General features: G+C 37.7%; 1 protein-coding gene across 2 annotated transcripts; it reads right to left on the bottom strand.

Annotated features, from left to right (window-relative positions):
* Positions 1–22,050: 22,050 nt before the first annotated feature.
* LOC150088090 (uncharacterized) lies at positions 22,051–52,423 on the bottom strand. 2 transcript variants are annotated; one of them, XM_090369328.1, is made up of 2 exons: positions 52,326–52,423; positions 22,051–23,092 (listed from the first exon to the last, which is right to left on the bottom strand). In XM_090369328.1, the coding sequence occupies exon 2, from the start codon at positions 22,923–22,925 to the stop codon at positions 22,149–22,151; it is 777 nt and encodes a 258-aa protein (XP_090225454.1). In that variant the 5' UTR covers positions 22,926–23,092; positions 52,326–52,423; the 3' UTR covers positions 22,051–22,148. The 2 variants fall into 2 exon arrangements, with proteins under 2 accessions (XP_090225454.1, XP_090225455.1); XM_090369329.1 differs by having other exon boundaries at positions 52,310–52,358.
* Between the last annotated feature and the right edge of the window lie 8,525 nt (positions 52,424–60,948).

The raw sequence follows: 60,948 nt of genomic DNA, 5'->3' as shown, positions 1-60,948 counted from the left end.
AGTATGGGAGGTCAATACGTATTTATTCTCATCTAAAATATTTGAGTAGTTAGGGATTTGAAACTTAGTTGCAATTTTATCCTTTATGTAGACACCACCTAGAGCTACATATTTTTCTAACCCGTTAAACTCTTTCAGACCTATTCTATTAAATAGAACTTCTCTAAGCAGAAAGTTAGGCTTCTGCTTCATTAATTACCTCAGTCAAAATTTGTGGTTCTACAACTGCTTCACTTTAGGAAAGAGGTCTGAATTAGTAGGTGAGGAGAATAAAGTGGGTGCTTCAGATTTTTGAAGTGAGACAAATACCTTTCAATAGCTTCCTGCTTGTTCTCAACTTGATAACTTGACCTAACTTTACCACCAGGGAAATTCCTAGGGAATGTGGCACCTGGGTTCAAATCACAATTTGGTGTCCTCCTTTAAAATTTTCTTTGTATGTGTAAGTTTTAGGTTTTCAGACACCCCTTGATAGTTGGTGCCCAATGGTGCAGTGCACCCTTGGGATAGCCAACCACTGCTCTCCAGTGATTCTGACTAACATATCATTCTTAGATTACCCCAGAAAAGGGGTAATCCGTATGAACCCTTTTGAGGAATAATCTGTTCTTACAGATTACCTCAAAAGGAGTAATCTGTAAAAACAGAAAAGTGACATGATCTTGTTGACAGACAGTTGAATCTTGGCTGAAGATGTTTCCCTTGTTTGTTCATCTGTTTTATTTCTGGGTCACATGATGTAGCCAATATTCATCCATCCTTACAATAAGGCCTAAAATCACTGCCTTTAGATAGTCTAAGGTGAGAGTAGCACGATTAAAATACGTAATAAAAATAATATATTATAATAAAGTATTTTTAGTATTTTTTAATACTAAAAAAGTATTTTTTACGGATAAAATACGTATTTTATTCGTAAAAAAATTATTATATTAAATAAAATAGTCGTAATAAAATATTGCTAATGCTTTTGCTTCTGTCGTAAGCAAACTTGCTTTTTGTTTGATTTTCTATCCAAACAGATGACAGCCGTTCCATCTCTTCCAATTTCTTTGTGTCTTAATCTAATGGATTTTAATTACACTTTGAGTTGTTCCCGCTATGAAAGTTGTTTTTATTTTCTCTGCATTCTTTGTAATTCTCTGCGTTGCCTCATTTAGGTCTGTAGCACGTGCAATATCACATGGTCTTTCATTTCGGTCAAAGCGTTTCACAATTTCATATTTTTTCTCTGTCGACAGAAGCGGACTGGCCATAAGCCTTACGGGGGAAACCACGGTGGGCCGGAGGCCGGTGTGATTTTGGCCATAAACCATAGTATGAGGCCACTACAAATTTTTGACCCAGTCCGCCTGTTTATCGATATTGCTTCTTTTTTTTTTCTCTCTGAATCTGCAGTGTCTTAGCCAGGACACTTCCTTTTCACACCTTTTAAGTATTTTACTAATTTTTAGGGAATAAAGCACAATTACAAACAAGGTGGCACGCTTAATACACAGAAACAAAGCTGCACGCGTGTAGCAACTGAATAAACAACACCGTAAAGGCCGAGATACATTATTAACACCTCACATTTTACTAAAGCACATTTCTGGGGGTTCCCAGAAACCCCCAGAAAACAATAAAAACAATTTCCAGTTGCGTTTCTGCTAGTTGAATCTGTTATAAACTGGTAGTAAACTCCATCTAATTGCATTTGCGATTATATCGATAGCTGGAATTGTTGGTTTTTACGTTATTATGGTGAAATGTGTTTCCCCTTCACTGATATAAAACACATAAATACATTTTCAGAATCTTCTTCGTTCCTATCGTGTTGCGTTTAGTTGGGGTGATTCCGCAATCGACTGCCATTTCTTGTAAACACAAAGGCGAATCGTGTATAAGCGAATTCGGTTCGTGTTATATAAGATAACGTTCTCCTATTTATAAATCGTGTAATGCAAATACGTGTTATACGAGGACCGACTGTATATGTGGTGCGATATCAGCTAAGTTACTGTTGCACCTAAAACCTTGCAAATAATCAACAGTCTTTAAGGACTATTTCCACTTTGGCAATGGCAGGGTGCCTGGTTGAGATGGATCTTTCCTTGTGGTGGATCATACCTAATATGAGGCATGTTTTGCTGGCAAGTACTAGAAGCCCTGGTGCATATGGACCAATGTTTCACTGGTGAGTTCTACTGGCAGCTCTTTGGAGACCACGTTCACCTTGCCATATTACATTTTTTCCCAGACAGAAATGAGATCATACATGATAATGCACCCTGCCATCGGGCCTGCAAATGTGCTGAGTGGTTCCAGGAACACTGAAGATATCACCTGTCTTGATTGGCCTCTAAATTTGGCTGACCTTCCTTAATCCAATTGAACACCTGTGAGATGTTTCGGAAAGGGTGTACAGACACAACCATCAACTATTTCAAAACTGGAATGCTTTGCAGGCAGCATGGCTACAGATCCCTATGGACATCTTCAGGCATTTAGTGGAGACAGTGGCTAGGTGCATAGTAATTGCCATGTTGTCTCCCACCAGGAACTGGTGCATCATGTTGATGGAAGGCTCAGAATTTATTCTCAATCAAGGTTACTCCCAGCAAAATAATGCCCTTGTGCACAAAGCCCAAATCACTATGGAATAGTTCAAGGAACGTGACAATGCCTTTTGTTTGCTACAGTGGCCCGTGCAGTTCCTCGGATCTGAATCCTATTGAACATCTTTGGGACGAGCTGTTGGCTGCAGGCCTCCACCTCCGTCGAATCTCAAGGAACTGCGTGACACTCATGTCTGCATGGTACTCCATTCCTGCACAATGTTTTCAGCATCTTTGTTCAATCTGTGCCTAGATGAATTCGGGCTCTTTTGAAGGCTAAAGGAGACTCAACACTACTAGGCAGGTGTACCTAATAAAGTGACAGCACAGTGTATATTGGCAATTGCAGAAAATGTCTGCTTTCTTGTATCAATTAGCCACTAGCTTTTGTCTTCCTAATGAGTGCAGAATCTCATTAGTCATCTGCTTGACAGGTCAACAATAGTAGCCTGCACTGTCATGGCATGTACTGGGAATCATGCCTTCTCTTTCATAGCATCTTCCTGGTATCAAAGTGGCTGAAAACAACAATGCAGAAACATATCACATCATTTCAATTACGCATCAAGTGTACTACAGTGGAGTGAGACATTCAGCAGTCTCCCTACATAAGGCACTTCCAGTATAATACCTCAGCATTAATTTGTAATTTACTTTTCGTTCTGGAATTTAAAAATTGAAATGCAACTCTAATTTAACTGCTGTTATTCTCAAAATAAAAAGGAAGAGTTTTGTTATTTGCTTAGTATATTGAGGAAAAAAAAAAAAAAAAACTTGAAAATTAACCACTTCTATAGTGTGTGAACATATTTTTTTCTCCACATCCACTGCATTGCCTGTCCATTTCTCCACTCATTGCTTCAATATATAGTATACACATGTGGAAGAAAAAATATACGAGGAGTGAGCATTTAATTCACGAACTTGTGCAAGATTTTGTTTACGGTGCAAACTTTTCGTAACTACCGCTTTCCCTGATTGCTACTGGACTGTGTGCAAATGGGGGTACTTGTCGAGCTAGTGTTGGCTGAAAACAGTTGTTTTAGCAGTGGGTCATTGACAATCATTTCAAAGCAAGTATCATCTCGGACTTAAAAGCCGAACATAAAGGCAATTCCAGGCCCCATACAGTTGATATTGTGCAGCCTCGCCAGACATAGCCTCGTGTGATTTCTTCAAGTTTCCACGGCTGAAGAACACCGAAAGGCAAGCATTTCACATCCAACACTGCTCGCAGAGCCACAATGAAAGCGCTTCGCAGTCTTTTGAAAACCAGCTTGCAAGAAGCATTTCATGCGTGGGTAGGATGGTGGCAAGTGTAAATTTCAAGGGGGATTATTTAAGATTCAGATGATTACAATTAAGATCTTGCAGTCCATGAATTAAATTATCACCACTCCATACATTAATCATCATAACAATCATAATTTCCAAGCTGATTTTAATGATATTTTGAATTGCTTGACAAGTCTTTCTAAAAACAGCATGAAATCAGTCCACTGGAAGTAGAACTTTTATGTAGTTTTGTTTGGTAGGTACCTAAGAAGTCCACTCCTTGCATCCTTTATCTGCTTAATAATGTTAAGAGTTATTCCAATATAAATATTACCGAATGCATCAACGGCAAATTTAATATGAATTAATTTGAATATTCTGTTGTTCTGTAGATTGACCATATACCATGATTGAAGTTGCAAAGCTGACCAAAACGAATGACTGCAATTTCAAAATTGTCACACTGAAATAGCTCAAATCTGACAGGTCTGTTATAGGACCTTACAGAACAATCTCTGATAGTGTTTCCAGTGACTATAAGCTTTTGAAACTACACAATTTCCCCTAGGTGCTTCCATAGCCAGGAGCGGCAGTGAGAAGCACACGCTTCTTGATTAGACCAGGGTTTGAGCCCGTGACCACCAAATACGGAGGATGCGGAAAGGTGAGGGAATGACCACTGCATATCTCCGAAGCAATATGGCCTTAGTTGCTAATGCTCCTAAAAAAAACAAATAATTTACCCTCAACAGAAGTTTATGAACTGCTAGATTTTCAAATGACGTCGGCCGTTCGTGGTGGAACTTAATACGGCTGAAATTTTTTATTTGGGTACGTCTCCCATCAGTGGGCATGGTTATAGAACTGAGTGATTGTATGGTAGAGTTCTGTGATTCTTTGTGCGTTTTGTTTCTGATTGTTTTTGTCGTTGAGGTGGGGGTGTTAGCAGGGTGTATCCCGCTCTTTTAAAATGGAAAACGAGTTATTAAAACAGCGGCAAGTGGAGGGATAAACACCCTGGGACAGTGAGTGGCACCTGCCAATCCCTGCCTTTCGAAGTATTTTAGTCGTGGTGCACCAGATCTGAATTTCCACCCTTGAAACATCTTGCACCCGTCGATACTTTTTTTATGCTATTTGCCTTTAGGAAATTTTTGGTCTTTGCTATGTAATTTTAATGATTATAGCGACAAATTTATTTTGTTTTGAATTTGTGACATGCAGTTTTGTATCATTACTTAGTACAGGTACTCCTCGACTTACGGAAATTTGAGGTTAAAGTTTTTGCTGGCCGGTGTAAAAGATCGAGTCCTTACCTTTTAAGAATTTCTTCAATCTCTGATAGACTTCTGACCAAAGCGTTGACCTCTTCTTAAATAATAGAATACACTGAAAAAAAATCGTGGAAACGTATTTCGCACCCGGTAGGAATAAAGGGAGGCATCGTGAAAATATCGTAATGTGAAACTAATAACATTTTATATTTCACTATATTACTAAGCTATTTATACCTCTAAAAGGTCTTCTTTATAATGGAAATTGGACTACACTTTCATTGTTATCATATGTTCCCCTTATAAGAATCAATTTTGAATGCCTTTGTGATATATATATTTTTTTTTAAAGCACGTTTTGGAGGTTACGACCATAAAATAAAAACAATTTGCACTTTCTGGTTTATTGGGCTTTTCTGTTAGTGCATCTTATAATTAGATGCACTAACACAAAAGTTATAAACAGGTAGTAAACTCAATCTTATTGCATTTGCAATAATCCCGAGAACTGTAATTGTGTGGTATTTTACGCTATTACGGTAAAATGTGTTCCCCCTCACTGAAATCTTCAATCATATAAAAAAATTTTCAGAAACCTCTCTTCATTCCTATTTAAGTATTACAATGATGAAGGGAAAGCGACCAATGAAAAGTGCAAGTGGTAGTAGTGCCAGGAAACGAAACAAAATTAATGAAGATAAATGATTAAGAAGTATGAAGCAGGACAAAGTTTGTCATCTATTGCATGGGAATTAGGTCTCGCTGCTGCAGTTAATCTAAAGAAGAGTGCACATATAAAAGAACATGTCAAAGGATCAACGCATTTAAGATCAACAGTGATCACAAAAGAGTTCAGGTGCTATATCAAAGATGGAACAGCTGTTAATAATTTGGATGGAAAATTAGATTCAGAAGCGAGTGCCCCAGAGTCTAATGACCAAGCAAAAGCAAGTATTTATAAAACAACCCGTGGCAAGCAACGGGTGGTTTAATAGGTTCAAGCATTGCGTTGGTTTCCACAACGTTAAAGGATGGAGTGAAGTCACTAGTGCCGATTCTGCAGCTGCAGAGAAATTGCGGTTTTGGAAAAAAATTATTCATAAAGGCGGCTAAACGCAGCAAATTTTTAATATTGACAAGACTGCTCTGTATTGGAAAAAAATGCCAGATCGAACATACCAAAGAGGAAAATATGCCAGGTTTCAAGGCGTCAAAAGATAGGGTCACACTCTTGCTTGGGGCTAATGCATCCGGGAGATTACAGATTAAAACCAGTGCTTGTGTACCATTCTGGAAATCCTCGTGCATTTAAGGGCATCAATATTATTATTATTATCCATATGATGCAAGGAAGCCTGAGGATTATGCTGCACCAGGAAAAAAAAAAAAAAGTTCCCGAGTAACCATGAGAGAGTCAAAAGTAGAAGGGAATCACCAAGAAAGAGAAGAATGGTGATATCCAGCTCAGAACCCTGGGTGTGCCAAGCCCATACTCACCAGATGTGAGCCCCCGGGGATAAAGCCACCCTACCCGTGCATTTCCGATTGACCCAGAGAGCATGCATAACAATATCTCTCTTTGAGGATTGATTTAATTGGCTTCATTCCCGAGGTTGAAAAATATTGTAAAGATGTTCCTTTCAAAGTTTTGCTTCTATTAGATAATGCTCCTAGATATCCACATCCTACGCATCTAATGATCTCAATTCGTACCCGAGTCATTTCTACCACCAAACACGACTTCACTCATCCAACCTGTGGATCAATGTGTTATTTCGAATGTAAAAGCATAATATTTACCCACATTTGCTCAGGCACAGTCTGCAGTGGATGATGAGAAAAATTTTACATAAGACTTTGGAAAATCTTAAACATTAAGGCCTGGGCAGAAATTACTAAAAGTTGTTTAAATGGCGCATGGAAGAAAATATGCCCATGGCACATGAAAAGCTTCGAAGGATTTTAAAAAGATGAATCATACGAAGAGGTTACAGATAAGATTGTAAAGGTTGCAGATTATCTAATGAAGAACTTATTGACTTGCAGGCAGCGATAGTGAAAGAAGAAAACGTTGACAAAGCTCAAAATGAACCAAATGAGGAGCCGAGATGCTTAATCACCAGAGAGATGGCAATGGCATTTCCTGAAATTGCATCGGCAGTGGTGAGGTGACAAGATGGGTCCTGACAGCAAACCATTCTTAAAAGTTAACAGAGGGGTGAATGATATGCTTGCTACAAAGAAATCTATGATGAAAAGACCTCTGCAGCGGCGTATTTATCAGCTGTAGACGTCAATGCTGGTAATGATACTCGAGGTAAAACTTACTGACGTTATGCCTGTATCCTCTTTTTGTAATTTTTCTTGCACATGAGATAAAAAAATTGAATAATTCTATTTACATGTTCGTCAAACATTTCTTTTTAGATTCAATCAATTCAGTGAGCACAGTTGCAAGTGCTGCACAAGCATGTGGGGAAATTCCCAGACTTACGCAGCGTTCCACGAAACGCAACTCTTCGTAACTTGGGGAGTTCTGTATATTTTACTGTGCAAAACTTGACATTTTAGCTCGACCTATGGTTAGCTGCTGCGACCCTATTGCTTCACTGCATTCAACCTGCCCATGCAAAGCTAACTAGGTATTCCTGCAGAAAGTAAAGTTAATGCTAATCACCATAAACAAATTAACAAAATATTGTAAAATGCACACCAATCATTGTTCACTCATTTTCCGGCATTTTCAAAGTTAAAAATGATTAAATCCTACTTTTTTGACATGCCAGAGGAGTGCTCTGTACAGGCAGACTTGCATGTGTGAATCCTGTAGAACCTACATCCATCCGAGACCTTTAAGAATTAGTGTAAGCGAGCAATAAGTTCAGAAGCCACTTGTGGGGCAGGAATTCCCTTCCTTCGATCCATCTGTGGTCCAAATAGCATATGAATCTAACTTAAAACTGTTATCCCAATTTTTATCTTGCTGGGTGGGAATTAAAAAAAAAAAAAAAAAACCCTCTTAATCTCTTTACTAGCTTTGGAGCAGAAGCAACTCCTGTTCTTCCAACCATTGAATTTGACTGTTCATACTCCTATGCTTCAGTTACATCAATAAGTTATTGCACTGAGCACGATTTAAACTTTTCACATGTCAGTTCTTACAGGGACCTAGTCACTGATGATACTTATGCTACAAAAGTACAAATCCATGTGATTTAGCATTAGTGAGATGCTCCTGTATTAGCAAATGTCATGTTCTCTGATTTCTCTCCAATGTGGAAAGTTCTTGACTCGAATTTTCTTTCAGAAAAAATAAACTCAGTAATAGAAAAATTAACTTGCCAGCTCTCTTTTGGTAAACAATGTTGTTGGTTTAAAATTACCTCCAATGACTATAAAACTGTTAATGGGATTCTGCATACTTTGCAAATATACTGAATTTATTTGAAAGAGTAGCTTTTGCCAGTGATATCTACAATAAAATCTGAATTCTGATGTCAATAGCTTCATATAAAGATAAAAACTAAACCATTTCACTAAAACCGATGATACTTCTGCTTTAAATTTTGCTCGTCAGAAATCTAGCTCTGCTTCATGCTTGTTAGAATATTATTTTGACTTCACACAGACAAGAGTAAATGCTTTCTTGCACATAGTTGAAAAGGAGACAAGAATTTAATTGCTTTTTAACAAACATCTTTGCTAGTCTCAACCAAATGCTCACTGGAGAGGCAAACACATTTCAATCTCAACCCCACAATTTATCTTGTTTGTTACTTTCGTGTTTTCTGAAAAGAAATGTAAACTAGAAAAAAGTCCAATGACAATATTCAAATATCTTCAAACGTTGCCATATACATTTCAGAAATCTAGTGATGTGGTGGTACTATTCCCTTGTAACCGCCCACTTATGAAATTACTAATGGGATAACAAATATGACAGTTCCGACAATTCAAAGTAGGGTTATTTATGCAGAACGAGTAAAAATCACATGAGATACGAGAATGACATAATCATACTTTAGAAATTGGGGAGAAAAAAAAAAAAAAAAAAACACCTATGACAAAGCTGAAGAACATCACAGAAAAAGAATACCCAAGCTGATAGAAGTACATGATCAAAGCCATCAAGTGTTTCTATGTACTGCATTTAAATGCATCAAGTTTTGAGTCTTAAAGAACAAAGTTCAAACCTTTTATACCTTGGCTACTGCATAATACAGAACGATAATCTTAACCCACAACAGTGGAGCTGTAATCAAATGGTCATTTTAGTAATTAACAACTGTTTACTGGACCAGTGACACCCTTCACCTCATCACCAGTGCTTGCAGGTCTAACGATATTATATAAACTAGCAGTTATCTTGAACTGCTAATGAATGCAGTTCCTGCAATAGAAGCCTTTGTTGATAGTGTATTATAAACGGGAAAACATTTTCACTGTTGCAATCTGGAGCGAATTTCCCAAATAATTGCAAGGGTATAACCTTGTATTTAGAGCTTTTAACAAGTTGTTGGTTTCGGGATTTATTAGGCGCATCGGCAACTATGGCCATAATGCCCATTAAAAAACGGGGGGATGCACGTCTGGAGATGGGGATATTATTACCCAGATCTCCAGACATGCTCACCCTTTTCTTTTAACAACCCCAAATGAGAGGTATTCAAGAACCTGTGCTACTTAAAAGGCCTTATTGATATTAACTTACACTTCCACATGCTGTGGTTATTGGAAAATACCTGTGAAGATTGTTCTAAATAAAAGGCGGGAAGATTTATCTCCCCTTTTAAGAACTGGCTGGATGTCAATTTCCATACAAAAGGAAAAACATAAGTGGAATGTGTAAAAAACAGGAGCAACACAGATTTTGAGAAAAAAAGTAGAGAAATTTCAAGGCCTGGAGGTTTCTTGGAATAGAGATTCAGAATTTTTCTGATGTGCTCAGAAAATCAACGGAAGCATGGAGTTGAATGTGCCTGGTATCAGATAGCAGTTTACCAAGCGATGCAAAGGTTAAAGTAGGATGTTAGCTTATCTTTACCTTGGTATGGAATCATCATTTATAACAGGTGGAAGTATGGATGTAAACAAGCTGCAGTCAACAGATTTAGAAAGAACAGGCTTGACTATTTGGACAAGAAACAAGTTTCCAAAACAGCCTGTTCAAAATCAAATTTGGATTATTATTTATTTTTTTATAACTATTGGGAACTTTAGTGCAAGTATATATTGAAGCTGGGATAAGTGTAGATGACTTTCATCAACCGGTGAAATACCACCATTTTGCTTATTGGAGGCTTGAAGTGGTGAAACCCATGTTTAGTCTCTAGAGCAAAGTTTCCAGCATCCCCCTCCCCCATACTTCTCCTTCAACCCATACACGGTACTATGACTATAGGTTTTGATACTTTTCGTGTTTGGGGTTTTCATAAAAAAAAAAAAAAATTGCAAGACTAAGAACAAGCTCTGGACACAATACATGGTTACTATTTTGAAGAGCTTTGCCAAGGTTCACAAAGGATGAGATTTCATGGTGGAACGAGGTATAACGGATTTCAACCCTACAAGTATTTCACTGATACAATGTGAGTAAATATTCGACTCAGATTTAAACAGGTAGAGAAATTGCAGATCCCATTTCATTATTGTACAATTTCAAATGATGAGGATGAGAATAGCCATGAGGTTCCATGGGAGAAAAGAGACCATCCACCCAGTGATGACCTGAGGACCACTAACAACAGGTACTTTGAAGTGTTGTTGGTGTGGTTAAGATTGTTTGGTATTCTAGTCAAAAAAGTGAACACAAGTAACAATCAGTAATTGCAAAATCCTTGGCATCTCTACCAGGGTCTCTGCAACTAAACAATTGAAGTCAGCTGAAGTTGTAGACCTTAAAATAACCAAGGGAAACGATTTCCCTATTGATAAAGTTAGATTTGAGGAAATAGTTTCAAAAACAGATGTCAAAAAAGTCAGTATTATAGAGTTCAGAGAATAGCAGATGAATTTCAGTGAACATATTTTAAGCCAGGAAATGAGGGGGCTCTGACCAAGGACTGGAGGGGATAAGGGATACAGAACAGAAATTCACAAATACCTTTGAAGTGAAAGGGATCAGAGCAAATAATTCAACCTAGATGAGTAGAGGCTGACACTAACAGTTTGAAATTCTACGATAAAAAGTGGGCATAGCCAACTGTAGGCAGGAATGAAGATTGGCAGACACTATGTATATCACAAAATGTTCCAAAAAAAGTAAATATTTTATCAAATTTGTTTCATAACTTGGAGGGAAAAAAAATCTGAAAAATACTACTACATACCTGCAAATATATTTACATCAATTTGAAGTAAAAAAATTGTGTAATGGGAAAAACAGTATTTCATGTTCTTAAAGTTTTACCAGGTGGTTTCTAAATGCAAATTGCATTATGAAGGAATAGGTCTTAACTACATTAACTATTTAAAAAAACTTGTTTGCTTATGAAATTTGAATATTAATTTTACAAACCAAATTGTAGATCAAGTTAAAAAAATCAATTACCTCTAAAAACAGCTTTGAGTTTGTTCCAAGAACAAAATTTGCATTTTAATTCCAAAAGTCCTGATGCAACAATTTTTTAACAATATTTTTAGAATTATTAATCTGTTCCAGAGACACCATCGTATCATGAAAATGTTGTAATGTGAACTCACTAACATTTTTTTTGGTAATTTGTTCCACGACCTCGGAATTTGAAAATTTCGCTATATAGCTCTCTAAAAGGTTGTTTTTACAGTGCAAACTGTATTAGTTACCAATTCAAATCGCTAAAATGCACTACACTTTCATCGTTATCATCTGTTATAAGAACCAATTTTGAATGCCTTTGTGAAATTTTTCTAAGGCACATTTCTGGAGGTCACGACCATAAAACAATTTGCACTTTCTGGTTTACTGGAGTTTTCTATTACTGCAAGCAATTATAAACTCGATGTTATTGCATTTGCAAAAATACCGATAGCTGGAATTGTTTTTTTGCGTTATTATGGTGAGATGTGTTTCCCCTTTACTGAAATATTCAATGGTATAAAAAACAAATAAATTTTCAGAATCCTCTCTTCATTACTTTTTTTTAAAGCTTCATAAACTTGTTACTCCGTGAAATTTGTGTGTTCCATTAAAAAATGCTTATGCATGCTATTGAAATTTATAAAGAAAATGGAAGATTATCTTGGAAGACGACTCCTTGCGCAACAAACCAACGAGTGCCGAGCCAACGAGTAAGTGATCAAGTGTGCATTTAGTTGATAATGATGATGACGAATAAACATTCTTTAAAATTTGTAAGTCATAATTTCTGATTATAATTTGCTTGATTTTTACAGGCTACGTTTTAATTTCTTTGGATAAATCAATCATTGTTTAAACAAACTAACTAATTTCATTGTTGAGAACGTAACCCCTATTTTTAACATGTCTATGGGATTTAACTCCCACTTTACACGCGCACGCTAAGGAACGAATTAACTCTTAAAGTCGAGAACTACCTGTACTTTTAGAAATGGTCTAGTCTTTTTATGACTTCCAGGGATGGCAGTCAGCAGTACATTTCCACTGCTAGCAACACTAGAAATACAGTATGTGATATAAGCATAGAATAACCAAGAGCCTCAACACAACAGACCAGGCATCCACTTTTATTACTGTGGCAGGGAACTCTGTGCATAAGATGCAAGTTCTGATATGTAATATGGGAAATCACATGCCTGTTTAAAATAAATACACAACCAATTTGGGTAGGGAGTAAATTCCATAACAATCTCTCTTTGAACTTACTGAAGCAACTGGATTCTGGTGGGTGCCAAGACTGCACTGCTGTTTTGTAATGCCACCATTTTAAGAATTTTGTCTCAATTCTTGTAGTAGCTGTCTTTGATACTCCCATTTTTTGGGCATGTTCTAAATGAGTATCAAATCATCTAGTTTATTCCCTCCTACCACTATCCAGTCTCACTTTGGTTGGTTTAATATCCAGTAATGCCCTTTTCTCTGAGTTTATTTATCAATTTCTGAACTTTTTATTGCACAAAATGCAGATATCATGCAGCACATTCAAGGATTTTGCAGCTACAGCATGCAAAGAATTTAGTTACAATGGTGAGTCTGCAGCTGGAATACTGTATTCAGCACCTAAAACAAACAAAAAATCTATAGAAGGTTCAAAGAAGGGCAACTAGATTGGTGAGATGCACTCAATATTGTCCTTAGGAACAGCTCAGGTGTGGATTGCAAAGCTTGGAAAATAGACACTGGAGGAAAGTGAGGGTGTGTAGTACTCTGAGATGATATAAAATGAATGAGAAGTATATTATCACTGGTAGCAGAGACAAGAAGCGTGGTGCATAAAAAGGCTCAATCTCAAAGATTGAGCCTTTTTTTGTGCACAAACATACTTTTCCATGTTTTAGATCACTGAAATTGGATGGTCACATGGGAAAGGCAATGTCTGGTTGAAATTTTTGAAACAAGTATTTGATGACAATGGGTACATACCATTATATCTGCAAGCAAAGCCATATGGTTACATAAACAACCCGCAGCTCTGCTGTTAAAATATCCAAAGGATTACTAGAGTTCAAAATAACAAGCAAACAGTTTTAAAACCAAATTCAGTACAGTATTATATAAATTTTTATTTGTAGTAATGGTGAGTTTGCTTTTTTTTTTTTTTAGTGAAGCTTATGCATCATATCAGAGTTGGGGTTACAAAGAAGTGACATGGACAAAATTTATTCATATTTGCTTCATGATGCTTAGTGGAATCATGATTTTCTTCTATTCACATGACAGTTTTGAATTTCAGATAATTGGAATCCTACTGTACATTCAACCGCGTAAATTTCAATTACAGTTCTTGGGCATTCCAGCTCTATTGGTTTGCAGTTACTACATCTCTTCAAACTTTTTAAAAATGTTTTATTTCATCAAAAGCTTCTCACTTTTTAGTGTACAATGTATTAATGCATGTATATCTCCTTTATTCACCATGGACTGGTTATTACTCTTTATCTGGGATAACTATGAATGAACGAAATTGATTACTATTCATATCTAAATATAACAGGAAATGCATTGTATTAACTTTAAAATATTTGCCTATATCTTGATCTATTAGATGAAGAGATCTCACCAGAGAATTGGGATGAAGTTAACTGTATGACTTCAGAAACTGTTAAATGGTGGTTGGTTGTTTGGATATTTCCTGGCAGATTACTTTGTTTATGCCGGGCCATATGGTACTGTATGTGATCTATTTTGTCTGTCTGTGCAGGTGTGCTCACAGGCTGATTTGCACGTTGCATACACTGAGAAACATGGAAAACTCTACTCTCTTCACCCTGAAACTGGCTAATTAGAGCACTTGACTAGAGAGCTCTCCAGTGGGATTTGAACCTAAACCTCTTTGAATGAATAACAAATAGCAGACTTATTATATCTCATTGAAGACATACTAAAATGTTGCAGGTTCCTGGAGGCTACAAATTTACAAGGAACGTAGCACTGGTCAATATATATCAAACAAGCTTTACATCCAAACCAGAATTCCCAAGGAGGCAAACTTAAGTGGGCAGTAATAATGTGACATTTACTTCAATTCATTCCACATCTGCAAAGCAAGCATATGCAGGAGAGGAAAAAAAAAAAAAAAAACCCTTTCCATTTCACCTATCCATTTGCTCCAAATCTCTCCAATTCTTCCTTGAATCTGTTTAAGCTATCAACTTACATAACAGATGGAACTTTGTTCCACACATTTATTCTTTTCCTCAATTTGAATTTATGCCTCCTCAAGTGCACAATCTGAGCAAGAGTAACAATCCCATCAGCATTGAGAACCATATGTATGTATACTAAATAAGCTACATCTTCCATTTTTTTTTTTTAAATGCCTGTTCTAATTAACAAACAAAACCAGGAAAACATTTATCATAGTAATTGTGTTTGAAATTTGCTATCATATCATACAAATGTTCTCAAAATGGATTACTTTTTATTCAAAGAAAAGCACATTAAACAAGTATAAGGCATCCAAATGGGGTGGGGGAAATAATGAGTTAATAATATATCCATGTGGGCAATTCTTGCAGAGATATATAGAACAAAAAGTCCTGATAACAAAGATATAGGGGGTAGCTGTACATATTCTTTGAATTATATTCAGTTGTAATTTAAAATATAGTGCCACTGAAGAAATACTTTCAGCACAATACAATACAATATATATATATACACCGATTAACCAAAACATTGACCATTGAGTCGTTATGCAAATCAAAGGAACTGCAGGTGAACTACAGCATGTGCGCGGGTCAGGACACAGCATAAAAAACACCTGATGCCGAGCTCCGTTAATCAGTGTTACTCTTGTTCTTCAGATAGGAAAGGCAGACTTAAGAGAGTTTGACAAAGGCCAAATTGTAATGGTCAGACAACTGGGTCAGAGCATATCCAAAACGGCACGGCTGGTGGGGTACTCACGGTCAGCTGTGGTTAGTACCTACTGAAAGTAGTCCAAGGAGGAGAAACCCACGAACCGCCAGCAAGGTGTTGGACGACCACGGTTCATCAATGCTCAAGATGAGCGAAGGCTCTCCCATATAGTATGTGGTAACATGAGGGTGACTGTGGTGCAACTCGCCAGTAATTGGAATGCTGGTGACAGGAGTAATGTGTCACAACACACAGTACACTGAATCCTGCTGAAAATGGGGCTGCATAGCCGCAAACTGCTCAGAGTGCACATGCTAACCACGGTTCACTGGCAACAGTGCCTACAATGGGCACGCGAGCATCGAAACTGGACTGAGTGATTGGAAAAAGGTAGTCTGGTCCGATGAATCACATTTCCTGTTGCACTATGTGGACGGCCAGGTATGTGTGTGTCGTTTACTTTTGGCACCTGGTGATGGCACTTGGCTGCACCGTGGGACGAAAACAAGCCAGTGGCGGCAGTGTCATGCTTTGGGTGACGTTCTGCTGGGATAACCCTGGGGTGCAGTCATCCACATCTACGGTCTTCCAAGCTGGCGGTGCCGTCTTTCAGCAGGATAATGTGCCACGCCACACTGCTCGGATTGTTTGAGACTGGTTCGCAGAACATGAAGTAGACTTCCATGTATTGTCCTAGCCTTCAAATTCCCCAGACATCAATCCCATCGAGCATCTGTGGTTTGTGTTGGAACAGCAACTCTGATCTGCAGCATCTTAACCACAGACCTTAGGGGAGTTAAAGGATCTGCTGGTTACATGTTATTATCAGATATCACAAGACATTTAGAAATCTTGTAGTGTCCATGCCTTGTACAAGCTGTTTTGGCTGCACGTGGAGGACCAACATCATATTAGGTAGATGATCATGTTTTGGCCCATCAGTGTATGAGGGTGGTTCAATACAGAATCGCCCTGGCATACTTCCACATATTGCAGTCATATTTTGTGTGTAGCATCATACATATCTCTGTACTAAAGGTGTAAAATTTCAGCCCTGTGTCTTAATTTGTTTTTCTCTTACAGAGCTGAACGCGTGAGGAAATATCATCATGGACAAAGTTAAAGCCAGAGCTGTAATCCAGTATCTGCTCTTGAAGGGGAAATCTAAAGAAATCCATGAGGAGATGACTGCTGTATATAAGGATGAAGCCCCATCCTATGGCATTGTGAAGCACTGGCATAGACAGTTTAGGTGTGGTTGGTCATTGATAGAATCTGAGCCCATTCCAGGTCGTCCCTATTCAGCCACTGATGACAGCACAATCAGAAAAGTGGCGTTGTTAATCATGGAAGATCGCTGGATATCTGTGCACGAATTGTCCCAGGAGGTGAATATTAGTGTGGGCTCTGTTAAAACAGTCCGTCACGACCAACTCAATTTACGGAAATTGAGTGCAAGATGGATTTCCCGATTATTGACTGATTTCCAGAAGGCTAATCGACAACAGAAATCAGTAAGAGTTGTTAGCCCTCCCTATGCAGAAAAAAAAAAAAGGGCAGACTTGCTCTCGTCTAATCACTCAGGATGAAAGTTGGATACACCATTTCGACCCTGGAAATAAAAACCAGTCCATGAAATGGTGACATCATGGTTCCCCACCCCAAAAGAAGGCAAGAGTCCAAGCATCAGTAGGAAAGATCTTGCTGACAGTGTTTTGGGATGAGAAAGAGGTAATAATGACTGATTACTTGCCGAAAGGTAGAACAATTACAGGTGCCTATTATGCCAACTTACTCACAAAATTTCAGAAGAAAATCAAAACATGTAGGTGTGAGAATGCTTCAAGACAATGCCCCACTTCACGCCTCTGAAATTGCAACAACACAAGCGGCCACTTGTGGATAAGAAATACTGCCCCATCCAGCCTACTCACCCAATCTTGCACCATCGAACTTCTTGTTTCCTTCCCTCAAATCATTTCTTTGGGGGGGGGGGGACCCACTTCCCTGACGACAAGACACTGATTTCTGCAACAGAGTCATTCTTTAAAGACCAACCTCACCACTTCTACAAAAACAGTATCCGTAGCCTCATCAATCAATGGGAAAAATGTGTAAATCTGCATGGTGGCTCTGTAGAGGACTAAAAACTGTGCCAAGAATCAACAGGATAGCACCTCTGCAGCTAAGCAGGGCAATTCTTTATGAATCACCCTCGTATGTGTATATATTTAAGTTGTAAATGGTTTTTACAATTTAAATTGTTTGTGAATTGATGATTATTTGTCGTGGTTTTAAGATATTTTTTGCAACAATTATTTTTCAATTCTCATGGTAGCATGCAATATTCGTTGGTTTTTGTGGGGGTTGGTGGCCACCGACTGTCCGTGACTCCTCTCGGTGCACTTGGTATGATATGAGAATTGAATGCATGATTTTAATTAGTAGCTATTTTTAATTTGATTTATTTAACTTCATATAATAATACATTCATCCGCAATTGAGTGTCAAGAGATGTACAGTCCTACTAAAAAGGTAGGAGGTTTCCTCTTTTGATTCTAATAAGTATATATATTATATTGATTACTTAAATTTTGGTGTCTATTTTCTATAGGGTGTTCAGGTTACACCTTAACACCCTATAGAAAATAGACACCAAAATTTAAGTAATCAAACTAAAATATATCAAGCACATATAATAGTCCAATTGCCCATGGCAATGACATTAACATAGCAAGGGACAAATTAAAAACAATCAATTAGACATTAACTAAAATAATAAAAACACAATATATATATATATATATATATATATATATATATATATATATATATATATGCAGACATGAGCATATACTGGAAAAACACTCAAATTATATACAGTAATACCCCGACTTACGCGAACTCGGAGTTACGCGGTTCTTGATTTTTTTCGTTTGGTGTATATCTAAAATTAGCTTACCAGTGATTTGGAAGTCCAATCATAAAGGTTGAGTGACAGCTTCCATTTTTGAGGACTGGTTTGGTCACCACTTCATACCCGAAGTCGAACATTATTGCAAGTCTAAACAGATTCCATTTAAAGTGATGCTTCTTATTGACAATGCACCTGGTAACCCTCCTGCCACCCTAATTAATTTCGACCCACATGTGAAAGTTGTGTTTTTGCCTCCAAACACAACCAGCTTGCTTCAACCGATGGATCAGGGAGTCATCAAAACATTCAAGGCTTACTACATGACGCATTCGTTTGCACATCTGAATGAAGCTATGAGACAAAATAGTGAGATATCTGTTAAAGACTTTTGGAAACAATTCAATCTTTTAGATGCCGTAAGAATCATTGAAGAATCTTGGAATGAAAATCACAAAAAAACATTGAATGGTGTCTGGAAGTAACTTTGTCCATTTTTTTTTCAAAACCGAGACGAAAACAATGCCAGAAACTGATCATGTCACTAATGTGATAGAAGAAGTTGTTAATCTTGCCAGGCAATTAGATTTGGAAGTCACTGGTGATGATGTCAACGAGCTGTTGGATTCACATAGTCAGGAGCTGACAATGAATGAGCTCATAGAGATGCGTGAGCAAAACGTCACTGAAGTATCCGACTCTTCAGACCCAGTTCCACCAGAAAAGCACATGACAATTGCAAGCTTGACAGAAGGTTTAAGCTCAATTGAAAAGGGCTTAAAAATTTTTTGAAAACAGACTCCAACGAAGAACACGTTAGCTACAAAGCAAGGAATAAAAAAATATTTGCTTGCTACGAAGAAATTCTGCGTGAAAAAAAGAAGGCACTGTGTAGTCAGACGAATTTGTTAGATTTTATGAAGCCATCGACATCGAAATAATTTTTTTACGTTATTAACTCATTTATTTTTTAATACATATTTTGTATTAATATGTATAAAGAACTGCAATTTTATTAAATATTTTTCTTCTAAACTAGTGTTTCTGTTAGTCCTTGGTCCCAATTAAACAAAATTTATATGTATCTATATGCAAAGTTTTACCCCGACTTACGCGAATTCGACTTAAGCGATTTTCGTCGGACCCACCTATCGCGTAACTTCGGGGTATTACTGTAATAGAATTTCCTAATTACAACACTAGTTCCACTGCAAATCGTAAATACCTCTTATGAAAGTATCGTTATCCTATAAAAACGTGTTACCTATATGGTAATACATTTTTATGATACCACACACTATTATTCAAAAAATAAAGGAATATCTCAGTTTTTCTACTGCTATGTTGCTGCTGAATCACAATATTAAAAGTAGGGAAAAACAGATAAGCTCTCCTGAGTTCACAAAAATTATATAACTGTAATTTTAACTTTTAATGTAGAATTACTTAAAACTGAACTTCTTTTCAATGAAGACAATTTTCAATTATTCTTAAAAGTGTCATTTAATTTAAATGTAAAATTAAATTAAATGGCAATCTATTTTAAAAATGTCTTGGATAAATTTTCACTAAAAAGACTGTTCAGTTTTACATTTCTTGGAATACATTTCCATGATCTGGAAAATATTTATTTTTAAAATAGTTTTTCATCATATCAGCAGTAATACCTAATCCAGTAATTTTCAACTTTTGTTCCACAAAATATGCCAATCTACATTTTGACACAACTGAAAAAAAATAATAATAATAATAAAATAAAAAATAATAATAATAAAAATAGATTCTCATTATGTAATTAATTTGAATTATTTCATTACAATTTTTTTGTACTGAAGATGAATGAACAAAATAGCTTACATTTAAAAAGTTGTGTATGGTGTACTCCCATTTCTTATACGTTCAATTACTGTAAAATGAGCTTATATAGCAAGACCACAACAGTAATAAATGCCATGTTGAATTTCCTAGGTAACTGCTACTTTCTTAGTATGAAAGAATTAAAATAAACTGCAGTTTTAAATCATTCAATAAAAAAGCATTTTAATACAGTTTAAATGATACAGTAAGTTAAAGCCAATTTCAATGGTATTTTAAAAAAGTTATGTTACTCAGAACAGTATTTTCTCTCTAATCTGTTATAAAAATTTATAGAAATTTTCAAATTTTAAGTATGTAGCTGAATAGGTTGCTGCAGTTAAGCCACATAAAATGGTCAATATTTAAAATTAATAACAAATAAAATCTGAAAAATTATGTGTATATAACTGAACATTAAAATAAATGATAAAATCTTAGGTTTACACTGATAACTTATTTGAAACTGTTGCACATAAAAGATTGCTGTATTAACTGGAGCAGTGTGGTGTTAAGGGCAAGTTGCTGTTTTGGATAAAGGGATGGTTGAGTGAGAGAAGACAGTGGTAATCAACAGACACTGCCTTTCATGAACTAATGTTATTAGTGGAGTCCATCAGGGTTCAGTGTTATGCCTACTGTTGTTTTGCATATTTATCAATGATATTCATGAAGCTTAATGACAAACTTGGACATCAAGCTTAATGTCCAAGTTTGCAGATGATGCAAAGGTTGTTAATGACAGTAATCACAGTGTGCTAGTACAAATGGATCTTGAAAAGTTAGACAGATAGGCTGAGAAATGGCAATTGAAGTTTAACACTGACAAATGCAAAGTACTGCTATCCCCCAGTTTCAAATGGGGAATAGCAGTAGTTCATTTGAAACTGGGAAAATTAAAGACCGGGGGGGGGGGGGGGTAATTGTGCAGTCAGATAACTCTGAGCAGTGCTAAGAGGCTACCAGGACAGATATGGGGGGGGTTTTTTTTAGCTGATCTTTTATAGGCTTGCATCATACGCCACTAATAATAATGCTATATTGAATATTACAAAAATGCTTATCTAAGTTTACAAAACCCAAATCAGGATGAAGTTAGTAAAAAAGCATATCATGCTTTTATTCTTCATAATGTGAAAATAAATCAATATTAATATATAATTAACTGATTGTGTAATACACAACCTTGCAAATTACCATGCATTTAGCTTTGTTACTCCCTTGCCATTCCAGTTTTATTTATAATACTTGCCCATTTAATTCAATGAATTATGTTTAAATGCCCTACATAATTTTACAATGTAGAGAAGTCAAAAGTGCCTTTTAAAATTGTTTGGTAATTTTCAGCTGTCATAAGTAATAAGAAATACTTTAATAGCAACATATACGTAGCCTGGGATAAATACTACTGGCAGATTATTTTTAAAACCACAACTCACAAACATGTTTTAACGTTAAGGTGGCAAGTGTAACAGATCATAATATACCTTAAGTGTAAACCTACCAAACCCTTTAGGTTTTACAAACTTTATTTTATGAACTTTAAATACTGAACCACCTTTGGAATTTAACTCAAGGTAGTTTGAAAAGACAATTTAAATACTTTCATGAAAATTTTCTAATTATTATTAATTATAAATCAAAACCATACTATCTTCTAGTTTAATACAGCTTTTGCATAACTGACATTTTATAAACAAAAGGAATACTTTCCTGCAATTTATTTGATTTTCTTTGCATGTCTGTAACTATCATTACTGTAATCGTAACCGCTTCTTAGTGTCCTTGGTTGCTATTTTAGTTTCCCTGGCCTTTCTTTTTTGAGGACTAGGGGGAGATGGATTATGAATGGCACTTGATTTCTTTTGTTTCTTTGATCCTTTTTTGCCTTGTTTCTCACTAATTTCCACATCTGGCTTTGAATCAGCCGTTTGTTTTTTTTTTTGTTTACCTTTTGATTTCGTTACTTCTTCAGCATCTGTTTTCTCGGTTACTTCAATATGTTCATTCTTTTGAGCATCATCATTCTTTGATCTCCTGGGACATTCATCTTGAACGTGAAGGAGTAAACAATGAACGGAGGTGAAATCTCTTTTGCAGTATGCACATGGTTTATACCCATCCTTTCTGTGAAAATAGATAAGATGTGATGCAAACTTCTGCCCTTCATCTGAGGTAAATGGACAGGAACCACACTGATATGCTCTGGTGGTTTTCTGACATGCATTTTCTTTAATATGATCCACAAGCCAATCACTACAACTAAAGTACTTTCCACATGTTGCACACCATAAACACACCTCTCTAGCATGATCTTTGGAAATATGATTCAAAAATGACTGACCATCATTTGTTTCAAAATGACAACTGACACATATGAATGGCAACTCAGATTCATTACTTGACTCAGTCATCTCCAAATCAACTTTAGCTTCATCAGCTTCAGAGGAGCCTATATTGGATTCTGAGGTGACTTCAATGGTAGAATTTTTATTTTTGCTCTCTTTTTTAGTAGATTTTTTCCTTCCCATTTTCCTTGTGATAGTATAATTAATTTTTTAAGCAGCCAACTTCTACGTTACGTCCAACAACCTTTATGCTGTTAGCAGTTATTAATATAAAACTGTAAAAAGAGTTTCAAATGATGCAAATCTAGACCCATCAACTGCAACTCTCCTTTAGTACTTGCCTTTTCATCCTATGAGAGAAAGAGAGACAGAACAGAACAATAACTTTACTACCACTGATTACACATTTTGTTAATCTAAAAATTAATCTCCAAAAATATTTACATAAAAAGCTGTAATACAAGTCATGAAACAAACGCACATCAATTTTACATAAAAGAGCAGGTATGTGCAATCATACATACAGCACTTTAAGTGGGTATAAAAGAGAAAGTGGATTGATTTGCAGTTTTCAAAGCTGGAAATAAGTCATGGTTCGAGGGCATTTTAAGTTGATAGAAAACGTTACTGGATGTTAATACAGTAAACTCTCATTAATCCGTATGTTGCTTAATCCGGACAGCTCTAAAAAAATTTAAAAGTATAAAAATCAAATGACGATCAGGCTCAAAGGTAACATATTGTGCCAGATGTCACCAGGCTGTGACGACTCATGCTGCACAAACAACCTGGTTCCTGGCTGCAGTTTAGACAGTTGTTTGCTCCGCAGTTACGTGCTTCTATCTTTTGTGCTGTGCAGTTAATGTCTTTAATTAAACCTAGTGTAGGACAGAAGCGTAAGCATAAAACGCTTTCTCTTCATGATAAACTATCGGTGATAGAAAAACTTGAAAAAGGAGCTTCAGTGTCCAGCATCTGTCTTGAGTACGGCATCGCAAAACAAACCGTGTTGGACATTAAAAAGAAAAAAAGTGAAATTCATAATTTTGTTCTCAAGTTTAAATGTGGAGAAAGAAATAAGTAAAGTTAAACGACATTATATATTTTTAATGTAAATACAGTATGTACATACATACATATTTACTACATATTTTTAATGTAAAATAAACATGTTTTTACTGTTATTCATGTACATTATGTTGTTTAAATAAGCTTTACCCACATTACAAAGCATATTTCATATAATCTGGACTTTCATTAAAATGGACACCTCAGCCTCTATTAGTCTTGTTTAATGAGGGTTTACTGTATTTGCATCCTGAAAAGAAATGGGATGCTATCTCACTCAATATTGAAGGAAAAATATAAACATGGCCCACTGGCATGGTACAAACTACCTTTGAAAGGTAGCCTTGAGGCAAAAAAAGTGTGCTTTATCCACACTTGCCAGTACACTGTGGTTAAGCACACTTGTTTTGATATATATTCATGAGCAAAAGTTAAGGAATGTGCACATTTTTAGCAATTTCATCATAATCTGTCAGTTCAATAATACGATACTTGTAAACAATGACTGTGCAAATCATGAAAGAGTAATTATCAACTCATTAAACCCATACAAATTTCAAAGCATAATAAAAGATTAAGGGAGGGTTCACCATTCAATGGCATACCTCTCTTATTAAAATGTTTCCAACAAAGTTATTCAGGTCATCAAATTCTTGGTCCTCTTTGAGAGGCAGATTCCTACGTATGATTCATGGGTGATGGTGACTTGAAACTGATCTTCACAAACACTCCACACATTCTACAAGGCTCAGGTCGGGGAAATGGACCAGCGTAGCAGATTATGGTCCATTTCCCCTCAACATGAATTGTTCAGGAGGCTTCCATCCTGCAGTGGGTTGATAATGGCTGCAGTTTACTATCTTTAAAAATCCAAATCAGCAATAACACTTTATACCTTAACCAGAAACTGATATTTCTGATGTTTCTAGCATAACTAAATTATGGAAATCGAAATTATTAAAGGCAACTGGGTATCTTAAATAAAATAGTCCAGACAGTTTGTTTGTAGTATGAATTAGAAAATATTATTATTGCAGCATTGAAGTCTATTATAGGATCTTCCTCATGTGGTCACTCACTTTATAAAATAAAGTTTCAGAGCACATTCAAATCACTAGAATGCTCCATGTTTTTATTGCTAATTGGAATCATAATTTTGGTTAGAAGAATGAAAAGTAGATTTAAAGATGAAGTACTGAATTTTAAATAGGGACTTGGTTTCAGCTTCATTTTTGGTTATTTTGCATCACCAAAAACACCAGAACTAAAGTAGCAGAGAATGTACTTTACTTACAATGCTAAAAAGACTTATTAATAAAGAATAAAATTATAAATTGCACCAATCAACTATTTCTTGCTGGAAAAAATTCAAAGATGTGCATTTTACATATCTTACCTTTCAGTGTAACAACTCGCTAAACCTGATTTAAAAAAAAATAATAATAAAATTATTTTAAGTGCACAAAAAAAAAAAAAAAAAACACCAGCATTATGGACACATTTCTGCTGAGACTATATATATATATACACACAAAATGGACTCCCACTTATGTAGAGATGGATTAACCATGCTTTCCACAGCCTGAGATTGATCCAAATTTACCTCATATTTAACCAACTTAAATTTACAAAACAGCAAAGCACTTCTATTGCTTCTTTTGGCATGAAGGCCACCTAAAGAAAAAAGCAAAACTTACCATTTTCTTTTTTTCAAAAAATATACATACTGAAGTGTCAAATCTTCCGAAACTGCACTATTTCTATAAATATGAATATATGTAAATAAATTTAAGTTTTTGTCACATACAAGTTTTTCTTAAGTTTAGCATATCCAGGAAAATATTTCCAAATTACCCGGATAATCATGAACCTGCTTGTATATGGAAAGAATAATTATATGAAAATAAGAAATAACTGAATGAAATAACCACAAAACACTGAGAAATACTTAAGTAAAACTATGGAGTATGTGGAGGTATGAAATAAGGTATAACTAATGTGAAATAATAAATATTCTATTTATACTCAGGGACCGTCTGAAGATTACAAGATACAGAAAAAATACAAGGACATCAGAATATTTAGCAGTCACATGAGCACAGCAACTTGAATGTATAGTACTATGTTACTATCAACATCTGATCACTTACAATGTGAAAACTATATACAAAATACATTGTCGTATACTGCCAGTTCTAATTACTTTTTTTCAAGGGTTCTCCATTCCTATAATAATAAATACATAATCTAAGTGATCTAAAGACAAACTTCTTAAGAATTATATTAAATACATCTTGTGCTAATCATCATCATCATCAGCCATTTTCAATCCACTGCAGGATGAAGGCCTCTCCAGCAACTTTCCAGTTCCTTCTGTTTTGAGCACTGGCCATCCATTTACTACTCAAAAACTCATGAATTTCATCTATCCATCTCCGCCTTTGTCTTCCAGGTTTTCTTCTAGCTCCTCTTGGGTACCATTCTGTTATTTTCTTAGTCCATCTGTCATCATGTCTTCGAGCTATGTGTCCTGCCCAAGACCATTTTAGTTCTTTAGTTTTGATAAGAATGTCCTTTACTTGAGTTTGCTGCCTAATCCATGTGTTTCTCTTCTTATCTAACAGTCTGATTCCCAATATAATTCGTTCCATTCTTCGCTGTGTAGTTCTTAGCTTCTCTTCCATTCTTTTGGTGAGTGCCCAAGTTTCACTTCCATAAGTCATGGTGGGGAGTATACATTGATTCATTATTTTACGTTTCAGACAAACTGGGATATTGCTCTTCAGTATGTGACTATATTTCCTGAATGCTATCCATCCAAAATTTATTCTTCTCTTGACTTCCAGCCATTTATCATTATTACAGCTAATAACTTGTCCCAGATAAGTATGACTCCACCTTTTCAATTACTGCTCCTTCAATCATTATTTCCCTTTCCGTGGCATACTTGTTCATCATTACTTTTGTTTTAGCCATATTCATCTTTAGTCCAAAATCCTTACTAACTGTGCATAACTGATTAAGATTTTCCTCTAATTCTTTGGGATCGTGGCTTATGACCACAACGTCATCTGCAAATCGTAAATGGTTTAGGTACTCTCCGTTCACATTGACTCCTTTCTGCGACCAGTCTAATCTTCTGAAAGCTTCCTCAAGGGCAGCAGTAAACAGCTTCGGAGATATTGTGTGTCCTTGTCGAACTCCTTTCTCGATTTTAAATTTGCTACTGTCTTTGTCTAGTCTAATAAAGGATGTAGCACTCTCATATTTTTTCTTCAAATTCATAATATATGGAGTATCTATGCCTTGTCTTTCCAGTGCTCGAAACATTGCCTTATGCTGTACGGAGTCAAATGCCTTTTCATAATCCACAAATGCCAGGCATAATGGTGTTTTATATTCATTTGCTTTCTCCATTAGCTGTGATATTACGTGAAGGTGATCCATAGTTGAGAATCCTGTCCTAAAGCCAGCTTGCTCTTTCGGTTGATTCTCATCAAGTATTCTTTCTAATCTGTTAGTAATGACCCTTGTGAACAACCTGTAGATGTGGGATAACAAGCTAATTGGTCTATAATTTCCAATTTCTGATTTATCTCCTTTCTTATGCAGCAAAACTATGATTGCATTATTCCACTGCTTAGGCATCGCACCTTTTCTAATGCACTTTGTGAAGAGCCTTGCCAGTTTTTGTGTTATGTCTCTTCCTCCCAATTTTAACAACTCTACAGTAACTTCATATTCCCCCGGGGCTTTCCGATTCTTCATTTTCTTCAATGCATGTTCTACCTCATCAGGAAGAATATCGGGTATGTTGTATGTGTTGCTACTTTGCAATCCATCTTCCCCACTGCTGGTATCATTCCCTCGCTCCTTGTATAATTCTCTATAGTAGTCTTCTGCTATTTGGATTATGCCTTCTCTGCTGTTTATAAGTACACCATCGCTATTCTTCAGTTTCAGTATCATTTGTCTTTCTGTATTACTGCTCATGGCTGCTGATTTAAATCCTTTGTTTTCCCTTAATGCTTGTTGTACTTTTCTTGTGTTAAATCTTCTTATGTCCTCTCTGAGTCTCTTTCTAATGGCTTTGCATAACTCAGTATACTTAATTTTCTCCCTGTCAGTGTTTTTCTTGCTCTTCATTTGTCGTCTTTGGTTCATCATGACAAGTGTTTCTTGACTAATTTTTTCTTCTTTGGATTTCTGTTTCCCTATAGGTTTCTTGGGCTTTATCACTTTCAAAAAGTTGTAATATTCCTCGTCGATATCTTGGTCCTCAGCAGTCTGCAGAAGCTCATACTTGTTCTTAAGTTCCAGTACATACTGCTTTTTCTCCTCTTCTGTTATCTCAAAGACCTTTGTATTATTTACTAGAGTCAGATTTTTCCTTTCCTACATCTATATCAAGTGTACATCTTACCATTCTGTGATCACTTCCAACATTTACCTTATTCAGGACGGTAACATCAGTCACAATATATCTTCTGTTAGTGAGGATGAAGTCGATTTCATTAGTTGTTAATCCATTTGGACTCTTCCATGTCCACTTTCTGTTCACCCTTTTCTTGAAAAAAGTGTTCATTACTGACATTCCTTGAGATTCTGCAAATTCCACAAGTCTTTCACCAATGCCAAAATTTCCTATAGTTCCTCTTTCTGCACTGTTTTGCCTTTTTCCAACCTTAGCATTGAAGTCCCCCATAATAATAGTGTAGTGGGTTTTCTGCTCATCTAGAAGACTCAATTTCAGTGTACATTTCTTCAACCTCTTCATCATCATGGCTCGATGTTGGTGCATAAATCATTATAATCTTTAGCTTGTACCTCTTAGAAATCTTGAGTATTAGTCTTGACACCCTTGGTGATGTACTTTTGAATTCCAAAATGTTGTTTTTAAAATCTTTATGGACCAGAAACCCAACTCCACTTTCACTCCTTTCACTGTTTCCATTGGTGTACAGCAGATTTCCACTTGATAAACTTATAAGTGATTCATTTCTTCTTCTTGTTTCAGCCAAACCGATGATATTCCAATTCACATTTTCTAATTCCTTTTCCAGCTCTAATATCCTGTCTTCACCGATGAGTGATCGTACGTTATAACAGGCCAAGTTCAATTTCCGTGCATGGCAGCCTGGTCGTACCCAGAGATTCTTAGCACCCTCTGCTTCCACTCTGATCCTCTCGCTGCCGTAAGAGGGAGAGTGAAAGCTGCTGGGGACTGAGGGCCATTTGTATTGTTGTGCTCTCATTGCTGGAGGGTTTGGTCTTTTCCTCTTCACGCTGACCAGGCGTCTTGAAGAGAACCACTCTACACGTTCGTTGCCACCTAAGTGACGTAACAGGGCTTACCATCGAGAAGGTGTGCATGAGTGGATTTTAGGGAGGCAGGCCAACCGGACTTCTCCTAAATCTTCTGTAATAGAGAGATATTGGATCCATCAGTGTTTTAGGCTGAGTGTCATAACACACAGGATACCTGTTCCCCTCTAAGCCCCCTTGTGCTAAAGGCATGGCTAAAGTAATAAAACAGCTCCACATGATAAACAGGCACAATCGGTTTATTGGTACCTAGGAGTAGTAGTTACTACAAAAGTTCTAAACAGAAGATTAATCTTTTATTATTAGCTCTATGGTGCAAGGAAGCTTATGCTGCACCAGCCAAAAAAAGAGTTACAGAGAGAGAGAGAGTGTCGAAAGTAGAAGGGGAACCACCAGGAAAGAGAAGAATGGTGATATCCAGCTCAGGACCCTGGGTGTGACAAACCCATACTGACTAGATGTGAGCCCCTGAGGTTTTATGTTCTAATTCAGACAATGTTTCAGAACCTAGGTCCGTGAGGTTGTCACAGACATTCTCTTAGATATGCCAGACAAGCTATACTTGCTACCTGGGAGTCTAAAACGCTGATGGAACTGATATTCAGGTGACACTCAGTTCAAGTGGACCCAATTTCGGCAAATTCCAGACGGTCTGTGACAGCCAAATCCTCTGCTTGCACCTTCACGATGGTGGGACTGTGGCACCCATGCCACATGGAGGAATGCCACCCCTCTGTGGTACCAAGCAGTACTAGGTGGTAGATGACTCTCACCAACCGGTGCAATACCACCACTTTGCTGATTGGAGGAACCCATGTTTAGTCGAAGAGTTGACCAGAGCAAAGTTCTGGTCAACCCTTCCCCATCTCTTCCATCATGCAGTATGATTGGTGACTTTTGAGGTTATGATGAACATTGCGGCGAGATCCAATTTTCCTTACATTTCGAGGGTACAGCTCTAAAACGGTGTCCACTAGTTAGTACACTGGACCGAACCTATTGGTAACTCTCTAGGAGGCTTCAGGATCAGCTAATATATAATCTTGCTACCTCTACTCTGCCAGATAGTGACTGGAGGGAGTCAGAGTAGTACGTATGCAGGGAGCATTGTCGAGGCCACGTTATGTCAAGGATCTGGGTATATTCTTACCATGTGTATGCCATATCCAAAACCTTCATTACTTCATACAGCATGTCCCACCCCCTTTTTCTTAATATTGAATACACCATGAATTGCCAAACTAATGGAGTAAGCTTATCTGCAAAAAGATCTAAACCTCCCAAACACTTCCTAATGCATTTCACAAATATACGTGGTCTGAATTGCAATCTAAACGATGTCCATTTCCACTTGCAGTCTGCCAAACCCCATGTACTTTTTCTGACAGAATCTCAGTTATCAGTTGATTCAACTACTGCTCATCTCGGTTGCCCAAATTATTCACTGTATGATTGCTTTTGCCTCAAAGGTGGCACTTGTGCATATGTCCGTTCCGATATTCCCTGTCAGTGACTTGGCAATTTGGAATCTCCTCTTTTTGATCTTCTCTGGCTTAAAATCTCTCTACCTCATTGTGTCAAATTCATCTGTTGTCTCTACCATTCTCCCAACTCTACTAATCACTTTGAGCTCTGAGTTCCTCTCTTTGCAACTTGACTTTCTCCAGTCCAACTTTCCTAACAGTGAGGTAATTTTCCTTGGTGATTTTCCTTGGTTCACAACTCCAGCTGGCTTCCGCTTTCCAATCACACTGACCCAGCTGGTCGAGATGCTGAGGCTTTTGCAGTTACTAATGACCTTGCACAGATTGTTCATTTACCTACAAGAATACTGGACAATCCTAACCATACAGCCAACATGCTTGATCTTTTTCTCACAAACAACCCTTCTAAGTACACGGTCGAAGTGAGAGGTCCTTTGGGCACCTCAGATCACAACTTGGTGACTGTCTCTTCTCCTATGGAGCCTCTATCTCATGGCTATTCCCAATCGTATACTGTTTGGCATTACAAAAACGCAAAATGGGATGACCTGCAAGATTTCTTTTCCTTGGTCGGATTACTGTTTCAAAACTTCTGATGATGTCGACATCTGCTCAGATTGTGTCAGTGAAATTATTCTTGCAGGAATGGAATCCTTTATCCCACACCCCACTTTAAAATCTTGTCCTTTATCTAAACCTTGGTTTTCCAATAAATATGCTAAGGCTGTTCAAGAGAAGAACGTTGCATATCGTAATTGGCTTGTGTCTAATTCTTCAGTTTTATTTTCTGCCTACACCAAAGCTCGCAACAATTGTAAAGCATTAATCAGTCCAAACTAGAGTTTGAACAGGCTAATAGTAGAAAACTTGCTTCTTACCCTAATGGCAGACGAGCATTCTGGTCTCTTGCCAAAACTATTGGCCGCAACTTTTGCCCATCTCTGCTCCCACCTCTGTCCAAACCAGATGGTTCTGTTGTCACTTCAGCATCCTGACTTTCTAGCATCCCAGTTTTCCTCCAACTCGTGTATTAATGATCTTGGTAAAACAACTCCCACCATTCCCAACACGCTCCATTCAATGCCTCCTGTGGTCTTCCATCAAAAGGATGTCACAAGGATTTTAACGAATCTTGATGCTAAGAAAGCTCCAGGTCCCAATGGTATTTCTCCACTTGTTCTCAAAACCTATGCTCCTAAACTTACTCCTGTAAGTTTAGGAGTAAAAAAAGTCTTTGCCGACTTTTTTCGCTTTCTTATTCAAAGGTGTTTTTCCTTCTGCTTGGAAATTTGCTCATATCCAGCCAGTTCCTAAGAAGGGTGACAAATCCCTCCCATACAATTATCGTCCCATTGCAATTACTTCTACTCTTTCTAAAGTAATGGAGAAATCAATTAACCGCCAACTCTTAAACTACCTAGAAACCTTCCGACTGATCAACGATTTCCAGTATGGATTCCGTCAGTGTCGATCCACTGGTGATATTCTGGCTTATGTTACCCATTTTCAACTTTAAACTCACAGAACCAACTTTTCATCTTCCTCGTTTATTCATTCAAATGCTGTTTTCTGGAACAACCTTCCTTCATACGTATTTCCTGAAAATTAGTCTACAGAAGCTCAAGTCCAATGTCAACAAATATCTTCTTTTTTCTTCTCAACCTCCAATCCAAGCACGGTACTAAGTACTATAGGTTCTAATACCTCTCGTGTTTGGGGTTTACATAAAAAAAACCTGTTTGGGCTCCTTTAACTTTTGCTCCATTAATTTTGCTTCCATACTCTCTACAGATTCCAAGAGATATTTTGGGAATCTCTTTTTATCAGAAGCCTTTCTTCAGATAAAGAAAAAAAAAAGTCAACAACCAAGAAAGAAGATATATACTTCAGGCCAGACTGAGTACCTCCATTTGTTAAAAAATGAGATCCTCCACAATAACAAAGGAACTAAAAGCAACACCAGTATTCCAGCAACATCATTCTATTATGAATAAAATAGAATGAACACAGAAGGAAATAATCATAATCAACAGGTGACAACTCCACCATCCAGGAAAACCAGTAAAAATTGTTATAGGACAACCAAGTACAACCCCACAGGAATTGACAAAGCAGTTTTGGTTTAATTTCTTATTTCATTTGAATTAATTTCTGATTTTAATTTACAATTTTTATTCTACTTTATTTTTACTCTTCATTTTTTTTCCATGTTAATTATAAATTCCAGTTTTATTTCCCTATGTCAATCATCTAACGTTGAATGAGATTATTACCACTTCCGTTTCATTGTTATACGATACAGAATAGTGTAAGCTTAACGTAAAACTAGATAGCGAAAAACGTAGCACTGTGTTAGAAATCTGTTATATTACTATAGTATTATCAGTCTTATTAAAGTTCATTGTTAATTAAATTATACTTAACAGAATCATGATCCAGACTAGAGCAGCAAAGCAGCGTTCACAGAATAGCCAGAGTGCTGTAGCCCCCGGGAGAACCGAAGGGGGAAATTCTGAAACGCATCAGTCTAAAACAATGTGCGAAATGTGTGTTTGCAGACCTGTCTAGAACAGGACGAGATCTAGCCAAGGAGGATGTCGTGTGTGCTAGATGCAGAAACTGAAGTAATTAGGTGCCAACTCAGTGTTCTGATGGGCTTCTATGAGATTTTTAGCTGTAGGGCAAATGTCCTGGAAGAAATTAATATGAGGGGCACATTATGCTCTCAGCTGCCCAACTCAATGCCAGAGCTCACTCCTGTGCATCAAACAAAACAAAGCCATCTCCAAGGCAGAATGCGCTGGTCCCACAGGAACTAGTCATTGTCGGTGACTTTATTCTCAGGGAGACGAGCAACATATTATGCAAAAAGGATAGGTGGAACAAGACCAAGGTATGTCTGCCAGGGACAAAAATTGATGATGTTGTAGGGCAGGTATTATTTTTTAAGGGCACAAAAGGTGATATTCTTGTACATGTTGGCACAAATGACCTGAAGAGTAAGAGAAGTGCAGGTCAATGCTGGAAAAAAGTTGCAAGTTATGGTTAAATTTGAAAGTGACTGCAATTCTGCCCAGACACGATACGAGGGAGTATATGATGAGAGCCTTGTCCATAATTCGGCCCTGGAGAGATTGTGCAAGGCTCATGGGGTAGAATTTTTTTTTTTAGCATGGTCTCTGCTTGCTAACAGGAGAGACTGCTTCTACAGGGCTGGGATACACTTAAATAGAAACGGTACAAGAATATCTGCTGATGCTATCAAGGCAGTGTTAGGTGGGTCGGAAAACTGCTAGAATGGAGGGAATTCACAGACTAAAAGATTAATGGTAATTGCAGGCAGAGGCGAAAATGATTCTTGCACTGCTTCTATTGTAATTAGCAGCAGCCTGAAGAGCAAGTTACTGGGGACTTCAAGAGCTACTGGGAGTAATCATGGAACAAGTAAATACACGGGCTGTGTTAGAATAAGAACAAGTGCATGTATACTTGCATGTACATTAATGCTAGTAGTAAATAAAATTAATGAATTTGAAGCATTGATCAAAACATCAAAGGCAGATATCATTGAATATCTGCCTTTCCCTGTCTGTACACATTGTACAGACAGTAGGAAGGGAGGAGGGGTTATGCTGTTAGTTAAGAAACAAAATCTAATGAAGTGCATCCAGTTCACACAGGAGACAGTGCAATATTGAGTCTATTTTGTGTGACATAAACACTGGGAAAGGGAAAATGAGGAATATGTTATAGGCCTAGTGACTGTGATGAATATAATAAACATTTGTGCAGAGAAATAGAATGGGCCAGTAAATCAGAATGTCTTGTAATTGGGAATTTTAATTTTCCAGATATTGACTGGAACTTGTGGATTTATTGGAGGATTGTTTTCTACACCAACATGTTTGAGAGGCAACAGAGGGAGTAATACCCTTGATCTGATTATCAGCAGTGATTATTCATGCATTAAGAATTTGCAGATAAAGGAACCACTAGGTAACAGTGTTCACAGTGTATTGATGTGGGAAGATTTAACTACCATCAAGGGTAAAAGAAAGAGTTTTTGGTTTTGTAAAGGTAACTACAGTGGTCTCAGACAGTTTTTAAATTCTATACAACTGATGGGATCAACTGATGTTACCAACGGTGAATTCTAAATGGGAATCCTTCAGGGACTTAATCTTGGAGGCAACTAGGCTTTTCATACCAAATAAGAAATACTGTTCAAGATTCAGGCCTAAATGGATGTCGGATGAATTAATTAAGCTCGTGGCAGAAAAGAAAAATGCATGAGATACATATAAATTATCAGGCGACACAGAAGCCTACAGCAGATATAAGCTAGTCTGTAATCAAGTCACAAAGGAGGTTAGGCAGATGACGAGAAATCTTTGGCAAAGGATGCAAAGAAAAACAGCAGAGTTCTTTACTTATGTAAACCCTAGAAGGAAGGGGATGAATCAGATTGGTCCACTTAACATAGATGGTTCGACTATTGATAATCCTGCTCAAGTAGCTGATAAACTGAATGAGTATTTTGCATCTACATTCACACATGGAGTTATTCAAGGAGGGGAATGCCAGAAGTTCATCAAACTCTAACATGGAGATAAGTGATTTTGTAGTAACTGAGAGCGAAGTGGAGGAGAAATTGAAATTAAACAGAAAAAAAGGCACCTGGGGCAGATGGAATTTATCCAGTTATAATGAAGGAGGCAGCAGCAAGGGAAGTAAGGAAACCCTTAGCCATAATTATGAGAGCATCCTTAGTCAGGGGAGGTTCCCATGGACTGGAGATGTGGATATGTATCCCCAATTCACGAAGAGGGTTCAAAGGGTGACACAAATAATTATAGACCTGTTAGTTTAACTTCTGTTCTGGGGAAAATAATGCAATCATTGGTTGAGTAGGTGATACGGGATCACCTAGACAAGACAGCAGTAATAGTTCAGACACAGCATGGGTTTGTAAAGGGGAAGTCTTATCTGACCAATTTGATTGGATAATATAGTGTGGTCACAAAGGAACTGGATGCAAAAAATATACATGAATTTCAGGAAAGCTTTTGATACTGTTGCACATGGAACACTGCTGTACAAATTGGAGCAGTATGGCATTAAGGGGAAGTTACTGCAATGGATAAAGGGATGGTTGAGTGGGAGACGGCAGAGTGGTAATAAATGGCCACTGCTCTACGTGGACTAATGTTATTGGCGGAGCTCCCCAGGGTTCGGTGCTAGGCTCATTGTTGTTTTGTGTAATTATCAATGATATCGATTTAGGTATCAGGCTTAATGTCGAAGTTTGCAGATGATACAAAGGTTGGCAGGGTTATTAATGACAGTAATTACAGTATGCTACTGCAACAGAACCTAGGAAAGTTAGGCAAATGGGCTGAAAAGTGACAACTGAAGTTTAGCATTGAATGCAAAGTACTCCATATGGGTAGCAGTAAACCAAGAGAAATGTACTAACTGTGTAGTACTACACTCAGGGAGGTGGAGAATGAAAAAGACCCGGGAGTAATTGTGCAGTCGCATATGAAGTTCTCTGAGCAGCGCAGGTGGGATACCACAGCAGGTCATGGAGTTCTGTCAATGATATATAGGAATTTTTCTAGCAGAGACAAAGAGGTGATTATCCCTTTGTATAAGGCAAAGGTCAAGCCACACCTTGAGTATTGTATACAGGCCTGGAGGCCTCATTTTAGGAAGGATGTAGAGTTGCTAGAACAAGTCAGAGAAGGGCAACAAGATTGGTGAGAGGAAAAAGGAGTGTGCTTATGAAGAAAGGCTTAAGTTCTGCAAGTTGCAGCATCTGGAGACTAGTCACCTCTGATGTGCTCTAATTAAGGTGTATAAGGCCTTGAATGGTTTGAGCAGACTCAATGCTGACATGATACTTGCGCTTGCTCGGATTAAGAACCTGAGGTGGCACAGATTCAAATTGAGGGAAGACAGTTGTAGAATAGACATGCAGAAGTTTGACCTTACCACCGGGCAGTAGATTGCTGAAACGGACTTACATCTGTTGTTGTGGAAGTTAATAGCTTAAATAAATTTAAAGCTGAACTAGACAACCATTTGAAGTGACCGCATGGGTAAAATAGGAAGGGGTTTTTTTTTTTTTTTTTTTTGGTTGATTAGCATTAATAGCATTGCAAAGGCACACGATGCAAGAAAGCAAGCTTATATAGCATCAGCCAAAAAAAAAAAAAAAAACACCTTATTTCACCCATCCACTTGCTCCAAATGTTTGCCAAGTTTTGCCTTGAATCTATTTAAGCTATCAAATTCTACAACAACAGATGGAAGTTTGTTCCAGCAATCAACCACCCGCTGGCTAAAGGCAAACTTCTACACATCTATCCTACAACTGTCTTTCCTCAATTTGAATTTATGCCCTCTCAGGCGATTATTCTGTGCAAGAGGAAGAATCCCATCCGCATTGAGCATACTCAAACCATTCAAGGCTTTATACACCTCAATCAGATCACCTCGCAGGTGCCTAGTCTCCAGACACTAATTTTGTTGCCCTTCTCTGTACTCGTTCCAACAGCTCTACATCCTTCGTAAAATGAGGCCTCCAGACCTGTATACAGTACTCAAGGTGTGGCCCGACCATTGCCTTATACAAGGGGATAATCACCTCCTTATCCCCGCTAGAAAAATTCCTGTATTTCATTGACAAGACACCATGAACTACTCTTGCCAACCATCTGCACTGCTCGGAAAACTTCATATCTGCCTGCACAATTAACACCAGATCCTTTTCATTCTCTACCACTGTCAGTGTGGTACCACAGAGTTGATACGTTACTCTGGGATTACTGCTTCTCATATGTAGTACTTTATATTTGTCAATGTTAAACTTCATTTGCAACCTCTCAGCCCATCTGTTCAACTTTTCTAGATCCTGTTGAAGCAGTGTACTGTCATTAGTGTCATTAACAACCCTGCCAACCTTCGTATCGTCTTCAAATTTGGACATTAAGCCTGATATACCATCAATATCATTTATAAATACAGAAAACAACAATAGACCCAACACTGAAACCTGAGGGACTCCACTAATAACATTAGTCCACGATGAGCAGTGTCCACTGATTACCACTCTCTGTCTTCTCCCACTCAACCATCCCTTTATCCATAGCAGCAGTTTACCTCCAATGCCACACTGTTCCAACTTGTGCAGCAGTCTTCCATGTGCAACAGTATCAAAAGCCTTTCTAAGATCCAAATATATGATATCAAAGTTATTCTTTGCATCCAGTTCCTTTGTGACTACATCATAGTATCCAATCAAATTTGTCAGACATGACATTAACAAATCCATGCTGTGTTCAAGCTATAACTGAAGTCATGTCTAGATGATCTTGCAATGCTTCTTTAACCAGTGCCTCCATTAATTTCCCTGGAACAGAAGTTAAACTAACAGGTATATAATTACCTGTTTCTCCCTTTGATCCTCCTTTGTGGATTGGGGTCACATTTGCACATCTCCAGTCCACGGGTGTGGTACCCATGGACTGGAGATGTGCAGTCTTGCTTACTTCCTTTGCCGCCTCCTTTAATATAACTGGATAGAGTCCATCCACCCCAGGTGCCTTTCTTGTGTTTATCTTCAACAATTTCTCCTTCACTTTACTCTCAGTTATTACAAGATTATCTAGCTTACTGCCAGAGTTGAATACACCTCTGGCATTCCCTTCCCTGAATAACTCCTCATGTGTGAATGTCGATGCAAAATATTAATTTAGTTTGGTAACTACCTGAGCAAGATCATCAACAGCTGAACTATCGATATCAAGTGGACCAATCTGATTCATCCCCTTCCTTCTAGAGTTTAAATAAGTAAAGAACTCTTTGCTGTTTTTCTTTGCATTCTTTGCCAAAGATTTCTCGTAATCTGCCTTCACCTGCCTAACCTCCTTTGTAACAGACCAGCTTATATCTATCATGGGCGTCTGTGTCACATGTTAATTTATATGTATCCCATGCATTTTTCTTCTCTATCACATGTCTAATTAGTTCATCTGACATCCATTTAGGACTAAATCTTGAACAATATTTCTTTGTTGGTATGAAAAGCCAAGTAGCTTTCAAGATTAATTCTTTGAATGCTTTCCATTTTGAATTTGCTGTTGGTAACATCATCAGCTGGTTCCACTGTATAGAATTTAAATACAGTCTCAGACCACCGTAGTCACCTTTACGAAAGCAAAAACCCTTCCCTTTACCCTTGATGGTAGTTACCTCTGAATAAATCGCACTTCAGCACACTGTGATCACGGCCACCTAGTGGTTCCTTTATCTGCAGATTCTTGAAGCATGAAGAATCACTACTGATAATCAGATCAAGAGTATTACTCCCTCTAGTTGCCTCCCGAACATGCTGCTGCTGCTGTAGAAAACAATCATCCAATAAATCCACAAAAGCCTTGGTAGTATGTGAATGGCCAACCCACAAATTCCACTCAATATCCAGGAAATTAAAATCCCCCATTATAAGACACTAATTTTACTGGCCCACTATTTCTCTGCATAGTTGCTCATCAAATTCATTAGGCCTATAACACACACACCTACTCTCATTTTTCCTTTCCCAGTGCTTATGTCACACCAAACATACACAACATTGTATTGTCACCCCCACATCTGTTGGATGCACTTTCTTAGATTTTATGTGTTCCTTAAGTAATAGCATAACTCCTCCTCCCTTCCTGTCTACATTGTACTCCCAAAATTCCAGTTCTGCACTTCTTATGTCTGTGTGACACCATGTCTCTGATATCCCAACAATATAATGATGATGCTTTATAAGCTTGCTTTATATACATCCAGTAATGCTAATATACAGTGAAACCTCTCCCCCTTTTATATAATGCATATGATAGAAATAGTACTTCCTCACACCACAGACTATTTGTTTTATGAGTGAGATCTTGAAATGGCAGGGCTGCAACTGTGAACCATTATAAAATAATGCAGACTTTCATGAAAAAACCTTTATAAAAACAATATACAGAGGTTCATCAATGGCAAGTTAGTAAAAAGTCTTATCCCACACAGACCTTGGCTTTGTCTGGGATGAGAAATTCAAATTTTAGGAACATTTCTGCCAAACTAGGAACAAAACATATGCAGCACTTTGGACATTTCAGGAAGAATTAAAGGTTGCCACAACAGGGGTGTGGGGACAGCAGCCCCCAGGAAAAAAAAAAAAAAAAAAAAAAGTAATTTCTGTTGGTGTGCATGAGCTGAGCAATTCATTTTTTGTTAATGCTTACGAAATCGCATAGTAATGTACGGCTGCACAAGTGTGGGTTTGATAGCTTCGGAATACAAGTGTTTTCAGTGTGGATGTTTGATGGAGTGTACCGGCTGCCATGCGAGGACTCGTGAGGTGAGTTTAAGTTGTTTTTTTGACTATCTGATTTTTTTTTGCATGGATCCCAGAAGAAAAAAAAACAAAACAAAATTTCTGTATGGGTGAGAAGTGGTTGTATATGATATAAATTTCAGTGGTTGTATGATATAAATTTTTTGTTAGTTGTTAAAAAAAAAAAATGTCGTTTCTTTTTCTTCATTTCAGCTCCTACATATTATATCACGTGACATCCTCTAGAAAGATCTATCGTGTGGGATGTGGCTTGTTTCTGTCAATCAATGTTGGTGTCACACGTCAACGACACAAACAGCAGGTCTCTTAGTTTCATGATTAGTCACCCAAATTGCTCCAGTAAATGCTGATTTACCTTCTTTTTCATAACCCAAAGAATTAGAAGCCTTAAACACTAACGATTTACTTGGTAAAGCACAACAAAAGAGGCCAGTTTCATCTACATTAAAGATGTCTTTGGGTGCATATTGTTTTATTCAATACAGCAAATGTGAAATCCACTGTTCCACAATTCCATTCACAGATGCACTTTCAACCTCACAGTCTTCAAAACAATGTTATAAAATAACATGAAAATAACATTATTTTTTTCATGTTTTTTTTTTTTATTTGCATTTTACCATAACTATACTTTTCTGTCTTTGCAATAAATCTTTGCTGCACCTTCTATAACTTTAACTTTCATTTCTAAATTTAAATCTTCATTTTGCTTTGTTCTGCTATCATGTCTATAATCAAAATGGATAAATCAAAATAAATGAATGAAATTCTTTTGAAAAGGTGATCTCATTGAGGAGACAGTTGGTTAGAGAGGTTTTACTGAAGTGAATTAGTTTCTGACATTTATACAAAAGAAAAAGGGGCAATAACACACTCCCATATCTCGCTGTTGAAACGAATATTTCATGGGGGGACAATATTTCCCCTCAAGCAGCTATATAAAAATCGATAGCAGGAAAAAATATCTCCTGAAAAAAATATCCCATTTTCTTATTATTATAATACTTAAGATTATTTAAATATATTAAGATTATTATAATACTTGCACGTTTTGTTATAATTTGTATGATTCTTGCAAATTTTAATGTGATTTTGATATCATTAAACTGTGTTTATTGTCAGTAATGTGGAGTTTGTGAACTGACTGTATATTGTTATCATTTAAGCATTAAAAAATAAATATTTCCTTGTTTCTCCATATTCTTTTATTACAGTGATGACATTAACAAAAATGTTTCATATAATTTTAAAAATTATGAATATTATATATAGTATAAATTCGAAAGGTGAACAATTTGTAAATGAATTGATTTATACAGATATCTAATAACAACAAAGACAATTGTAATTATATATTTATTCAAATAAGAAGGAAAAAAAAAAAAAAGAAGAAAACTACATATGGACAAAAAGAGATTTAAATATATGAAAGCATCAGAATTCCCATGCAACGTACACAGTGTACTACTGCTTTTAAAAAGTTTGGTAAAAGGCAGTCATATTCCTGGCATAACATTTTTAGTTTATGATGCATTACGTAATACATGGCTCACTTCTTTAAAATCAAACAACCTGAATTACGCTGAGCCACCTTAGTTTCATCTGCTGCTACCTCTGGTCGCAACTTCTGCATAAGGGCCCTAAGGGACGTGTGAGAACAAGACATTAGTTTGGAAAAATGATGATTCCAACCTTCACATTGGTTGTCAGTTATTTCTTCCTCGGCAAGAGTAGAATCATGTACATTCCAAAGCATTGCAGGAAAAAAGAGCAGAAATTATACGAAATTTTACAAACTTGTGGGAAGTAATATCGTCTTCTCGTCTGAAACCGCCACTAATATATGTGCTATTGAAATAATCTGAGTTCAACAGTAGTAGCAGGCATAATTCTTAAAAAATCCATTCCACGAGAAACATCAGAAGTGGGCAAGAAAGCAAGACAAGCTAAACTCTGAGTCTTCTCTGTACATAACTTTCAACCCAAAGACTGGATTTTCCGGTGGGTATTCTGGCATAAATGGTAAAAGCATCAACAAACGGAAACAGGATCACCTAAAACACTTTTAATGGCGTTAATGACGGACTGTGCAAAAATCAATGTGAATTCCTGTGGGAATAGGATGTATATTGTGGGCAAGACACTCATCTGTAATCATACGGAACATATTTTCTTATGTCCATTGTTTTTCGCTGCAAAGCACAGAACACTGCAGTAATGAAAACTTTTCAAACCAAAATTCTGATTATGTAAAGATGTTGAAAATGATGAGGAACCACAGGAAAATCGCTATCCGTAAATCATTCTTCAGATTCAGATAAATAAGAAAGACTGGTCAGTTGCAAAAATCATAATTCATTCTTTGGAGTGAGGGCCGTTATCACAAAGGAGAAACCGATGAAAGAGGGGGAGCACCAACCATCACGAAAAACCAAAATCATGCAAACTATGAGGTTCGAGGGGATACCTCTTTAACCTTTGATTATACACCTCTGAGTAGATGCAAAATACTCATTCAGTTTGTCAGCTATCTGAGCAGGATCATCAATATCAAGTGGGCAACCTAATTCATCCCCTTCAATCTAGAATTTATTAAATTTATTAGAATTTAGTAAAGAAGTCTGCTGTTTTTCTTTGCATCCTTTGCCAAAGATTTCCCATAATCTGCCTTCACTTGCCTAACCTCCAGGGTGGCTACCAACTGTCCCAATATAGCCAGGATTGTCCCGATTTACAACTTCAAGTCCAGCTTCCTGATAATACCATCATTTGTCCCGATAAGAGGAAAAAAAACTTAATTTATTGATTTTATGTAATTTTAATTAATTCTTACTGGAATCTAACAGATGTGTTAAACATTATAAATAACAAAAGAAAAATGAAAAAGTCCAAAGGCATTTTTTCATCAATGAGTAACGAAGAAAGAAAATGAGTGTTGATAGATGCAATTTTCCTAAAAATTCCTGGAGACAAATGTCTAATTGTAAGCTCCGTATTAAGCATTGCACATTCAGATCCTTCATCAGAAAGAGTTTTCAGCTTAATGAAAACTGCTTGGTGGAAAGACAGAAACTGTCTTTTATTAGAAATTTAGAAGCCAAACTTATGGTGAAAGAAAACTAAAATGTCCTGTTCAAAATCTAAAAACTTTTTAAAATCTTTGGAAGGAGAAGAAATTTTAAAACCTAAAGAAAATTATATAAAGTAAAAGTAGTCTTCCTCGCTATTTTTAAATAACTATTATAAATAATATTATAGTTCATATAGGACAAATACATATTAACAATCGTATAACAAATAAATACTACCCACTGATTGACTGATAAAAAAATGTATTTTAACCGTAATTATGTACCTTATATTAAGGTCACTGACTGTCGTCAAATTTGCCGATCACTTTTTCAGTCACTTTTAATAGAGAAAGAAGGCTGAAACTTTGTACTTATTCCTAATTCGTGTGACAATGCATTCTATCAAAATTTGAGCATGCAATTTATCAACCTGTGTATAGTGCATGTCATATATCAGCTACCTGGATTTATACCTGACCCAGATTTTGGGCCTTTTCTCCACTTCATATCTGGTTAGAAGGGGGTAAATTTGTAAACAATCTCTTCTGACGTAATAATGTTTCCAATTAAATTTGAGCTAATCCATTGCAGGGTCCGCCATGCAGCTATTATATGCCTCACACAGCTATCTGCTTTACATGGTTGTATGCACGTAATACATACATATAAAGCATGCAAGATTTTATCATCTATCCTTGCATTGTGTAAAGATTTTTTGTTGGTGAAAATTTTTTCACATAAATTTTCAATCACTTTGTTTATAAAAAATGTAAGAAAATTTCTATTCATAAAAAAATAAAAATTAATTTAAAAAACAAGTTTTTCTAAAATATACCTTATTTCCAATGAAATATAAGGTGTGGCCTTTACCCCTGCAACATAAAATGCCTCATTTTAATAAACGGTAAAGCCACGCCTTACATTTTATAGGAATTTATCAGAATTAAGGTATATTTTTGAAAAACTTGTTTTTTCTATTATTTTTTATTTTATTTTTTTTCTTTTACTTTTTGAAGGGAAAAATTCTGTACTACACATTGTTTCAAGATGTCCCACTTACCAATTTTCAAAATACGGCCACCCTGCTAACCTCTTTTGTCAGTGACTTGATTACAGACTTCTTATATCTTGCTGTTATTAGATAATTATAAACCAATTCATTTATGAATAGTTCACATTTTCAAATTTATATCATATAATATTCATCATTTTCAGTGTAATAAGGCAATATGAGGAAACAAAAGGAAATATTTATTTTTTAACCCGATACAATTAGTTCATAAATATCACACTACTGACAATAATCAGTCTAATGATAACAAAATCACAGATTAAAATTTGCAAAAAATCATACAAATTATAATGAAACATTTAAAGTATTTTATTTTTAGTTTAAATATGTTATTATAATTTAAATATGTCAGTGGCTTAGAGGGGAACAGGCATTCTGTGTTATCAGACACTCAGTCTAAAACACTGATGGATCCAATATCTTTCTATTTCAGAAGATTTAGAAGTCCGGTGGGCCTGCCTCCCTAAAATCCACTCAAGCACACCTTCTCGATGGTAAGCCTTTCTAATTCTTCAGTTTCATTTTCTGCCTACACCAAAGCTCGCAACAATTGTAAAGCAGTTATTAATCAGTCCAAACAGACTAAGAGTAGAAAACTTGCTTCTTGCCCTAATGGTAGCCGAGCATTCTGGTCTCTTGCCAAAGCTATTGGCCGCAACTTTTGCCCATCTCTGCTCCCACGTCTGTCCAAACCATATGGTTCTGTTGTCACTTAAGCCAAGGATAAAGCTGACCTGCTAGCATCCCATTTTTCTTCCAGCTCATGTATTAATGATCTTGGTAAAACACCTCCCACAATTCCCAACACGCTCCATTCAATGCCTCCTGTGGTCTTCCGTCAAAAGGATGTCAGAAGGATTTCAATGAATCTTGATGCTAAGAAAGCTCCAGGTCCTGATGGTATTTCTCCACATGTTCTCAAAACCTGTGCTCCTGAATTTACTCCTATTCTTTGCCGCCTTTTTTCACTTCCTTATTCCAAAGGTGTTTTTCCTTCTGTTTGGAAATTTGCTCATATCCCGCCAGTTCCTAAAAAGGGTGACAAATCCCTCTCATCCAGTTATCATCCCATTGCAATTACTTCTACTCTTTCTAAAGTGATGGAGAAATCAATTAACCGCCAACTCTCAAACTAGCTAGAAACCTTCCGTCTGATCAACGATCGCCAGTATGGATTCCGTCAGTGTCGATTCACTGATGATATTCTGGCTTATGTTACCCATTTATGGACTAATTCAATGGAAAGGTTCGGTGAAACACAAGTAGTTGCTCTTGACATCTCAAAGGCTTTTGATCGTGTTTGGCATAAAGGTCTTCTAAACAAGCTTCCATCTTATGGCTTGCCAACTGTTTTTAGTAATTGGTTATCCAGTTTTCTCTCTGATCACTCACTGAGGGTGATGGTAGATGGCTCCCTGTCTTCTAACTTCTCCACTAATGCCGGTGTCCCCCAAGGTTCAGTTCTTTCCCCCACTCTTTTCCTCTTGTATATTAAGGACTTTCTTCCATTGACTGGAAATCCTAACCATAGTTTTGCCAATGATAGCACATTGCATTCCACTTTTCATTTTGAGAAACCTTGTCCTGCTCAATCAGCTTCAACTTCTCGAAAATCTGCTACCAATTCCTTAAATGCCGATCTTCAGGTAATTCTCCAGTGGGGCAAAGACAACTTAGTTGATTTCAACCCTTCTAAAACTCAGTCTTGTCTTATATCTTGCAAAAAGGATTCTTCTGCTCCTATGCTTATCTTTAGTGACACTCTGATTTCTAGGCAAAATGATATATCTCTTTTGGGGATTACCCTGACTTCTAATCTCTCTTGCACAAGCACATTACAAATATTGCTTCCTCTGCATCTAAAAAACTTGGTTTTCTCTTTCGCTCTCGACGTTACTTTTCTTCCAAACAGCTGCTCACTCTGTATAAATCGCAAATCCGCCCTGCCATGGAATATTGTTCCCACACATGGGGTGGTGCCCCCAAAACCTCTCTCAGGCTTCTTGATTCCATTCAGAAGAGGGCAGTTAGGTTAATTAATGATTCATCTTTAACAGAGTCTCTCCACTCGCTTTCTCACAGACTTACTGTTTCTGCTGCATGCCTCTTCTACAGATAATTCCATGGGCACTGTTCTTCTGAATTGGCTTCTATAATTCCCGCTCTCTCTTTCAAAACAGTCCAAACACATGCCGCCACCAGCCAACATCCATTTACTGTCCAACTTCAAACCCACAGAACCAACTTTTCATCTTCCTCATTTATTCATTCAACTGTTGTTTTCTGGAACAGCCTTCCTTCATACGTATTTCCTGAAAATTACAATCTACAGAAGTTCAAGTCCAATGTCAACAAATATCTTCTTTCATCTTCTCAACCTCCAACCCAAACACGGTACTAAGTACTATAGGTTCTAATACCTCTTGTGTTTGGGGTTCATATAAATAAAAGTCACTTAGGTGGCAACGAACATGTAGAGTGGTTCTCTTCAAGACACCTGGTCAGTGTGGAGAGGAAAAGACCAAACCCTCCAGCATATGACAATAAGACGAAACAAATGGCCCTCAGTCCCCAGCAGATTTCACTCCTCCTCTTACAGCAGCAAGAGAAGCAGAGGGTGCTAGGAATCCTGAGTACGACCAGGCTGCCATGCACGGAAACTGAACTTGGCCTGTTACAACATAAGATCGCTGATCGGTGAAGACAGGATATTAGAGCTCGCAAAGGAATTAGAAAATGTCAATTGGAATATCATAGGTTTGGCTGAAACAAGAAGAAGAAATGAATCACTTATAAATTTATCAAGTTGTTGTTGTTATTATTTGGTTTTTAGGAGCATTAGCAGCTAAGGCCATATTGCTCCAGGGATATGCGATGGTCATTTCCTGACCTTTCTGCATCCTCCGTCTTTGGTGGTCATGGGCTCGAACCCCGGTCTGATCAAGAAGAGTGTGCTACGCACTGCTGCTCCTGCCCACCTGGCTACGGAGGCACCTAGTTTATCAAGTGGAAATCTGCTGTACACTACACCAATGGAAACAGTGAAAGGAGTGAAGGTGGAGTTGGCTTTCTGGTCCATAGAGATAAAAAACAACATTTTGGAATTCAAAAGTACATCACCAAGGGTGGCAAGAATTCTACTCAGGATTTCCAAGAGGTATAAGCTGAAGGTTATAATGATTTATGTACCAACATAGAGCCATGACGAAGAAGAGGTTGAAGAAATGTGCACCGAAATTGAGTCTTCTAGATGAACAGAACACTCAGTACACTATTATTATGGGGGACTTGAATGCTAAGGTTGGAAAGAGACAAAACAGCACAGAAAGGAGAACTATAGTAAATTTTGGAATTAGTGAAAGAAATGAGACTTGTGGAATTTGCAGAATCTCGAGGAATGTCAGTAATGAACACTTTTTTCAAGAAAAGGGTGAACAGAAAGTGGACATGGAAGAGCCCAAATGGATTAACAACTACTAATGAAATCAACTTCATCCTCACTAACAGAAGATATATCATGAATGATGTTACTGTCCTGAACAAGGTAAATGTTGGAAGTGATCACAGAATGGTAAGATGCACACTTGATATCGATGTAAGAAAAGAAAGGAAAAAACTGACTCGAGTAAATAATATGAAGGTCTTTGAGATAACAGAAGAGGAGAAAAAACAGTATGTACTGGAACTTAAGAACAAGTTTGAGCTTCTGCAGACTGCTCAGGACCAAGATATCGACTAGGAATATTACAACTTTCTGAAAGTGATAAAGCCCAAGAAACCTATAGGTAAAAAGAAATCCAAAGAAGAAAAAAACGTGTCAAGAAACACTTGTCATGATGAACCGAAGACGAAAAATGAAGAGCAAGAAAAACACTGACAGGGAGAAAATTGAGTATACTGAGTTATGCAAAGCCATTAAAAAGATACTCAGAGAGGACATAAGATTTAACAAGAAAAGTAGAACAAGCATTAAGGGAAAACAAAGGATTTAAATCAGTAGCCATGAGCAGTAAAACGGAAAGACAAATGATACTGAAACTGAAGAATAGTGATGGTACTTATAAATAGCAGAGAAGGCATAATTCAAATAGCAGAAGACTACTATAAAGAGTTATACAAGGAGCAAGGGAATGATGTCAGCAGTGGGGAAGATGGATCGCAAATTAGTAACACATACAACATACCTGATAAGGTGGAACATGCGCTAAAGAAAATGAAGAATCAGTAATCCCAGGGGGAAGATGAAGTTACTGTACAGTTGTTAAAATTGGGAGGAAGAAACATGACAAAAACTGGCAAGACTGTTCACAAAATGCATTAGAAAAGGTGTGACACCTATGGAGTGGAATAATGGAATCATAGTTTTGCCGCATAAGAAAGGAGATAAATCAGAAATTGGAAATTATAGACCAATTAGCTTGTTATCCCACATCTAGAAGTTGTTCACAACGGTCATTACTAACAGGTTAGAAAGAATACTTGATGAGAATCAACCGAAAGAGCAAGCTGGCTTTAGGACAGGATTCTCAACTATGGATCACCTTCACATAATATCACAGCTAATGGAGAAAGCAAATGAATATAAAACACCATTATGCCTGGCATTTGTGGATTATGAAAAGGCATTTGACTCCATACAGCATAAGGCAATGTTTCGGGCACTGGAAAGACATGGCATAGATACCCCATATATTATGATTTTGAAGAAAATATATGAGAATGCTACCTCCTTTATTAGACTACACAAAGACAGTAGTAAATTTAAAATTGAGAAAGGAGTTCGACAAGGAGAAACAACATCCCCAAAGTTGTTTACTGCTGCCCTTGAGGAAGCTTTCAGAAGATTGGACTGGTCGCAGAAAGGAGTCAGTGAATGGAGAGTATCTAAACAATTTATGATTTTCAGATGACATTGTAGTCATAAGCCACGATCCCAAAGAATTAAAAGGAAAATCAATCAGTTATGCAGTTAGTAAGGATTTTGGACTAAAGATGAATATGGCTAAAACAAAAGTAATCATGAAGTATGCCACAGAAAGGGATATAGTCACATACTGAGGAGCAATATCCCAATTTGTCTGAAACATAAAATAATGAACCAATGTATACTTCCCCACCATGACTTATGGAAGTGAAACTTGGGCACTCACCAAAAGAATGGAAGAGAAACTGAGAATGACACAGCGAAGAATGGAACGAATTATATTGGAAATCAGACTGTTCGATAAGAAGAGAAATACATGGATTAGGCAGCAAAAACAAGTAAAGGACACTCTTATCAAAACTAAAGAACTAAAATTGTCTTGGGCAGGACACATAGATTGAAGATATGATGACAGGTGGACTAAGAAAATAACAGAATGGTACCCAAGAGGAGCTAGAAGAAATCCTGGAAGACAACAACAGAGATGGACAGATGAAATTCACGAGTTTGTGGGTAGTAAATGGATGGTCGTTGCACAAAACAGAAGGAAGGAGCTGGAAAGTTGCTGGAGAGGCCTTCATCCTGCAGTGGATTGAAAATGCCCGATGATGATGATGATGATTATAATAATAACAAGGAAATGGCAGTGGCAGCTCATGACTCTGATGTATGGGAGTGCTGCTTCTTAGTTATATTAAATTGACTTGGTTATAAGACATGTAGACACAGATGGTAATAATAATATAAGCAAGTTAAAAATACTACAAAACATTAACTGGACACTTACCATTAACAGACTTAGGTAATCTCGAAATTTTATTTAAAAATAAAATCCATTCTTCGGTTTTATTTGTTAAACATAGATTAACTTTTTCATTTAGGTTTGGTGCACTGTTCAAATCGGCACTGCTCACTCGGCAGTTCCTTAGACTTGTTTTATCACCTCTAAAAAATGCATATTGACAAACTGCCAACTAAGCATTGACTTAACCACTGGGGGACAAAATGTGAAACTGTGTAGCACACAGTTCCAGTTAATGTTAAACTTCAAAGCTGAAAATGATTTAGTGTTTTTATTTGTTTATTATAGAAATGATTAGTGTTATGCCCCCAGGGGGGGTCACATCTGGTGAGTATGGCCTTGGCACACCCAGGGGCCTCTCTCTCTCTCTCTCTGGGATAATTCAGAATTGTTTTTTTTTGGCTGGTGCAGCATAAGCCTCAGGCTTCCCTGCACCATATGGCCGATAATAATAATATTGGAAAAATAGAAGATAAGTATACTATATGCGGGACCTGTTAATAAAAGTATTCATTGCTTGCATTGTTCTTCACAAAATGTCTTATAATTCTGTGGAGTGTATATTTAGATTTTAAAAAGCTGGAGATGCTGCAGTTCTGCAGTGCCTACCAACGAGCCGCCCTTGAGAAATGGGATATTTTTTCCGGAATTCATAAAAATCAGGGAATGTAGCCCACTTACATAACTGTTATGCAAGTGAAATACTAAATATCCAGTGGGTTCCCGATACTCGACATTCATCAATAGAATATAAGTTCTTTGCAATTCAACATCAACGTTAACAAAACTACCGTATTTCCCCATGTATAAGATGCACCTTAATTTTGGGGTCCAAAATTTGAAAAAAAAAAAAAAAAAAAAAAAAATGTATTACATAAAGTTATTGAACTCAAGTTTTATTCATCATAAAATTCATACAACTCATCACTGTCAAAACTCCCATCCATTAGCTTGTCCTCATCTGTGTCTTATGACGAATCACTGTCTTCATATATTGCCTCGTCCTCAGTTCCATCTATGGCATTTGAAATGCCACACTTCTTAAATGACTTGACAACAATCTCAATCTTGATATTATCCCAGGATCTTTTCACCCAGGTACAAACTTCTCCTATAGTTGGTTTCTTCACTCTTCCTGATGGTGTCAAATTGTCCCCAGAAGACTTCATCCAATGGTTCCATTCGTTTCTCATGACAGCTTTGAAGGGTTTGTTAATGCTGACATCAAGTGTTTGGAGCTGGGATGTCAAGCTTCCAGGTATGACAGCAAGTTTTGTTTTTTGCTCTGCAGCAATCTTCTTTGTATATTTTGTTATGTGTGCCCTGAACTGATCAAGCACCAATAGGGAAGGTTTGCGTAAGGGCCCACCTGGTCTCCTGCTCCAAACTTTTTCAAACCAGATCTTCATCCCATCCTGATGCAAATTGGATCACTTTTAACTTGAATTCAGCACTGTACGAAAATCTTTTCTGAGCCATTTCTGGGCAGAACGTGGCAAACTGTAACCTAATATACCGGTAACAAGTGCGAAACAATGAGCGCAAAGACAACAAGCGCAATAAAAGCGTGAAATGCAAGTAAAAAATATCTACAACCACTGTATAAGACGCACCCAGTTTTAGACCCCAATTTTTTCGAAAAAAGGTGCGTCTTATACATAGGGAAATACGGTATATATTATTTATCTCTGCCACCTATATTTATTTCAGAAAAACGGCGGGAGGTAGATAGCCAAGGGGCAGAAGACAATGTATGCAAAAGTTTTTATATCAATTCCAATCGCTTCACTGTCATTTTTCTTTTTACATTACCAACACTATTTATTTTTTTGAATAAATAATACAGTTGAAATACAAAGGAACTGACATAACTAAGGAACGGCTAGACCTTATCCGATACTCGCGAGTTATCAGATTCACTAAATAGGCCGGTTGTACATTCAATTAATTAGAAGTTAATACGTTATTCATACACTACGAGAATAAAAATAGAATATCAATATTGTAGTATTATGACTTGGGATTCCAAAACGGCACATAAGTTGCAACAACAGTTCTCCGTTACTGCAGCTTCTGCTCCACTTATGTATGAACAATGGCGGCAGTCCCGCCAAAACAATTCTAAACTTACATTAAAAATAAACTTTTAATCCTTTCGAAAAAAAAAAAAAAAAAGAAAAGCGGCCACAGAAATGAGAAAAAAAAAACATAATGAAAGTCAATTTCACTTTTTCGAATTTTTTTTATTGGTGTTACTTCCATAACATCACAAAACAATATACTGTAAAAATAAAACCTTTTTAATTTGTGGTAAAGATCAGAAATCATATATTCTCATTAGGCACAATTTTACCCACAGCAAATCACGTACATGCTAACAAACCGAATCTTATTAAGTTGATATTTCTAATTTCTCACCATTATAATAACTCACCAAAGGAACAAAACCCACTTCGCTTGCTTTAGAACACAGGAAAGAAGTATCAACTATCTAACTGTTGCTTACTGTAAACATATGAATGCGCCACCTCACGACACAAATTCCATTTCTTTTTCAAACTCAGCTTTCCCAGCCAGCTTAACGGTACCTACAACACCGATTATACACGAATTACATACAGTCGGATCCCTCTTTAACGAACTTCCGTATAGCGATTTTTTTTTTAAATTTCACCTTAGTCATTACATTGAAAATAGTTTCCACATAACGAAGAAAATTTCCATATAACGAATTATCTGTGCGGATAGCACAGTAGTTTCACATCGACCTCCAAACGCCCGGTGTGAAAAGCCGAGGTTTAGATGACGCGAGGAACTTTAATACACTTTTGTTCACTCTATGGCTAAGTTAGTCTGTCTAAGTCAGATATCAATGTTTCCCCCCCCCCAGAAACGGATTTTTTCATCGTGCAAAACAGGCAATTCGACCAGAAAACAAGGCAATTTGCACCCGTAATAGATAAAACGTATTATATATACACAAAAAAAATGGTCTTTGGGCCTCTCGCAGACAATATCTCAGATATTATTATTATTATCATTGTTGTTGTTGCTCTTATATTACTTCTCCATGATTGGGGGTAATCCACTCCGTGACGGGTACTTCTGTTGTATTATCCTGGCTACCTGGTCGTGTCTATGCTTGTACTCAGTCTGGGTGATCACCTTGCACACTGCGGTGATGTGTTGGATCGTTTCTGAGGCCAGGTGGCATCGTCGACATGTGTCATCTGACATACCGATCTCCTTTGCGATGTATTTTCTATAGTTTCTGGTATTGATTACCTGGTCTTGGATGGCCAGCATGAATCCTTCAGTCTCGGGGAAGAGCGTCCCGCTTGTGAGCCATGCATTGGAAGCAAGGTTATCGATGTGATCTTGATGGAGGTCATTGTAGTGTCTACCATGGAGTGTCTTCTTTACTCATCTTTCTAACTTCGTTTCTTGTACCGTCTGGGCGGGAAGGGTTTCCTCGCTTAAGTTGAGTGGGGTATACCACTTATCTATCTTCCTTATGGCCTGTTGGAGTAGTGCTGTGTTGTTCTCGAAGTTATCCTTCAGGTTAACTATGGCTGTGTTCTGTTGTTCTACCAGGCCTATCAGGCCCCTTCCTCCCTCTTTCGATGTACTGTTATTCTCTTCACTGCTGACTTCAGGTGGTGTTGGCTCAATGGTAAAGGACAATGATGACTCTTGGTCATCATTGTCCTTTTCTTTCGCATGATTTCTTCTAGTTCAGGGTTAGTCCAATCTAGGAACCCAAATGTGTATGTTATTACTGGAGCTACATAGGTGTTTATGGCTTTAACTGTGTTCCCTCCTTTCAATTTTGCTTTCAGGAGGCTTCTGAGTCTCTGATGGTTATTTTTCTCAGTCAGGTACTTCTTGATTTTCTTGTGTTCCAACTGCTCAGCCTGCATCATCCCTAGGTATTTGTAGATCTCTCCTTCTGTAATAGCTTCGATCACTTTACCAGTCAGCAGCTGGTAGTTTCGGCCAACAAATTTTCCCTGGTGCAGTGTGTGGGTCTTGCATTTTTCTAGACTAAATTCCATCCTGATGTCCATGCTGAATTCTTCGGTGATCCGGAGTAGTTGCTGGAGTTGCTTCTCGTTTCCGATTAGAGCTTGATGTCATCCATGTACATCAGGTATGTGACAGTGTACAGGTTCTTTCTTTCTTCTTTGTGGTTATATTCATACTTGCTACCGTTTAGCATGGTGGATAGCGCGTTGAGTGCTAGACAGAACCATATTGGGATCAGAGCATCTCCCTCAAAGATTCCTCTTCTAATGGGGATTGGCTTGGTTGTGATGTTCTCGACCTTAATGGTGGTACTCCATTTCGCCATTATTGCCCCTTGGAAGTTTGTCACAATCGGATTGACATTGTAGATCTCCAGGGTGTCTATTAGCCAGCTATGAGGTACGGAGTCGAAGGCCTTGCGGTAATCAATGTAGGCCGTGTACAGGTTGCGGTGCTTTTTGAAGGCTTACTCCATAACTGCGGCATTATTCTTATACCTTATATTCTTTCTCCCTGATTGGGAGTTCCACCTCGTGACGGGCATTGCTACCAAGTAAACAGGGTGGTTGTTGTTATGTCTGGTGTTACTGTTGGTCGAGGAACTCTCTGACTATCCTACAGGTGTTCAGGATTGCTACCTTCTGGAGTTCCTAGGTGTTCGCTGGGAGACCTGTTGCTGCTAGGCTGCTATTTATGGTCTTTGACACCATACATGTGGTTGATACGATGATCGGGATGGTCGTTACCTCTTGCATATTCCACATCTCTCTGATCTCCTGTCTTATTTTTTCGCCATGGGTTTTCTGGAGGTTGCCGGTGTTGGATACCGCTATGTCAATCAGGTAGGTAGTCTTTTCTTTTTTTGCCCACAAAGGTTATGTCCGGTCTGTTGTGCGGGATTGTCCTATCCGTTATTATGAAGCAGTCCCAGTACAGCTTGTGGGTTTGAGTCTAGTACTGCCTGCGGTTCGTACTTGTAGTACGGTACAGTTTCTTCGACCAGCTGGTATTTCCTTGCTAGCTTCTGATGTATTTCCTTGCTAGCTTCTGATGTATTATCCTGGCTACCTGGTAGTGTCTATGCGTGTACTCAGTCTGGGTGATCACCTTGCATCCCTCGTTGATGTGTTGGATCGTTTCTAAGGCCAGGTGGCATCGTCGACATGTGTCATCGAATACTCCAGGCTGCTTGGCGATGTGTTTTCTATTGTTCCTGGTGTTGATTACCTGGTCTTGGATGGCGAGCATGAATCTTTCAGTCTCGGAGAAGAGCGTCCCGCTCGTGAGCCATGCAATTTTATGTGATCTTGATGGAGATCATTGAAGTGTCTGCCATGGAGTGTCTTCTCTGCCCAATTTTCTACCTTCGTTTTTACCTCACGGTTGGGGAGGGGGATTCCTTACTTACTTCAGTGGGGTATACTGTTTATCTTCCTTATGGCCTGGTGCTGCGTTGTTCTGGACGTAATCTTTCAGGTTAACTATCGCTGTTTTCTGTTGCGCTATCAGGCCTATCAGGCCTCTTCCTCCTTCTTGCCGGGCAATTGTCAGTTTCTCCACGGCAGATTTCGGGTGGTGTTGACGGCTCTTGGTCATCATTGTCCTTCTCTTTCTGATATCCTCCAGGTCGGTGTTAGTCCAATCTATAACCCCGAAGGTATATGTCAGTACTGGAACTCCATAGGTGTTTATCGCTTTAACTGTGTGCCCTCCGTTCAGCTTTGCTTTCAGCAGGCCTCTGAGTTTCTGATGGTATTTTTCGGTCAGGCACGTCTTAATATCATTGTGTTGTAATTGTTGAGCCTGCATCATCCACAAGTATTTGTAGGCCTCTCCCTCTGCCATGTCTTCGATCTCTTTACCAGTTTGCAGCTGGTAGTTTCGGTTGAGTAATTTTCCCTGACGAAATTCCATCCTAATATCATTGCTGAATTCTTCTGTGATCTGCAGTAGTTGCTGAGGTGTTTCTCAGTTCGTGTAGAGTTTGATATCATCTATGTACATCAGGTGGGTGAAGGTGTACAGGTTTTTTCTTCCTTCTTTGAGGTTATATCCATACTTGCTGCCGTGGAGCATGGTAGATAGCTGGTTAAGTGCTAAACAGAACAACAATGGGCTCAGGGCGTCCCCTGAAAGATTCCTCTCTTAATGGGGATTGGCCTGGTTGTGACGTTTCCGACCTTAATGGTGGTACTCCATTTCGCTTAGGAAGTTTGTCACTATCGGATTGACCTTGTAGACGTTCAGCGCCTCTATTAGCCAGGTATGAGGTACGGAGTCGAAGGCCTTGCGGTAATCGATGTACGCTGCGTACATGTTGCGGCGCTTCTTGTAGTCTTGTTCCATAACCGTGGCATCCATGGTTAATTGCTCCTTGCATCCTTTGCTCAGCCGCTTGCATCCTTTCTGCTGTTCGGCCATTATGTTCTGGCTATCCAAGTGGTCTAATATCTTCCTGGCTATGCAGCTGGTCAGGATCTTGCACATTGTTGGGAGGCAGCTGATTGGCCTGTATTTGGCTGAGTTTCTTGTATCGTCTTTATGCTTCAGATATGTGATTCTTTGAGTGAGAAACTTCGGAACTGTCTCTGGGTGCCTTATCATTCGGGTGAACTGCTCTGCCAAGTGCTTGTGTATGCAAGTGAGCTTCTTGTACTAGTAGTTGCGGAAGTTATCTATTCCTGAAGTTCGCCAGTTGTGAGAGTTCTTGATCGTCTGTTTTACTTATTCTTCGCGAATCTCCCATCTCTCAATTCTTGAACGTCCTTGGTTTTCTTCCGTTCTACTTCTGTTCAGGGTGCTCTGCTGTTATGTCTTACTTCACTGCTCCAGATATTTCCCCAGAACTCCTGGATCGTCTTCTTCTCGGGTGGTCAGTTCCCTTCTTTCCCGTCTTCTCCGAGATTCCTGTAAAAGCCTCTTTGATCCTCATCAAAGATTCGGTTATTTTCCTCTGGGAGCTCTCTTTGTATCGGCGTAGTCTCTTGCTGAGTACAAGGAGGTTCTGCTTAAATGTGCCCAAGTACTCCCCTATTCTCTCATTTTTGCTCTGGACGCTGTCTCTCTTGAGGGTGCTCTTCACTTTTACAATCAATTTCTTACTTCTATTACCCCGTTGGTACTGAGTTAATTGGCCTATCTTGACTCTTAATTCTTCTATCTTCTGTTGAAGTCTTCTTTCCCAAATTGGAGGTTCCTTCTCGTGCTGGTCTCTCGCATCTCTTCCATGCAACACTGAAGGCCATTCACACGGCTGTGTGGATGGCATCCAGTGTTGCACCATTGCTGTCCAGGTAATGGGGTATTATGTGCCGGTTCAGGTGGTCTGTGACTCTCCACAAGGTTCTATTCGGCCTCTGCTTCGGTATCACGTGAGTCTTTGTGGGGGTCCATTCCTTCGAATTCTGTTAGGGCCTTTTTCCTCTCGTCCTCTATTCTGGATATCATGATCTCGTCTGCTTCTACTTCTTTTTGCACTTTCTCCTCTGGATCGGTGGTGGCATGTTCTTCCTCCTCTGGTTCTCCTATTCTTTATCCTTTGCAGTTGATCGCTCACATCCTGCTTGATTTTTTCCAAGATTGCAGGAGCTATCAGGTTCTTTGTAACGATGGTCCTTCTTTGGTCCGCTATATGCTGTTCGGTTACCTGAATATCTGGGAATCGTTCCAGCCACTTGGTATGCAGTCTCGCCCTGTAAGTTGTCATATCGGTCTCCAACTTCGTTATTTCGTAGTATGCTTGCATGATGTACGTATTCATATCGATGCTCCACTTCATGTGTTGGCGTTTTCTTCCTTCCTGGGTGGTCACTAGCGCAGGAAGCATTTCCAGTTGGTGGGCTGATGGTCTTGCCCTTTTCTTGCGGTAGCCATACCGGGGCAGCGCCACTCGCTCCACTATCCTCCTCGTGAGGATGTCTCCAACTTTTCGAACCGACCCCTCTGCCTAAGGCCTGAGCGCGAGTGACTATCCTGCGCCACACTCGATGCAGTATGATTAATTTTTCTCTGCAACATCATGAATTATTGGCGTAGGACCTGTTTAGCTTCGGCTTATGTCCAGTGGCAGTTCTCGCAAGTGACGCCAGACGGCGCCACAATCTGCCTAAGCCGCCACTCCGACCTTGGGGTCAGTAGGCCCCTTGGATCAGCTTTTACGATGTTTATTTTTTATTATTGTTATTTTTTTTATTACTATTAATTTATTTATAATTATTATTCAAATTTATTACTACTATCATACCGGTCTCCCAGCGTGATGGAGCCGCGTTCGCTTCCGCCAAGGCAGTACTCAAACCCGGGTCTCTCAGCCTGGTAGTCCAGTATCGTTACCACTGGGCCATTGCGCCCATTGGTATTATTATTATTATTATTATTGGGCACTGATGCTGGGCCAATCATGTTCAACATCTATATAAATGACATATTCGAAGTAATTAAGAACTCCTTTATAAAAATTTATGCAGATGATATAATATTATATACAATATAAGATTATATCATCTGCAATATAAGATTATATCATTCTCCATTTTTGTTAGGAAAGAACCTAACAAAAATGGAGAATGATTTACAACAGGATGCAATTCATTTACAAACTTGGTTGCACGATAATAAATTAGCACTCAGCTTTGACAAAACGAAATTTTTGGTAATAAGACCTCCTCATCAAACCTTGGACATTCAACCCTCTATCAAATTGCACAAACATGATTGCCCACATGATCAGAATTTCAAGAATTGCAAATGTCTAACTGTGGAAGAAGTTTCAAATCATTGTTACATTGGGTTATGGATTGACTACAGTCTAAGTTGGGTAATGCATGTAACAAACTTGTACAAAAAAATAAGATTTTATGTGTACTTTTTCTACTACATCAAGAATAAATTAAATCTTAGAACAAAAGTTACCTTATTTTATGCATTAGTGGACTCCCAACTCAATTATTTAGTAAATATATGGGCACGAGCAAATAAAACAGAAATAAGGGAAATAAACAACTTAATGAATAGGATTCTGAAACTTTTAATGGGATAAACTCTTGGAATGACCTGAACAAGAGAAGGCAATTTTTGTTGAAACATAAAATACTGTACGTATTCATACGTATTCATTTTGAACTGTATCCAGTTCAAAAACTGAAGTTAAATCTATTCTTAAAAAATCTTAACACTATTTTTGAAGAGTCGAATCTGCAAAGAAATGTCTCACAAAATTTAAGGAACCCAAAAGCAATTACTTTGCCTCACCCTAGGATACTAAATAGATTTGGAGATAGGCACACAATGAATATAATAAACAACTTGTTGGCTAGCATTGATATCAGGCTCACGAGAAGTTACCCCATCTCCAAATTAAAATTCCTAATAAGAAAATTCTTGATACTCAATGACACAGTAGATTAGAATTGATATTCATATAAACTACTACCTCTGTTTACAGTGTGGAATATACTATGTGTAGTGACTTCATAGTCTTTTCTGTAAGATAACAAATTTGTACAAAACTGTTGTAAAGGAAGAATTACAACTTGTTGTCAAGAAATTTACTTTTCTTAACAAGTTCATTTATTGTAAACAAATTCTCTTGATAAATAAAATTGTATTGTATTATTATTATTATTATTTCTTCTTCTCCCTGATTCGGGGGTTTCCACACGGGTACTGCTACCAAGTACACAGGGTGGTTGTAATGTCTGGTGTTACTGTCGATCGAAATCTCTGTCCTACAGGTGTTCAGGATTGTGACTTTCTGGAGTTCCTTGTAGGTAGGTGTTCTCTGGGAGACCTATTGTTGCTAGGCTGCTATGTAGAGTCTTTGGTACCATACCGTTGGTTGACATGATGATGGATACTATGACCCCAAATGTATATGTTATTACTGGAACTGCATAGGTGTTTATTATTATTATTATCTGTAAGGTGCAAGGAAGCCTGAGGCTTATGCTGCACCAGTCAAAAAAAATTCCCAAGTTAACATGAGAGAAAGAGAGAGAGAGAGTGTAAAAAGTACAAGGGAATCACCAAGAAAGAGAAGAATGATGATAGCCAGCTCAGGACCCTGGGTGTGCCAAACCCATACTCACCAGATGTGACCCCAGACAAACTGTGCTTACTACCCAGGATTTTTCAAAATACTACCTGGGTGACACTCAAGTCAAGTGGACCCAATTTCAGTGAAGTAAAGTGTATTTAGGGCAAAAGGAACCAGGGGTTTCCCCCTTCTCCGTATTCTTTTAATTCTGGGTGTACCAGTTCACTGGAAAAACTAGAGATTTAAATGTGTGCAAATATTGTATCTGTGTAGTGGTTGTTCTTCTGGTCATTTAGCCACTGGACCCTGCTGAGGCCCAATGTTGCCCTACTTTAGCCCCATGGAGGCAGAGCAGGAAATCCCAGTAGACTAAGATTTACTCTGGTAGGTCCTCCCACTTAATTTCCTGAGATTTCGGCAACTAGGACCAAAAAAAAAAAAAAAAAAAAAAAAAAATATATATATATATATATTTTTTTTTTTTTAATTTTTAATAATTTAAATAAAAAGGGAATAATCGCATAGTGGGGATAATGCCAGGATTTGAAAGGCCGGAAGTATTAATGAGCGAATGTAATTAGATTTTGGAAAGTGTGGGGCATTCGCTTGCATACAGATAGAGTGGGGGAGGGACTGAAGGCTGGTGGTGATAGACAGAAATATTGGAGTAAACAGGGAAGACGACTCCAATTTCAATGGAGCATGCACATGTTCCACCAGAAGAGAAAGTGAGGGTGGCAAGGAAACAGGAGGACAGTCTACTCCCCCTCCCATCAGGATAAAGGTGGGCCAGGCAAGAGTGCCAGCTCAGATCACCAACATGGCTTATGCAAGGAAAACTGTGCTGTGACATCAGTCGGTGGAAGTCATTTATGAAATGTCATCCCAAGGTCCAATTTATTTAGTATTCATTCATGGGACTAGTCGCGTCCAAATCGTCGTAATTTTTTGCTTCTTGTACTCACTACAGTTGGCAACTGTTGGTGGTGTAGTCTGT

This window comes from Mastigoproctus giganteus, chromosome 3, assembly GCF_048544385.1.
Source record: "Mastigoproctus giganteus isolate SK-2022 chromosome 3, ASM4854438v1, whole genome shotgun sequence".
NCBI classification, from domain to species: Eukaryota; Metazoa; Arthropoda; class Arachnida; order Uropygi; family Thelyphonidae; genus Mastigoproctus; species Mastigoproctus giganteus.
The sequence above is the reverse complement of the archived record's forward strand: the minus strand, read 5'-3'. Positions and strand labels throughout refer to the sequence as shown.

Coding starts and splice junctions, on each gene's coding strand:
- LOC150088090 (XM_090369328.1), bottom strand. CDS start 22,925: ATGGGAAGGAAAAAATCTACTAAAAAAGAGAGCAAAAATAAAAATTCT.